Source organism: Mauremys mutica, unplaced genomic scaffold, assembly GCF_020497125.1.
Source record: "Mauremys mutica isolate MM-2020 ecotype Southern unplaced genomic scaffold, ASM2049712v1 000763F_np12_subseq_1:109279_obj, whole genome shotgun sequence".
Taxonomy (NCBI): domain Eukaryota; kingdom Metazoa; phylum Chordata; order Testudines; family Geoemydidae; genus Mauremys; species Mauremys mutica.
In genome coordinates, this window is record NW_025423048.1 from 1,133 (window position 1) to 72,237 (window position 71,105).

The following is a 71,105-nucleotide window of genomic DNA, read 5'->3' on the forward strand; positions in this document are numbered from 1 at the left end:
GGAGTTGCAGAAGTGAACCTAACCAAGGTGTGTGCACAGAAATGGGAAGGAGTGGAGTGTGTGTGGGTGGATGGATGGATTTTTGCATGTGTCATTGTGTGGTTTTTCTGAAAGGGTTTTTGTGTGGGGGGGTGTTATTACAGCTGTGGGACGTTGTGTTTGTGGCATGGTGCATGTGTGTGTGTTCATGTGGCTGGATTTGTGCATGTGTTTAGCATCTGGTTTAGCAGTTGTACACTGATGTTGGCTGGATATGTGCGGGGTGTTTTTGTGTATATTAGCAATTGTGCTGTGTGTGCACAGTGATGAGCTGCCCAAATTTTTAACAACGGGTTACCCAATCCTCCCAAGTCCAAAATTTTAACAACGGTGTTCCCTCCCTCGCCCTCACCCTACTCCGTGGGGGGGGGGGGTCGTGCCCCATCCCAACCCCTCATGTTCCTTAACACCACACACAAGTACGAGAAAAACCCGCATGACCCATCCCCCCCCTTTACCCTGTCGCCCTGACTGCCCCTTTGCCGGCCACCAAAACCCAACCCCTCTCCTCTCAATTCTCAATGGCCCCCCCAGAAACCCCTACCCCAGCACAACTACCCCTTCTCTCTGTCCCTGAGTGCCCCCACCACCTCATCCAACCCTGCTCTTCTCCTGACTGCTCCCCGGGACCCTTGCCACCCATTCAAATCCCCCTGTTCCCCTGCCCTCCGACTGCCCTGAAACCCCTTATCCACCCCCGATACCCACAAACCCCACATCCCCTCTCCGTGCCCACCTTACCCATTACTACAAAGGCACACCACTTGCCTGGGGACCCGGGTCCCACTCTGGCCAGGACACACGACGGCGGCAGACCGCGGAGATGGACCCACCCGACTCCCCGGGCCGGAGCCCGACTCATCCCCGGGGCCGGCCCGGCACCGGGGCCCCGGCTCGCCGAGCCGCTGCCATAACATCCCCGGCACCGGAGGCCACGACTCCACGAGCCCCGGATTGCCGCGGCCCTGGCACCGGGGCCCTCGGCTCGCCGAGCCAGCTACGCCCACATAGATGCCAACCCGCACTCCCCGGGCCGGCAAAAGCCGGGGAGGGGCGGGCCCGACTGAAACTATAACTAGAGGTCCCCCCCGGGCCGCTCGGGTACCCGAACTTCCCATTCACCCTCGCGGGGCCGGTGCCCGGAGCCGGCACAACCCACGGGGCCCGAACTCCCCGGGCCGGGCCAAGCAACCGGGGGCACCGGCCGCTCAAAACGGCGGCAAGCAACACAACGCCGGGGGCCGACTACTTCCCCTGAGCCACCTGGCCGCTGGGCTGGAGGGGAGCCCGCGGTCCTTGGGACCGGGAGCTGCTGAGTCCAGCACAAGACCCGCGCCGCGGCCGCGCCGCCGCCTTTACCCCCCTCCATGTCCCAGCTTACCTGGCTGGCCTGTCTCCATGCTGCTTTTTATCAGGCTTGCCCCGCCGAACCATTCTGATTCGCGGGAAGCTGGGAGGGGGAGGAGAAGGGTGGTCGGAGCAAGGAGAGGAGTGGGCGGGGAACTTTTTGTTAAATTTTAGCAGCCCTTAACAAGGGGTATCTAAAATGGCTGCTAAAAATTTAACAACGGGTTCCGCACGAACCCCTTCCGAACCCGCTGCATGCTCACCCCTGTGGTGGTGTGTGTGGTGTGTTTGCTGGATTCCATGCAATGTGTTTGTGGTAATGGTTTCGCAATTGTGTGTGTGTATGGTGTGTGTGCTCCTGCTGCCTCAGCTCTTTTCAACCCCAACGCAACCAATACTGTTTCTCTGTATGTCACAGCGCACCCCAAATACCCAGTCGAACCCCGGTGGTGATTTCCCCCCACCCATGTTATAACAAAGGTGCTGCCCTGGCCTGACCCTTCTCCCCCTCTGTTGCGCAGATGTGTTGGCGGGGGCTCAAAGCAGCTCACCCCCTGTGAGGCAGGAGTGCCAAAGGGTGCGGGGCACTGGGCTCCGATGCACCTGTAGAGCATCCCTCAGATGAGGTGGGGCATGGGCATGTGGTGTCCCGGTTCTGTGTTGCCTGGTGCTGGGTGACCATATTTGCACAATCCCCAGCCACACCAGGCACAGACAGCACCAAAACAATCCCGAGAGGGGCAGGGGGCCAAGCAAAGAATGATCCAACGAACACGAAAGGGGAAAGGATATGGTGTGGTATGGGGGCAGGAAAAGCCTTAGGGGGCTGCACTGGGGGAGTGCAGAGTCAGGGGTGACACCACCAGAAAACCCTGCAGCAAAGGGATGGACAGGTGGGGAGTGGTGTGGATAGAAGAGGCAGCGAGACTAAAATCTAAAAGGGGAGTGTGGGGTCTAGGTGGTCAGAAGCAGGGGTTGGTGGGAATTCCTGGGTTTCTTGGTCTCCAACCCTGGGAGGGGAAAATGTGGGGTCCAGTGTGTTTTAGGGAGTGGTGTCGGGGAGGAGCCAGGACTCCTGGGTTCTCTCTCCTGGCTCTGACTCTCCTCTTGTGCAATCCCATCAAGCAGTTACCCAACATCACCAGCTTGTGTGAGTGCGGGCTGGGGCCGGGTTGTGACACAGCCCAGAAGTCCCCGTACTGTTAGCCCCTTTGTTACCTAGACAATAAAAACCACCACCCCATCCCGGGGGCAGGGTTGGGGGATGTGCCTGGTGAGACCCGCTTAAGAAAGGCGCTTCTGGTGGGTTATGTGTGTGGGTCACCATGCTGCTCCCTGCTGGATAGACACCTCTCCAAGGTCAGAAACAGTCCTCAGCCCATCCCGCCAGGCAAGTCAGGCAATCTCAAAATCAGTCTCAGAAGAGCGGCACGGGGGAGCAGAGTAACCGGGTCCAGACCCTGGGAGCCCAGCCCCCTCTGTCACCTACGGGGGCCCATGTCTATTGGTCTCCTGGAAAGGTCCATTCTCCAGTGGCAGTGAGTTTCCCCACAGGCCCTCCGGCACAAGGCTGTGGTGGGGACAAGACACGGTCCATTGTGTTTGGGAGCCATTGGAGGTGAGACTCTGAGCACAATTGGCGAATATTCTGGTGTGTGGGTGTATGAATTGATGTGAGGTGTGTGTGTGGCTGGGGGTGTGATTGGTTCTCTCTTTGGGGGTTTGGGCCTAGCCCTCGCCCCTCTGGGTGTGTTGTGTGTGAGTGTTCTTGGGAACTGAGAGTCCCTTCCCCCTTCTGCGTCAATGTGTGTGTGTGTGTCACTCACAACGAACCTGCTGCAGGATACAAAATCCTGCAAAGCCAACACACACACACACACACACACAGAGAGAAAGCAGGGCTCCAAGCCCCACCATAAGATAAGCAGGTGGGCAGCAGGGACACACGGCACACGTACTCTTCCTGGGCCAGCCTTGGACCATTTCCCCATCCACAGACGTCAGACCGGCACAGTGCTGGTGCCCCCCACACGGGGGGGGGGGGCAGTGACTGTGGCGGGCGGCAGGGCAGAATGTTGCTGGATTCAGAAGGAAAGCACTTTGGGAAAAATCAGCCCAAGGCCCTTAGCAGAGCTGGGAACACAGAACCCAGTGACCCCCATGCACATGTGGGGTGGGGGTGGGGTCTGTGAAATGTTGGTCACACGGAAACTGAAGTCACACTCCCCAGGACATCGTGTGCAGGGGGGAGCACAGGGAGCAGGGACGAAGAGCCCCAGCCCCACAGAGCCCCAGAAGGATATTTTGGGGCAGGGGAAGGGGTTGGAGGGGAGGAGAGGACCCATGCTCCGATAGACCCCCCATGAGGCAGGAAATGAGGGGAGAAGGGGGGAGGGAGGGATTTCAGGCCCTATAGACCTGTAGGGGCAGGGAGAATATTTTGGGGTCAGACGGAGGGGAGAAGGGGGATTGGCAGGAAGACACCAGCCCGGGGGTGGCAGGGGAAATGGGCTGGTTTGGAGGGAACTGTGGGAGTAAGAAGAGACACAGGGCAGGAACACACAATTTGGACAGGGAAACTGACTCACCTCTCCGAATACAATGCAACCGGGGCAGTGGCGGAGGCAGATCATGCTAGGTCCCCAGGGTAATTTCGGGGGGTTCTGATGCCTTCCCTGATGGGCCGGTGGGAGCGGGCGCTGCGGGGGGGGGCCAGGGGCCGGGGCTCCACGAAGTTCGAGTACAGGAGCCGGGGGGGGGCGGGGCAGGGAATGTAGGAGTTATGCGATTTTGGGGGGGAGGCGAGTGTCCAGTGTTTGACTCACCAGGGACCCGCCCTCGCCTGGGCTGGAGAGGACGGGAGAGTGCCACCTGGGCAGGCTGGGAGTTGTAGTTCCTGGCTCGTCCCCAGAAGCGGAAGGTGACACGAAAGAATTGCCAGTTGTCTCAGACAAGATACAACGACCCCCCTCCCGGTGCAACCTCTGGGAAGCGTAGTTCCTCTCTCTCTCTCTCTCTCATCCATCTCTCATCACAGCTTAAGCGGACAATACGGCCTCTTATGGGAGAGGTGGCCGTTACTCATCGTCACATACGGACGCAACAGTTCGACCGCGCGCCCCTACTCCCCGCTCCCTGATTGGCGGAGAGAGCGCGGGACAGAGACTCGGCTTGGGGGAGCAGATAATGGCAGCGAGCGCGGAGTGAAAAGGGCTTTCATCCACCCCCCCCCCAGCTGGGCCTGGGGCCGCGGGGTGCCTTCAAAACCCCCCCAAACCCTAAAGCCCTCAGAATACAAAGCAGTGTCCCGACCCATCCGCTGTGACCTCTTTATCTTCCTCCCCCCGCCATCCACCGGCCCCTGGCCCCCCCTTCCCCTCCCCCACGCCTGTCCGCTTCTGGACCAGGCCTTATCCTCTTCGCCCCCCCCAACCACCACTCACTCAGCGCAATACCCGACCCCCCCACCTCCTCCTCCTCCCACCTCAGTGCCCGCTGCCCCTAATTGGCCTCCAGCCCATTTCTATCTTTCTCTCCCATTGCTGGGCCCCCACTTTGCCCCATCTCCCGCCCACTACCGCCCACGTCCATCTCCCCAAGGGTGTGAGTGCTCCATCATTCTCCAATCTCTGCTGCCACCCCAACCTGACTGGGTTTCCCCTTTTCCAGCCACTGTGGGGCCCTCCAACCCGCCCACCACGACTACCACCCAACTCTGGGGCTCTCTAAACATTCCCACATTCCCACAATGCACCTTAGGTATCCCACTCCACCTTCCTCTATCCCTAATCCCCCTAGTCCCTTCCCTAGGGGTCCCCCTGGACAACCCCAACCCAACAGTTACCGGCCCCCACATACATCCAAAAAAAAAAAAAGTCACTCATTCACATAGACAATACATCAAACACACAACGACTCATGTCAACTGAAGCTAGTTCTTCAGGGAATCCTCCCCGACAGCCCACTCAAACTTCTCCATCCATGAGCCCCATGGACCTGAGGCCGGAAGCTGGGGAGAAGCATCCCACTTTGGCTGGGCTGGGTGTGGGTGTTGATCTTTTTCCTGGCTTGCGTGTGCTGAGCTCACAAAGGCGTTTTGCTCCCTCGGGGTGGGGGGTGGTTTTTGGCCGAAGGTGACGTGGTTTGGTAGCCCGGTGGATGCTGCGTGGTGTCTGGAATGGGGCATGTGTGTTCCCATCATGCCCCTTCCCCTCTGCCTGCAGAGCTGAGGACAGACAGGTCTGAGGAGCAGAGCAGGAGCTCTGGGAAGAAGAAGAGCAATATGAACATGGAGTCTAAGACGAGGCCAGGGTGACTTCTGTGGAGGGAGACAATGCTGGACAGCGCCAAGGATTGGGGAGACAACCAGGTGTGAGCCCCGGGCTCAGATTTCTAATTGTAAGCTGTGATGGCAGAATGGGAGGAGGGTTGAAGCCGGAGCCCTGGGGTGCGGGAGTAGCGAGAAGAGGTGCCTCGCCACCATTGCTTTTTCTTTTGTGTTGTGTTTCATACCAAGGGAAAAGAAGTCGTGGGGACGGAGTCCAGCCCTGAGGTGAGATGGAAAGTGAGCGAGAGCAGTGACAACGGTGAATCCTGTTGATGCCAGGCAAGACCTGCCCAGCTGGGATGAGAGTAGCTGTCTCTGTCGGTGAGAGAAGTGTCTGGTTTGGGAAGGGCTCTGGTCACAGGCCCCCTGGCTCCAGGCAGGGACGTCCCGTTACCTGGGTGTGGGTTTCCAGACTAGCTGTGGCTTCAAGGGAGATGATGTTGCCATTTGCGGGGGCTGATCATCTCTCTGGCCAGGCGTGGTGTGTGCTCCCTAGCAGAAAGTTGGATCCATGAGGGTGTCTCCCTGTTCTGAGTTTCTTTCTCCGAGGTTTCTCTCTCTGTGTTGGCCAACTTACACTCAAACTCTCTCTCTCCTTTCATGGACACCTCTCATGTTCCAGTTGCCTGCATCCTCTTCCTCTGCTCCCCCTCCCCCAGTCTCCTATGGGCTCAGCTGGGTCTATCTGCCCACGGGCAAGGTCTCTGCCATACTGGGAAGGATGTGTCCTGCCTGCCAGGATAATGGGGTTGCTCCTCCCACCCCCTACCCTCGGGGAGACCTCATTGCTGTCACTGGGTCACAGCGTGAGTGGCCAGTCATGTCTCAGGGGCTGTGGGGTCTGAGACTGAGAGGGGTGGGCTCGCGGTCATGGCTTTGGGTACAGGAGAAGTGGGGCTGGGATTAGAGATGCCAAAACCCCCCTTATCACCCACTAGCTCCATTACTGCATCATCTAAAAAGCCTCGCTCAGGGCCCACTATGCCTCCTTGTGCTGGGCACTGCAGGGACAATCAGAGGGACAGCAGGATGCATGAGGAAATAGATGAGTGTGTGAGGCAGATGGGTGAGGGGGGGTTGTTGTGGCATACAGTGGGGACGGATGGGAGTTGACAGTTGGACGGACAGTGGGACAGATGGAGAGCTGCAGGGACGGATGGTGACGTCACAGGCTGGACTTGTGATGGGTTCAGCTCATGGCCGCTGGCCCTGTCATCTCCTGCCCCCATCTGCCCGTCTGACTCTGCCCCTGTCTCTCACAGGCAGCACTCAGCCGAGTCTGGCCCTGTCGTTTACACTGGTGTCTACATCCAGTGCGCACCTGTGTGTTATGTGCTCCTGGAGAGCTCAGGCGGGGACAAGCGTGCGGCTCACGGCTGCTGAACCAGCTACTGCAAAGCCTGCCACAGATCTCCCACTCCTTGGGCAGCAAGACCCTGGCCGGGGGGTTCCCTGTCCTCCTCGCTGCCAAAGCAGCCTGCTCAGCACAGAGACCGAGGTCAACCTGCCTCCACCCAGCCTCTAGCTGGAGCTGCCCCAGCCCCGAATTGCTGGTATCCAGCCTGGCCGGAGTTGGTGCGATGTCCTAGTGGAGTCCGTTCTTTCTCCCCTGTAGATGACGATTTTCCCCCACTGCAGTTAGTTGCTCTTTCTCTGCTTCCCCATAGCCCCTCCCCACTGATAGTGACCCCTGCTGGCCAGGCACGGGAGTGTCCTGTAGGTGCCTTCTTGTAGGAGCAGTGACTCCTGGTGGCGAGGGACAGCAATGCCTGGCATGTATCCCCCTAGCATTGCTGCAGCGACCCCTGGTGGCCACTGAGGGCAGTTGTCTGTGACCCCACCACTGCCATTGCGCCTGTGAGCACTGGTGGGTAGGTGAGGCAGGGCCCTGTATGTATATCAGCCATTGGGGCAGTGCCCTCTGCGTATCCCACTCTCATCTCGGGGACTCGTGTTGCCCAGGTGGGGCAGTCCCCTGTGTGTATTTACTCCCCCCAACCCCTGCATTGGGCCAGTGAGCACTGGTAGCCAGAGGAGTCAGTGCCTGAGGTGTGTTCTTCACCTCCCCCAAGGTGGCAGGGTGCCTGGGCGGCCGTGTCAGGCAGTGCCCTCGGTATCTTCCAACCCTCTGTGGCAGTGAGCCCTGCTCCTGGTGTGTGTCAATCCCTCACTAGGGACGTGCACTGGTGGCCAAGTGGGGCAGTGGCCTGTGTGTAGCCCCCTCTCCCTGCCCCCGCCCCCAGGGTGACCAGATAGAAAGTGTGAAGAATCGGGACGGGGTGGAGGGTAATAGGCACCTACATAAGAAAAAGTCCCGAATATTGGGACTGTCCCCTATAAAATCGGGACATCTGGTCACCCTATCCCCTCTACCCCTGTGCCAGGTCTGGCAGGCACTGATCCCTGGCATCCCCGTGGGGCAAATACCCTCTGTATATCCCCCTATTGGGGCAGTGGCCCCTGCTGGTCAGGTGGGGCAGTGCCCTGTGTGTGTGTCCCCCCTATTTAGGTAGTGACCCCTGGTGGCTAAGTGAGGCAGTGGCCTTTGATTTCCTCTTCTCTCCCCAGCCCCCTCTCTCTCTGGGGTAGGGCCCCCATTTGGGGCACTACCCGATGTGTATCTCTACTAATTGGAGCAAGTGACCTCCCCGTGGTGCCCTGGTGTGGCAGTGCCCTATTGGTATCTCCCTCCCCCTCTCCCCACACCATTGTGGTAGTGGCCACTTCAGGCAGTGGCCTGTTTATAACCCCCCCACACCACCACCACCACCATTGTAGCAGTGCCCCCTGGTGGCCATGTGCGGCAGTGCCCTGCATGTATTTCCCCCAACCATTGCTGCAGTGACCCCAGGTGCCCAGTTTGAGTAGTAGCCTGTGTGTTCCTCACCTCTTGGGGCAGTAACGTGTGGGGCCACGTAGGGCAGTGCACAGTCTGTGACGTCTGGTGGCCACGCAGGGCAGTGGCCTGTATGTACCATCTCCTCTGGAGCAGTGACCACTGGTGTCTTGGTGCTAAGATGCAGCCACCTCTGGGGTACATGGTGGGGCTGTTTACAGGACAATGGGGACAGGCCCCCCGTTCCAGGAAGTAGGGGACTGTCTGGTGCTCGGGGCAGAGCGTTCCACCTTCTATTGAACTGTGATGCTCTGAGCACCTTTCCCGTGCATGAAGAAGACCCTGTGTGGCTCAAAGCTGGTCCAGTAACAGGTCTCACCTCACCTGCCTTGTCTCCTGGTATTCTGGCCAGTGTCCAACTTCCCCTTCACTGTTGGTCCTCAAACCTCCTCCAAGCACCCCCCCAGTCCTTTCAGCTGCCAAACCTCCCCTGGAGCCCAACCCGGGGGGTGGGGAGGTGCTGCTCTTGCTGTGAAAAGGCCCCGCCCTTAGGGGAGATGTCATCTCCCTGCCCTGCCACGCTCTGCACCAGCCCCTGCTTGTCACGGGAGCAGGGCTGGCTCCAGGCACCAGTGTAGCAAGCAGGCGCTTGGAGCAGCCAATTCAAAGGGGCGGCCCGTCCGGTATCGGGGCAGCACGGCTGGGTCTTTGGGGGAAATTCGGCGGCAGGTCCCTCATTCCCTGTCTTAGTCTTTGAGCTGCTGCCGAAGAGCCACAGCTTGTCCTTTTCCCCCTCCTGCTTGGGGCGGCAGAAAAAGCTGGAGCTGGCCCTGCACAGGAGGAGCAGGCTCCAGTCTGCGGAGCTGCAGCAGGGAAACCCGCAGCAGGGAACCCCGCAGCCCAACGCCTGTCAGGCCCCCCCGTTCTCCATGCCCCTAATCCCTGCTGCCCCCCACCCATCAGTTATAGAACAGGAGGCAACTTAACTTCTGCTCACTGTTCCCGGTGGGACTCTAACAGAGCACGAACCGGAGCAACTTAACTTCCATTCGCTGTTCCCTTTATAGACGCACAGTCAGAGCTCTCACAGGCTGGGCAGCAAGGGGCTGGTGCAGTTTGTCTCACCCCAGTGGCTATTGCAGCCCTTAGTAGAGAGGTTTGTTCTTTAAACATGGGGTCAATCTCCTGTGGGGTTGGGCCACAGGACAGCCCTGTGCCCCTTCCTATGCTTCTAACCCTGCACTGTTCACCCTGCATCTTCCCCCACACCCCTAACCCTGTGCCCCCTCTGGCACCCCTAACCTCTGCACCCCTAACCCTGTGCTCCCTCCAGCACTCCCTCCAGCACCCCTAACCCCTACATCCCCAACCTCTGGCACCCCTAACCTCTGCACCCCTAACCCTGTGCTTCCCCCTGCACTCCCTCCAGCACCCCTAACTCCTACATCCCCAACCTCTGGCTCCCCTAACCCTGCACCCCCTCCAGCACCCCTACATCCCTCACCCCCAACCCTGTGCCCCCAAAACCCCTAACCCTGTGCCCCCCGAACCCTAAACCTGTGACCTCTTGCACCCCTACACCCCAACCCTGCACCCCTCACCCTGCCCCCTAACCTCCACACCCCTAATCCCTGCACCCCCCCTCTGGCACCCAACCCTGAACCCCCTCTGGTGCCCCCAAGCTCTGCACCCTTAACCCTGTGCCCCCCTCCAGTGGTTCAGGTTCTGTAGTGTTTGCATCAGAGTGTTTGCTCTTTGAGGACTTCTGCAACATGTTTCACACCTTGTCCCTCTTGGATTTTGGAAGGCTCTTCAGATTCTTAAAACCTTGGCTCGAGCGCGGTAGCTATCTCTAGAAATCTGACGTTATACTTTCTTTGTGTTTGGTCAAATTTGCATTGAAAGTGTTCTTAAAGTGAACAACATGTGTCAACATCTGTCATCACCCAAGACTGCCATAAAACGAAATATATGGCAGAATGCGGATAAAACCATGGAAGCAGGAGACATACAGTTCTTCATCAAGGTCTTCAGTCACAACACATTTTTTTAACGAGCGTTATCAGCATGGAAGCATGTCCTCTGGAATGGTGGTTGAAGTATGAAGGCATATGGATGTTAGCATATCTGGCACGTTAATATCTTTCAACACTGGCTACAAAAGTGCCATGAGAGAGCCTGTTCTCACTTTTAGGTGACGTATATAAGACACGGGCAGCATTATCTCTAGTAAATGTAAACAAACTTGTTTGTCTTAGCAACTGGCTGAACAAGAAGTAGGACTGACTGGACTCTAAAGTTTTACATTGTTTTCTTTTTGAGTGCACTTATGCAACAACAACAAAAAAATCTACATATGCAAGTTGCACTTTAATGATAAAGAGATAAAGAGTACTTTATATTTTACAGTGTAAATATTTGTAATAAAACTATATATAGTGAGCACTGTACACTTCGTATTCTATGTTGTAATTAAAATCAATATATTGAAAATGTAGAAAAAAACAAAAAATAAATTTAAATTGGTATTCTATTGTTTAACGGTGTGATTAAAACAGATTAATCATGATTTTTTTTAAAGTTAATTGCGTAAGTTAACTGCGATTGACAGCCCTAGATTTGAATTTTTCTGTCCCATGCAGGACAAGCTAGAATATCTGTGTGCAGGGAAAGAGCCTGGGGGGAATTGTGCTGGGAAATTATTTCCTGTTCTGACATGTCCCCAATTGCCCTTTTTGCCCTAACAGGCTGCAGCGCAACATCCATGTTTTGCTCCAGCTCATTCGGTCCTTCCAGGAGCCAGGGAAGGGAAATGGCTGCAGTGGAGCCAGTTGAGGGAGGGATTATCAGGGAGCTGCTGGCGGGTTCCCTTGGCGGGGAGAAAGGGCAGTAAATACATAGGGGGTGGAAACTTCCAGGAAGGTTGGTCTGTGTGGGAGAGGGCAGGAAATCCCCAGGGTGGGGGACAGGGTGTGACAAACCTACCAACCCCCCACAACCAACCATCTCCCAAACATACCCTCAGTCTGGAAAGCATTCGTCCCTCATGTTGTTGAAAAGACTCACAGCAAACAGAAGAATCTCAGCTTTTAAAACAATCCTCCAGCAAGACAAAGAAACTCACATCTGTAGACTCAGAAAACACCCCCAAGAAATTTTAACAATATGTTGTTATGAAGAAACCAAAGTGCTAAAGAGACCTGATTTTTCAACTACTTTAAAAAAATCTTCTCAAATCAGCATCTTTAGAGTGAAACTTTTTCTGCTTTTCTAACCAGAAGATTCTCCCCAGAAGGAGAGGCACCAGTCCTGGAGGCACTGCAATACCAGGTCAATACATGAGATGGACAGAGCAAGCTCTTATTCCAGCCCCCTGTTTCAAAAATCAATTTAACATATCGTTCTCAAATAAAGGACCTATCAGATATTAAATTGATAAGAACAGACACAACTTAGATAATTTTTTTACCTCAAGGTTCCCAAGACACAGACAAGGTTTCCATCTTGAGACCAAAAGATCAAAAACATCAAGACACTTGATCACAGCCTTAGATAGACCAAGAGATTTTAAAGTTTATTAGAGAATATTTAAAAATAAACGATATAAAGTGTTTGAGGCGTCAGCTATTGTGTCATTGGGGGTAACATACAGGTTGTAGGGGGATGTTAGCGTTTTGGTATTGGACGGCATATACATATACACAATGCGGGGTATACGGTGGGAGAGTTCAAGGTACAGCCAGCAAGCAGTGAGGGTACATCACTCATACAAACAGGTTATGGATAGTCGTGGGCATGAATAAATGAGCGGACTGGGTAATGATGATAGGATGACCCTCACAGGGCAGAGTTCAGTTTGGTTGGTTCAGGGCTCAGGGGATAAAGTCCAACAGGGGAAGTTGACAGGTCTCTTCCCCCTTGTGGGTGCACGAAGTCACACCGGCTTACTCTTGGTATTGACGGTGGCCGGTGACGTGCTCTGTGTAAATGTCTCTGGACCACCGAATAGCATCCGAGGCCATTAGGCATCTCATGAGCCGCGCGTAGCGACGGCCCACCCCACAGGTCCGCAGCACGCGTTCATTAAGGGGGTCCCAGGTGCCCAAGGCCCCAACGATCAGAGCATCGGTGTAGACTTTGTAGCCCTTTGCTCGCAGGGTGTCAGCCAGGGGAGCGTACTTTTCGAGTTTGCGGGCTCGGGCTTGGCGGAAGGCCATGGTCCTATTCTCGAACGGGATCGTCACGTCGACGAGGATGATCTTTTTCCGGTCCTCATCCGTGACGACGATGTCCGGGCGCAGCAGGCTGTCGGTGCCGGGGATGGCGCGATTGACAGCGATCTCTCCCAGGTGCGGGGCGATGGCCTTCACCAGGCGGTCCTGGACGGCGTTTGTGGTGCAGCTGCCAGGCTCTGCCGTGGGGCCTGCAGCTGCACAGGACGTGGGGCAAGGTCTCCATGGCATACCCACACTTCCTGCAGCGTTTGTCCGGGTTCCCGTGGCGGATGGCTCCGTTGAGGGGGACACAGTTCAGTCGGGCGCGGTGTATGAACCGCCAGTCGGCGAAACGGATGAAGCTGCCAGAGGGAAGGAAGTGGTTGATGGAGTCCCACTTGCTGGTGACCTCGAAAGCCTTGCCCTGGTCCGGCTTTTTCTTCAGGGTGTCCAGGTAGAGCGCGCGGACGGCGGCCTTCAGCGACCTTTCCAGCATGCCTCTGGCTCCGGGGCCGACAATGGTGTTGCCCTCCGTCCCGATATGTGACACCAGGACTCCAAGCTCCCGCCGTTCCTCGCTCCACACCCAGCGGCAGCCCAGTCGCTTTCCCAGTCGGCGTGTGGTGTTGCGGGCGCGGGTCCACAGCGAGGCGATGTCGCCTCTGCCCCAGGTGAACTCACCGTCCAGGGAGCCACTCAGGAAGGTCAGAGGGAGCTCCGCTGATTCGCTTCGCGGTGGCGGTGCGCAGGGCGGCTGTCGCAATGTTCTTTACCACGGCATCCGGGCACGTCAGGAGGCGGAAGGCATGCGTGATTACCGCGATGTCACACAGGTCTCCCATGCGGGGGACGTTGGCGCCGCCGTGACGGTGAGCAATGTATACGAGCTCGTTGCTGGCGTTCTGGGGTAGGGACAGCCACTTCTTCACCAGCTGCCGGATGTGGTTGTCCGCCTTGTTGAGGGGCACCTTTGCTACGGCGGATCCTCTCAGGACGAGGCGATGTGGGGGATCAGGAAGGTGTTGAGGGCACTGATTTTCTGCCACGGCGCCAGCAGGGATGCGTTGATCTTGGCGGCGTCCTGCAGGATCTCCTGGATGGTGTCCTCGGGGGTCTGCCGGACGCAGAAGCCCGTCGGCATGCCGAGGTGCTGGTACGCCTGCCCCTCCGCCAGGGGGACGACGGACTCACCCTGGATAAGGAACTCCGTCGTCAGCACCGAGTCCCTCTTGTTCCCGTCAACGTGGAGGGACGCGCACTTCTTGGCGTTGAAGTGAAGTCCCGTCCAGTCTGCAGCTCTCCCAATGGTTGTCGAGCATGCCCTGGAGTCTCTCGGGGTCGTCCGCGATCAGGACCAGGTCGTCCACGTAGGCCAAGACGCTCACCCTCTCGCCATGTAGGTCGAAGCCGTCAGTGCCGTCGGAGATCGCCCGCAGGAGCAGCTCCATGGCGAGGTTGAAGACGATGGGGCTGAGGGGGCAGCCCTGCTTCACGCCGCTGCGGATAGGAATCTCGGCGGTCTCCCCTTCCACCGAGCAGATGGTGGTGCTGCAGCCCTCATAGAGTTCCCGGATCAGGCGAAGGAAGGTCTCCGGCATCCCGAACTCCTGGAGTGTGTTGAAGATGTGGTGGTGGGGGATGGACCCGAAGGCGTTGGCCAGGTCGAGCCATGCTACCGTGCACTGCTTCCGCTCTCTCCTGGTCGCCTGGAGGATAGTCTGGAGCAGGAAGTTGTGTTCTTGGATAGACCAAGAGACTACTAACCTCACCTAAGCTCAAAAAGACGAGAAGTTTTCAACTAGCAATAATCACACCTCGGATTAACCTCATTGGGATGCTGAGAGTCTCGGATGCTAGGCAGCCGCTCTTCCCCCACTGCTTTCTATTTCAGCACGAGGAGCTCCCAGACACGCACCAAACACCATTCACGACACTTTGATAACTAGGTAACTCGAAGTTATGATCACTTCCCCGAAATGACTCCACTGGAAGAATTCAAAGCAAGAGCCCTTAACACACAATTCTGTTCAAAGACAGAGAAGTCTTTCAGCCTCCTTCCTCTTGCTGGTTTCCCTGTATGCTCCTAATTTGCATAAACGCACCCACTGACCTGTGACTAACAATCTCTCACTGTTTTAACTCTTACAGCAAAACAGGCCAAAGAAAGCCTATGCAAGCGCTATCCCGCAGCCCCAGTGCTCTTTTCTGCTCCTTCTCAAACGTACAGTCATCAGGCACACACAAGTGTTTTGCTCCATACCAGTCCAGTTTCTTGTCTAACCACTGCACACACATGGTATAACCCTACCCGGAGCTGATTCCCAATTTTTGTGCTCAATCCAGGAAAACGAGAATTGAGAGAGAAGCTGTGCAGGGAAGTCTTCCTCAACTTGCACTCCACTCCCCAAGGGCCTTTCGGGCTCTTCTGTGGACTTCAGGTTCCATTTGATTGCCAAGGTTTATGGTCTTATTAATTAGCCATCTCCTAATGCAAGGATGCTACATGTCAGACTAAAGATCGATTTTCCAAAAGAGCTGAGAAACAGAACTAAAGCTGAGCATGAGGTGTTACATTTCCATGAACATCCAGAATCTGACTGTGCCCTGGCAAGTTCAATGCTTCCGAAAGAAATCAGACAATAAGGAGCCCGTCAGGGCCCCCTGCTAGCACCCAGATCTAGTCAATCTGTAGGGAAATAAGGAAAAGGCGATGAATAAAGAATAAATAACAAGCAAATGAAGAATGGATTTCTCTCCAATTTACCATCTTCTCGGCTACCAATCAAAGTTAAAGACCTAAAGTCAACCTATCGACATAAGTACAGGTGGTTGAATGGAAGTTAAAAGGAGCTGCTGTGGCAAGTGTTAGGAGCCTGCAAGCAGCATGCAGATCGTTTAAAAATGCTGCAATTAGGGGCTGTGACAAAGTTCCTCCTCTACCTTAGTGGGTCCTGTGCTTATTGGCAGATTTTCTCACCTCAGTGATCTTCCCCTCTGGTGGAACCCACAGTCTGGGTCAACTCCTCCTGTGTCTGATCAGGAGTTGGGAGGTTTGGGGGGAACCCGGGCCCACCCTCTACTCCGGGTTCCAGCCCAGGGCCCTGTGGATTGCAGCTGTCTATAGTGCCTCCTGGTACAGCTGCATGACAGCTACAACTCCCTGAGCTACTTCCCCCTGGCCTCCTCCAAACACCTTCTTTATCCTCACCACAGGACCTTCCTCCTGGTGTCTGATAACGCTTGTACTCCTTAGTCCTCCAGCAGCTACACCCTCTCACTCTCAGCTCCTGGTGCCTCTTGCTCCCAGCTCCTCACACACACCACAAACTGAAGCGAGCTCCTTTTTAAACCCAAGTGCCCTGATTAGCTCTGCCTTGATTGGCTGCAGGTGTTCTAATCAGTGTGTCAGGGGTGCTGAAAGCCTGTGAACTGTACCCAGGTGTGTTCACAAGCAATGTGAAAACGTGCAATTCCCGCTCACACTGCACAGGGACAGCACAGCTCCGGGGTTCTCTGGAATCACACAATAATGCTGGCTTTGTTCTCACAGCATCTGGAGCTTTGCACAGTGAGACATGGGGGTGCTGCAGCACCCACCGCAGCCCTCGGTCCCGCACCTCTGCTTCTCTGCAGGGAACTTGTTATGCCACGAGGGGGGGCAGGGAGACTGGGCAGGAGACCCAGGCCCACGCGCTGAGCACTGCAGCTCCAGTGCTGTGTTCGGGATTCATTTCTGCTCTCTGATAAAACTGCCCCAGGCTCCTCTGTCCCACTAATATTCGTCCAGGCTCCCCGGCGCTGTTAGTATCTGTCCAGAGCTCTCGCCTGCCCTGCCCCAGGAGAGCTGGGCGCTCGCCCTGCTCTAGGAGAGCCAGGCAGGCCCTGAGCACTAGACGGTGACCCTAGGCCAGTGGTGCCAGAACAATCTGTATAGTGGGGGGTGCTGAGCCACTGACCCAACTGTAACCCCTGGGTGTGATGGAAACCACGTCAAGCCAGGGGCTGCTGCAGCCCCCCCAGTTCCAGCCCCTCTGCCCAGGCAGCTCCCCCAGCCTGACACACACACCCAGCCCCTGCACCCGCCCCACCCCAGGGCTCCTCAGCCCAGAGGGGAGCCCCCCAGCTGAGTGGGGAATCAGAACCCCCCGAAATTACCCTGGGACCAGCATGATCTGCCTCCGCCCTGCCCTGCTCTGCATGTATTCGGAGTGAGTCAGTTTCCCTGTCCCAACATGTGTCCTGCCCTGTGTCTCTTCTCCTCCCCAGTTCCCTCCAAACCAGCCCATTTCCCCTGCACCCCGGGCTGGGTCTCTGCCAACCCCCCTTCTCCCCTCCTGCCCCCAATATCTCCCTGCCCCTACAGGTCTATAGGGCTGAATCCCTTCCTCCCCCCTTCTCCCCTCATTTCCTGCCTCTGGGGGTCTATGGAGATGGGTCTCTCCTCCCTCCAACCCCTCCCCTGCCCCCAATATCCCTCTGGGGCTCTGTGGGGCTGGGGCTGGGGCTCTCTCCCTGCCCCTGTGCTCCCCCCTGCACACGATGTCCTGGGAGTGACTCAGTTTCCCTGGACCAACATTTCACAGACCCCACCCCCACCCCACATGTCTCCCTCCACCCCACCCCATTTCTCCTGCACCCCAGGCTGGGTCTCTGCCAATCCCCCTTCTCCCCTCCTGACCCCAATATCTCCCTGCCCATACAGGTCTATGGGGGTGGGTCTCTCCCTCCCCCCATCCCCTCATCCCTTCCCCCAATGTCTCCCTACCCCAGTCTGTCTCTGGGGCTGGGTCTCTCCCTGAAGCCCCGCCCCCAGCGTGGGGCTCACAGACAATCCCCGCCCGGCGGCTGTGACGTGCTCACTCTCTGCAGGCGACTCATTCTCCAAAACGACAGAAGGTGTCACGTGTCCATGGGCGGGGCTATGCAGATGAGCAGTGTCTGGCGGCAGGACGGAGAGCAGTGAAAGGAACCGAAGGAGCCCGGCGGAGACAATTCTCTGCGTGTGGACAGAATCCGGTGTGGGGAGTTCGTGCTGTGGGTGCCTGCACCGGAGTCACTTCGGGGCAGTGATTGCCACTGAGCTACGTATTGACCAAGGGCGTGTGACTGGGCTGTGGTGCCTGGCGGGGAGCAGCTCATGGTGATATGGAAAGAGGTGGGAGCAGCAAATCCTGTCCTAGCAGTGGTTTGTGGGGATGTGGGGGTTTCTTTGCAACCATGAGTGGGTGTCTTGTGGGTGCAACTAGACCCCCCTCTTCTCTGGTGGGGCGGGGCTTCTACTGTCTGCCTTGGGGAGGGGGCTCCATGATGTCACAGCCCCTAGGGAAGAGGTTTGAATCATGACTCTGAAGTGGGAAAGCAACTTCCCCTTCTATCTCTCGATTAGGGGACTGGGCTGGGATCTCTAGGGAGGTAAAGACAGAAAAAAACAGTCTCCCCTATGGAACCCAGGAGTCCTGGCTCCCAGTCCCTCTGCTCTAGACCCCTCCCCCCCCCACTACCAGAGCCAAGGATAGAACCCAGGGGTCCTGGTGCCCAGCTGCCTCCCTGCTCTGACCACTCGACCCCACTCCCCTCCCAGGGTGGTGCAGGGGTCACTGGGTCTGTGTCTCAGCTCTGCTAAGGGCCGTGACTGATTTTCCCAAAGTGCTTCCTTCTGAATCCAGCACATCTGCCCCCACCCCCCCACCCCCCCGCCTGGTCACTGCCCACCCCCATGTGGGGGCACCAGCACTGTGCTGGGTCATGATGGGAAATTGTCCAAGCTGGCCCAGGAGAGATGTGTGTGTCCCTGCTGCCCCCTGCTGGCGGGGCTGAGCCTCACTCTGTGTGTGTGTGTGTGTGTGTGTGTGGTGGCTTTGCAGGCTTTTGTATCCTGCAGCAAGTGACACACACACACATTGATGCACAAAGGGACTCACACAATCCCAAGAACACTCACACACAACACACCCAGAGGGACATGCTAGCTCCACCCCCAAAGAGAGAAACAATCACACCCCCAGCCACACTTACAATTACACACACACCAGAATATTCACAATAGTGCTCAGAGACACAACCGCACACAGTTCACTCCCAGTGCTCCCAACACAAGGACCTCCTGCCCTACACAGTCTGTGCCGAGGCCTGTGGAACTCACTGCCACTGGACAGCTACCCATGAGAACGGACCTTTCCATGAGACCAATAGACATGGCCGTGGTGACAGAGGGGGCTGGGCTCCCAGGGTCTGACCTGGGCTGAGACTGATTCTGACCTAGAGGGGGTCTATCCAGCAGGGGGCAGCGTGACCCACACAGAAACCCACCAGAAGCGCCTTTCTTAGCGGGTCTCCCAGGCCATCCCCCGCCCTGCCCCGGGTTGGGTAACAAAGGGGCAGTACGGGACTCTGGGCCGTGTCACAACCCGGCCCCAGCCCCTCGCTCCCACATGCTGTTGAGTTTGGTAACTACCAAGGGATTGCACAAGAGAGAGCCAGGGACAGAACCCAGGAGTCCTGGTTCTCCGCCCGACACACACGCTAACCACTGGACCCCACTCCCCTCCCAGGGCTGGAGGTAGAACCCAGGAATTCTGACCACCAACCCCCCCGTTCTGACCACTCGACCCCACACTCCCCTTTTAGATTTTAGTACTGCTGCCTCTTCTATCCACCCACCCCACCTGTCCATCCCTTTGCTGCAGGTTTCTGGGGTGTCACCCCTGCTCTGCGCTCCCCCAGTGCAGCCCAAGGCTTTTCCTCCCCCCAACCACACATCCTCTCCCCCTCGTGCTAGATCATCTGCTTGCCCCCCTGTCCCCTCTCGGGGCGCGCTGTGCGGCGTGGCTGGGGATTGTGCAATGGCCCAGCACCAGGCAACACAGAACAAACTTGTCAGCACCATCCCAAGCAAATTGCACTTGCCTCAGAAAGACAGTGTTCCCTAGTGGGTGTAAATCACTGACCTCTCTCCTCTCTGAGCACTGACTGCCCCTCTGTTTCCTTGCCTCTCAGTCTGTGCAGATGGGACCTTTCCCTCCAGTGCTGGAGGATTCGCCCTTCTCATCTACCCTTGTCCCAAGCAGCACAGCGGGTGGGAATCTTACATGTACAGAGGAGACTTAGGAGCAGAAACCCCCCCAGACCTTCCATGCAATTGGCTCTTACCCCTCACTGAGCAGGATTGAAACTCCTGCAGGGCCACATCCCCTCTGGGCATGAGCAAAGCAGCAGGGTGAAAAAAAGGACCTGGAGATGTTACGGATTGAACCCAGGGCCACATACATGCAAACCATGTGCACTACCACTGAGCTACATCCTTAAATGTGCTGCAGACTGCACTCAGAGCTGTCCTATTTCCAGAGCATCCAGTGGTCTAAAAGCAGCATGGGGGACACATTCCCTTCTCTGAGGGCCAAACCTGCGGTCCTGGAGGCTGCTGGTTCTTAGGGTCACTCTTCAGCAGGGCCAGATTCTATGTGTGGGGCAGAGAGAGTGGGTGCCCTGGATACACTCAGCCCTCTCCCCTGCATTGGGTGGGGGGTGCTGCCACCTCCTGCTGGAAGGTCATGTGTTGGGGGGAGGGGGGCACTGTGAGTCACTCAGCACCTGACCCTGGTGGCAGAAGTGCTGTGGGGAGCTCCAGATGTTTCTAGGATCTGCTATTGCTACCTGCCTGTGAAGTCCAGCTTTCCCCAGCACATTCACTGCAGTGCAATGGGGTCACTGTTTCCATGGCTGAACAGCAAAGAATCCCTCCCAGTTTCCCTTCTAGCAGCAGCAGGATTAGCCTGTGTCAGTGGTTAATGAGGTGGATCTAGTTATAAATTGTTATTCATTCCCCACCTTGACAATTCACACCGTCCCTTTCCCATGCAGATTCCCAGCACCTCTGTGATCCTGGTAGCAGGGGTTGGGGCCTGAGACTTTCAGGGTTCTTTTCCCCTCCACCTGGAGTGAACTCAGCTTTTCCCCCATCCCAGACAATCCATGAAATAACAACAGGGGCATAAAGAAAGAGGGGAGGGAACATCTCACGGCAAGGGCTGGATGTGCCCAGGGCCCCCTGCTTGTCCATTGTTTCCATGGAATTTGGCCCCCTGCTTTGCACAAGGGACAGAGAAAGATCTTGCTGTTCCTGTGTCTGTGCAAGGAAAATTGTGCTTCCCTAGGAAAGAGAGACGGGAAATGGCCCCATGGTGGGACAATATCCTCAGGATTAAGACCTAAGGACTCAGGCTGAGAACTGATAGAACTGCACTTATCTGGGATTTAAGAAATTGTCTTCCATGGAGCAGGGCCAGATCCAGTTTTTTTGCCCCCCCAGTGGAAAAAAAAATTAAAAAGCTGCAGCTCTACCTCTGCCGCTTTTGGCCTCAAGTTCCTTCCCTCTGAGAGGGATGAATTGCTGCTGAAGCCTCCCCTTTTCATTGACCGCCCCAGGGACCTGCTTGCTGTGCTGGTGCCTGGAGCCGGCCATGCCATGGAGACACTGGGAAGATGGGGGGAATCAGGAAAAAAAAGTGGATTTATTTACATTGCAAGTGAAGAAAAACTGAAGCAGTTTTGGTTTAAAGTCATTTTTCCCTGACTGGGAATTGAACCCAGGCCATGGCAGTGAAAATGCCAAATCCTAACCACTAGACCACCAGGAAGGTGATGATGTTGTTTTTCTTCTCACTTATGTTACACTTTCTTAGGCTACTTTCTAGCCAATCTCTGAAGCTGCTCCATTGTCCATTCCCTGAGGGGCTAAGAGCAGAGAACCCCTGTGCTCAGGGTCACAACCTCAGCCCAACCCAAGCCACTGAAACAAACTCAAATCATGCTTCAGCTTCCTCCAGCAGGATCACAGAGCAACACAAAGAAAACCCAGCAGGAACAATCCTCCTCTGCCTTCATTTACCCCATTGCAACCCTCTCAGCAGCCCACTCTTGCAGGAAGGACACTGAGCTGATACGAGCCCTGACATAGAGACCAAGGGAGGGGTGTTGCTCCCCCTCACTGTGAGCTGATCACATTCTGACTCTGTGTAACGGGGCTCTGAGCTTTGCCATCTTGTGAGTTCTGTGTCCTCAACAAGCAACCACAGTGCTGACCCCTGCCGATCCTTCTGCTGGGAGCATGGGGATTGCACAACAGCTGCAAGCCCTTTTTCCCTTTCCTTGTCCTCCTCGGCTTCCCCAGACCTTCCCCACAAATTGTTCTATCAGGCGCTGGAGGGATCTAAGGACCTGCAGGTTTCCCTCACCCACCTCTTAAGGAAAACAGTGATTCCCTTCTCTGACACTCCTGGGCCTGGGCTTCTTTTGAGTTTTTCCCCAGGGGGCCTGATTCCCTGTGAAAATCTGTGTGTGGCACCAGCTTGTTTGCCCCGTCTCTGGGAGCTGAGAAACTTTTTCAGACTCTCCCCCACTAGAGGAGTCCAACAGCACCTCCCCTTGGTGGGAGAATCCTAAATTCCACCCTTTCACCCTGGTTACTCTGACCAGCTGACGGCGGCAGCATCTAAATCAACCCCAGCTCTCTGGTCTAAAAAGCAGCATTTAACCAGCCTTGTGACAGCTCCGGTTTGCTCACTGGACACATAACGAACCAGGAAAAAAGGCAAATGTCAGACAGGGAACCTCAGCTCACAAATAAACACCCTCAGGCTCCTTCTACACTGCGACTATTCGAATCTCCACCATATCATTGCAATAGCAGGGGTCAGGATTTCTCTGGGACACTGAAATGTTTCAGGGGATTGGTGTGTGAGCTCAGCCTTGCATTCCATCCCTGATGTTTCATGGACTAACAACAGCAGCAGAAAGAAAGAAAGAGCTGAGCCAATATCTCACTGTCAGAGGTGAAGGTGGCCATGTCCCCTCTGTCTGACCATCGCCATTGCAGGAGAGAAGGTTTCAATACAATTGAATGCACTGGCTCAGACAAGAGACACAGGGAGGTTTTGCTGTTCATGGATCTGTGCAAAGGAAATTGTGTCTCTGTGTGAAATTTAGGCGGGAAATGAAACGTCCGCATGGTGGCCCAATGCCCTAAGGAATGTGGGTGATGGACTCTGGCTGAGAAATGATTTAACAGGAATTTGTATCAATGTATTGCCCTGATTAAAATCTATGGCTGTAAGGTGCCACTGTTGTTAGTACTTGAACCTGCATGGAGACACCCGAGTAGGTGTCAAGTCCATTACCTTAACGAGGCGTAGTTGAATATTTTGTCAAGATCCAAATTTCTTGGTCAAGGTCTAGTCAATGTCTACATGCCAGAGAAAATAATACACTGATGATAATAAGAAGAATATAGAAAGACTGTGCAGTCACTATAGGCATAACTATGATGATTGTTTCGTGTTTCACTCTTTATATCTGACACCATCACTGCCTTTCCCTTTAGTCTTGTAGTTTACCAAGGGTAAAACTAAACATCTCTTCAGATACAAGGGAGTGTTTGTGTTCATTCCTGTGAGCTACACAGGGGCTTGATGTAGCTGCTTTCAATCCTCCAGCTCCGCCGGGATAAATAGCATTTCAGGCTGCCACTGAACAGAAGAAGGGAGATCATTTTTTGATAGATTATGCCTCCTCTTAAAGGTGTTTGTCTGGCTGGCAGTCCTGGTTCCCAGGTCTCTCCTGAGGGAAGAAAGTTTCTGTGCAAAATACTAAAACTTTTAAGAAGAGAGGAGGGAAAGGCGATGGCCACATGATGGGGCCAGTATGTACCACAATATGGTTCTTTTATGTGGGATGACTCTGAACACTGACTGATCTCCACTCGCTTGTGTTTGAAGAGATGTTTAGTTTTGCACTTGGGAACTTGTAAGGCTGAAGCAATGTTATGGATGGTGACAGTACGATTGAAGGGTTATTTAATGTTGTAGAAATTGTTAAAAACACTTAGCTTAAACTGGAACTGCCTGTTATTAAAGGCTGGTTTCCCCACGTCAGTTCCATAAGCTCTGCTAGAAACACCCTGGCTTCTCTCCTGCCTCAGTGGGAACTGGAGGGAATCGTCCCCTGCTGCCCTTGGCTCCAGGCTGGCTTTTCTGGGGAGGGGACGTGGAATTGATTTGTTTGCTGTTGAGAAGGGAGCCAGGCCAGTTCTCAGGGAACGAGAACTCCCAGCATCTTCCCAGCCCAGCCCAGGCTGCTGCCCTGTCCCAGCCTCTGTTCCCCTGGGGGCCCTGCGTATTTGACTCTAGAGCAGGCCGGGAGCAGCAGCTGAGGCAGAGGACAGCCTGGGCCGGGCAGATGCTAGGAGCAGAGCACCAGAGGCCTCTACTGGCTCCCTCCTCAGCAGCAAACAATCAGTCCCCACCCGCACCCCGGGACAGCAGCCTGGAGCCAAGGGCAGTGCCCAGTGGGGGGTTCTCTTTTTCCTCTTCCTGGGGTGAGCAGGGACCTGGGGGTGTTTCTAGCAAGGCAGTTGGAACTGAATTGGGGAACCAGCTTTTAATAACAGGCAGCTCAAGTTCAGACTAATTTTGTTACAATTTTCTTTATAATGTAAAATAATTCAAAAGTAAACAGGCAGGAATTATTGGAACTCTTTTCTCCCGGGCATAGAAAGAAACGGCTTTTTGGCTTTTCATGATACGGGAGTCAGGTTCGTTCACTGTTCAGAAGCAACATGCTCAGAAGCCTGTTGTGTTTCATTTCTTAGGTTCTGCTGCCGTCATGTAGCCATTTCCTTCCCCTCCTTTCTGTCCAAAGCGCAGAGCCCAGTTCCTCCAGGGAGAGAAGGACGTCTTTCTTCTTTCCTTCCTCAACAGCCCCCTTCCTTGGAGAGCCCCTTGCTGGGGTCTGGGTGGGGAACAGCCATTTCTGAGGATTAATATCACACCATATTTGGTGTTGATATATAGATTTTACAGCCAGACTAGATCACTAGGTACCTCTGATCTGAACGAAGTCATAACAGAGTCCAGACTCCTACATCCACCCCAAAATATTCTGGCTGAACGAGGAGGGTTCATTCAGAAAGTCATCGTGTTTGGATGTAAAGGTGTGTAATGATGGGGAAATTGGCCCCTCTTTCAAGTTTAAATGTTGTAACTTCTACATCTAGACCAGAGTGGCCAACCTGAGCCAATGTAACTGCCAAACGTGCACCTTTGTATGCAACAGCTGAATCAGTTGTGAACCTTGCTACCATTATCATTATCCCTTTGAAATAATGATGGTGATGGACACTTGGCTGTATATCCCAGAGTGCTCTGGACATCTACATGTTGCATTAGCCAATCCAACCATTCGGCACTTGCAGATGGGCACCTCTGTATTGTGCCTGTGTCTTGTACAGCTATGAAAGGCTGGTAGATGCTGATATTTTCCCGTCTTTTTAACCAGCACTAATACCCGGCCAGGCCAGGGCTGGGAAGAGAGAGCGAGCAGCAGGTTTCCCCTATTGTTTCCCGCTCGCTTTTTCTTGACTAGCTTCACCTCTGCACCAACAGGCACTTCTCTTATGTGAGCCTGGTTAGCTCAGTTGGCAGAGCATCAGGCTTTTAATCTGAGGGTCCAGGGTTCATGTCCCTGGTCAGGTGATAAACTTCTCCCCATGATTGTAAATATCTGGTTTTCTGGAATCTTCTTTGGTGTTACTCTTTCTCTTCAGGATTTTCCCTTTTCTCAGAAGGGCCTTGGCGGGGGGGGGTGGTTGGGGATTGAAGGGACAACTTCCTGACAGCCCCTCTGTCCTCACAGGCTGGAGGAATAAAGTCCTCTGGGCATAGAGCATGTTCCTTCCCTGCACACACAAACACACAGAATATCCCTAAGGAATTAGAATCACCTGCTGCCTTCCCCTGTCCTGCTGGATCCCCAAACGAGGATGCTCTTCAGCCCAAACCCATGTCCCCTCTACTCCCAGTGCCCCTCAGACCCAACCCACAACCCCTCCTATGCTCACTGCTCCTCACTCCCAACCAGAGCCCGCTCCTCTGTCCCAACCCACAGCCCCCTCCTATTCCCAGTGCCCCTCAGACTCAACCCACAGACCCTTTCTCCTCACGCTGCTCCTCAATCCCAACCCACAGTTCCCTCCTTCCCTCCAACAGCAGGTACTTCAGACCCCCTCAAGAAGATTTTTTTGCAAGGTTTCATGTATGAGTCTGCATGTGGATTTTATAGTATGTTGGAAATAGGTTGGGTTGCTTGCCGAAATGATCACTTGTGGCTGGTGTTGGATTCCCAGTCTTCTTTTTATTGGATCAGGAGAAACAAAGGGTTGTTATCCTTGATGTGTGAATCAAGGACTCAACCCTGGGTGTAAACTAAATGAGCTGCCCACAGATTTTAGAGCCACAACGTGCATTTGGTGTGAGTGATCAGACCTGCGCCTGTCCCAGAGGGAGGGGGTCATCTGCAAGGGGTTTGGACCACTGACCTATCAGCTCTTAACTCCCAAACTTTCAGTAACTCTATTATCAGTACCAGTGAGTGTAATTTAAACGATAAGAAAAACCACACTGGGCTAGACCAAAGGTCCATCTAGCTCTGTATTTTGTCTTCTGACAGTAGCCAATACCAGGTGCTCTAAAAGCATCTTAACAAGGCATCACTGGGAGTTGAACCCAGCATCTCCTGTTTACAAAACAGGTATGTTAATCAGCTAAACCATGGTGCCTACTGTAACTAAGGTACAGTGTCTGCTCACACCTGACTCCTTGCCATCCCCACCTGGGCCTGACAAGCTTTCCTTGTGCTTGGATTCTGCAAAGCAGAGGAGCAGGTGAGTTTTTCCTTGCAAGCTGTGTGTGTGTGTGTGTGAGAGAGAGAATCTTTGGCCAGGTCTGCACTACACTGTTATTTCAGCAGAATTATATTGCTCAGGTGTGTGAAAAACACACAACGTTCCCTCGGTCGGCAACTTGTGGCTGGTGTACACACTGCAATGCCACATCTGGCGACAAAACTGCCCTGTTTAGGCGACAAAATAAAACCACATCGATGAGAGGCCTAGAGCTTTTTGAGCAAACTTAAAGTGACAGAGTGTCAGTGTAGATGCTGCTGTTCATTATATCACCATAACTGGCCTCCTCCAGTATCCCACAATGCCCACCGTGAACGCGCCTGCCCTGCATTCCTGCTACAGAGCCATGGGCCCCTCCCCTTTCATCGCTCTGGGAAGTTCTGACAGCTGAGCCTGCTGCTTTGCTGCGGCAGCCAGGAGCAAATCACTGCCGTGGATGCTGCTCTCTCCCACACTGCGAACACAGAGCAGGGTGGCGGGAGCTTCCTTACATTGGGGGAGGCACCGGCATCCGAACTGTGACACCCCCAGGATACCCTTCCCTCGAGGGGGCTCTTACCTTCTAAACAGGGACGGCTGTTTTCTAGTAAAATCAGGAAAAGGGAAGGAGAAAACTCAAAAGAGGTTCCTCCTGGCACTTACGTACGTGAACCCGAATACTCTCTCAGTCCTCAAAGAGAGACCTGGAGAAGGAGACTTGCTGAAGTAAAGCCACAGGGGTCTCTGAGGTTTCCCTGGCCCCTCGCCCCTGTCCTGCCTGGCTGATGTTAGCATCTCTCTGTGAGGTCACCACCTCCCCACCACCTTTGACCAATAGTCTGAGGTCCTGCAAAAGGCCTTTGTGATGTCACTGCCACACCCCTCCCTTGCTGTGCTAATGTCCTGCCCCTGCCCAGGCACTTTGGAGGTTTGAGCTACTCCCTGTGGGTCACCCCACTCAAGGAGCGTTCGTTCTAGGAAGCAAGCCGGCTAGACAGTAAAACATCAGACGCTGCTCCCAATGCTACACTCAGTTTTTCAGAAATTAGTCGACTTTATGGCCAGAAGAGACCATTAGAGCATCTAATCTGACCCCCTGCATATCAAAGGCCACCTGTATGACACAAGAGCTACTTTTGGGGCAAACACATACCAGAAAGGCATCTAGTCTTCATTGAATGACATCAGGAGATGGAGAATCCACTTTCCTTGGTAGCTTGTTCCTGTGGTGAATCATCCTCGCTGTTGAATATTTGTGTCTTAGTTGTAATATGAATTTGTCTCTTTTCACCTTCCAGCCATTGGGTCTTGTTATGCCTTTCTCTGCTCGATTAAAGAACCCTTTAATACCCAATCTTTTGTCTCCATTAAGGCCCTTCAACACTTCAATGAAGTCACCTTTCAATCTTCTTTTGATCAGCTAAACAGGTTGAGCTCTTTCAATAGCTCACTAGAAGGCATTTTTCTCCAACCCTCAGAACATTTGGTGGCTCTTTGCTGCCCCAGCTCCAATTTCACAACATCTTTTTCAAATGAGGACACCAAAACTGGAGGCAGTATTCCAGTCTCAGTCTCACTGATGCCGTGTTGGAAAACATCCCAGACAGAGAAGCAACAAGCCAAAATACTTCCATGCAGCTGCCAAAGTAGCTCAGTTGGGAGCGTGTTAAGCTGAAAATCTAAAGGTCCTTGGTTCTATCCCAGTCTTTGGCAGGCCCTGTCATTCCTCTTTGTGCAGGGGTGGCTTGTTTTCTGGGAGCACAGCAGTGCCTGCACCCAAGGTGAGTTCCTGAGCTTGGGCTCTGCAGTAGGAAAAGATACTGTGGGCTTCTGCCTCTAGTTGGCTGCCTGACCTTTAATGATGAGAAATAAGAGCTGTCTTTCCCAACATGGCAGGGAGAGAGCAAGGCAGGGTGACCCTTGGGAATGGTGCCAGAGGGCTGCTGGGCAGTGACGGGCAGGGATTGGGGATGGAATCTCCTCTGTGCAGCTGAGCAAGGGCAGTAGCAGGGAAGGGGCATCTGTAAAAGTGACCCAGCAACACCTCTCCTCCTCTGGGCACCTGAGGCAGCTGGTGCTGACAGCTCCAAGGGAAGGCTTAAAAGCCACAGAGCAACTGAGGTCAGGGCTAGAGGAGGGCAGGACCATACCTATGTGTGGCCTTCAGACAGGCACAAAAACACCCAGCCAGGCTGCTCCCTGCCATGCCAAACACCCACTGAAGGTCACCAGCATGCGGGGCGGCTACTGATGCTCTGTGGCCAACATCACAAGATGGTAGGAAAGCAGGGCCAGCCCCCATGGTGGGGCCTCTGACTGTTCCCATTCATGGTGCTCACTTTTGCAGTGGGGCAGGAGATTTTACCCCAAGAGGCTTTTCCCCAGCTGGTGAGAAGCAGAGAAACATCCAGGCTCCGAAGACGCTATGTAGCAAGTACCCTCCAGCACAGGGACAGGCGCACACTGTAGCCCGGGCAGCCGCCCATTTTCTTTGGCAAGTCAGGAAGGGCAAAGGCGAGACTGGAAGCACCTGGGGCTCAGGCCCCAGCCTTTGTGACGCCCACCCCCCAACTCCTTCCTGGGGCTCTAGCTGAAGCCAGAGCATTGGCCTGAGCGGCCAAGAAGAGGTTCCAGCCCTCCAAGGAGCAGGACGTTCAGCACAACAGTAAAACTGCAGAAACACAACCACGAAGGGACTCAAACCCTCAGTTTTTTGATCCACACTCAGACACCTTATCCATTAGGCCACCTGGTAACACGAGAAAAGCCCCTCCAAGCACTTCTTTGGAAAAGGGGGACATTGTGTTTCTTATGTCATCTGCTGAGGGGGGCCGAGACTCTCTGGGCACAAGAAGTCGAGTTCCCAGCAACACGTGAGACGTAATTCTCTGGAGCCAGGTGCAGGGTTTTGGCAGGGAGGCTCAGGCATGGGGGATTGGGATGCAGCGGACGGACCGGCTGTCTAGGTGCGGAGATTTAGTCGCACTGAGGCACAGGAGGGAGGAGGAGGAGGAATCCTGCTGACAGGCAGTGGCTGTGCAGAAAAAGAGGAGGGGTTCTGCGGACTTTTTTTGCCTCTCTTTTGCCTGCCTGCGCACTCTTGTGCTAAACGGTGAAGATAGTCTCAACAAACCCAAGTAGCTCAGTTGGTAGAACATCAGGCTCTTAATCTGAGAGTCCAGGGTTCAAGCCCCTGTCTAGACACTCAGCTTTTAAGTTCTCTTGTGTGCCAGGAGTCAAATGATTCCTGGTGCTGTCCACCAACCACATGCGCATTCCCAGAAGCTGTGGCCATTTCCTGGAAAGGTTCCTTTCCTCAGGAATCAGGAGAGAGGCCACATCCACAGGAGCAGGCCTAGAACACGCAGTCTCTGGCTGGCAGGAAGCGCTGTGGGGCCAGGTGCTGAGAAAGCCCAGAGGGGGAGCAGCAGAGATGAGGGGAAGAGAGACAGAAAAGCAATGAGGACAGAGCACAAGTGTACAGGGGGTTCAGGTCTGGCTATTGTGGGGAACTTCCCTGGTTTATACATGACCCTGGTGCTGCAATTGGCTGGCGGAAGGATCTGAGTCCCCACCCCCTTACCCAGAGGCTGCCTGACCCCAAGGACGCTCTTTCTACTCTCCTGTGTGGCAGAGACCTCGTAACCCCGACAAGGCTGGACCCAGGAATCCTGGGGGGTTTGATGAGCCCCAATCTTGTCATGATCACTTGAACAGGGCTACAGTGTCCCCACTCTGGGCACTTCCCTGACCCACTCCTCATTGCATGTGCTTCAAGCAAACACCATTTATTACCCAGCAATCAATGTAAAACAGAAGGAAAGATGGGAAAGGAAAACACGTCACCCTGTTCTGTGGCGCAGGGAGATCACAACCAGGGTCTCTGGAGGGTCAGGGCAGGTGACAGTCTCTCCCTCACATGTCCCAGGCCTCCTCCCCAGGCCCTGGCTGTGCTGCAGGGACACCACGGGCTGGACACTTGCTCTGGCAGTGGCCACACGCTCTAGGTGACAGGCCCCTTGTTCCCAGTGTCAGCCCCCATGTAGGGGATATGATCCCCCCACCCCCAAAAGTCTGGCCTGCAAGATCTCTTGACGGGTGGCATCTCCTTGCACTGGGCCTTCTGCCCAGGGTCCCCCTCGCTCTCCCACGCTGCTCACTGCACCCACCTCCAGCCCCAGTGCTGCTGCGGCTCTGCCTCCAGCTCCCTGGGCTGCTCCTCTGGCTCCGCTTGCTGCAGCTCTTCTCCCAGCACAGATCTGCTCCCTGGGCAGCTTCTACGGCTCGTGCTGCTGCGGCTCGGCTCCCAGCACAGATCTGCTCTGGTTCTCCCTGGCTGGTGAAGCTCTGCTCCCCGGCTCTTCTCGGGCTCCTGCTCTCTCCTTAGCTCTGCCCCACTCTGGCCCAGGCAGTTCCAGCTCCCACGGAGGATGGGACCCCCTGGCCTGGTGACTCCCTCATTACACTGCCTGGCCTGTCAGTGCGGCTACCTTGGAGTTTTGGCCTCTCCCCATTGCCCATGGGGACTGTCAGTTTCAGGGGCCTGATTTCCCATTGGCTCTTCCCCCTTCTATTGGGACTGGGAACTAGCCAACCAAACCCCCCACTAAGTTTTAGTAAGGGGCCAACAGTCCCTTACATGAGCCAGCCCCGTGAGGGTCACCACTGTGCAAAGAAAGCAGCACAAGCTGGTCCCATGGTGTAACGGGCAGCACTCAGGACTCTGAATCCTGCAATCTGAGTTCAAATCTCAGTGGGACCTTATGTTGGCTTGTGGTAAAGCGCAGGAGCTCACAGTGCTCAACTTCCTTGTCTCCAGCTGTGCACGAGCCAATCTTTCCCCTCCTGCTGGGCGACTTGCCCACCAGAGCCAGGTCTTGGGTTGTTTGGCCATTTTGCTTGCAGCCACATGTTACCTCTTGTCCACATGGCACCTGAAGGAAGGAGGGCCAGGGCCAGGCTTGATAGTCAGGGCTAGGCAGGAGGGAGGCAGAGTCCCAGGCTGGAGCCCAACACACCTCTCCTCCTCTGGGCACCTAGAGCAAAGGCGGCTGGTGCTGACAGCTCCAAGGGAAGGTTTAAAAGCCACAGAGCAACTGAGGGTGGGGCTAAAGAAGGAGAGGACCATGCCTATGTGTGGCCAGCAGACGGCCACAAAGACACCCGGCCAGCTTGCTCCCTACCATGCCAACCCCTCACTGAAGACGTGCTTAATCCACTTGCTGATCAGGAGGAAAACCTGTCAAAATCTGTGTGCAAGGAGAGGCTGCACCTACAGAAACCAGGGCAGAATCAAACCCTGCTTGTGCCGGGGGCTGCACAGACACAGAGACAGTCCCTGCTCCAGCTGAGATCAGGCCCCGTTGGGCGAGGCGCTGCCCAGACACAGCGAGAGACAGGCCCTGCCCCAGAGAGTTTACAGGCTCCACACACAAAAAGTGGGAGGAGAAACAGACCCAGTGTCACACAGCAGCACTGAGAATAAAACCCAGGAGTCCTGGCTCCTCCTGCTCTAACCACTAGACCCCACTCTGCTCCCAGAGTTGGGGACAGAACCCAGGAGTCCTGGCTCCCCAAAAGGGCGGGAGTGGGGTCTAGTGGTTAGAGGAAAGGATGATGGATGTCAGGACTCCTAGGTTCCAGTCCCAGCGCTGGGGTTAGAGAGCAGTCTCATAGCTTAGCACAGGTGGGGCTGGGAGCCAGGACTCCTGGGTTCTTCCCATCCCCCCCAAACCATCTTGCACAGCAGGAGGGAGGCTGGGCAGGAAGCGGTGATGGGATGAAAACTATCAAGAAATGCAAATCCTCGAAGGAGCCTGTGCCAGAAACCGGGTGGTACAGAAACCACAGCCCCATCCCCACCTCTGATCCCCCCTTGGCTGGCACTGGATCGTGCCCCCTGTGCCCCCAATCGGCCCCCTGCAGGGAATAGCCATGGGGGGCAGGGCATAGCCATAGTGCTGGGCCCCCCATCCAATTGAAGTATTCAGTGTCACAGTGACTCCAGGTGTGTGCACAGAATGGGGATGGGGTGTGTGGATGTTGTTGCCGGCACAGAGGGCTGAGGACAGCAACAGTGGGGGTTCGTTGCCCGGTGTGCGCTGCACTAATTAACACACCAGGGTGGAGAAACAGACAAAAAGTTTATTTGAGCCCAAATAAGGTGCAAGGGAGACATAGCAATCTCAAATCCTGCACACCGATACAAACAGCTCTCTCTCTTTATACATGATTTCAGCTAAGCATTTCCATTCCCCCCCCACTCCTCATCCCCCTTTATCCCCCTTCTTGCCCCTCCCGTCTATTCCCATATACCAAATACACTTTGCAATAGCAATTACACTAAACAGGTTAAATCATACTTGGCAAAAACCACTTTAGCTCGTTAGTAACTCTTCTGTGAACAGTTATCTTGTTTTACTCCCTCTTTGAGCAAGCAGGCTCATTATAGCAGGCCTTGTTATTACCTTCTGGTGCAGGTGTTGTAACTGAGAACCATTGTTTGTTGCCGGCTTGTTAGGTCAATTAAAGTTCAAACATAAACATGGAATCACTTTGGTCAGACATGGAGTGACTTTAGTTCATTCAGGCCTACTACACTGTCGTTTTCCACCCTCCTGAGTTACCTAGAGTCATGCCTAGTGACACCAACAATGTCAAGAGTGGGGCTGGGATCAACACTTTGTCACTGGCAGATCATGTTGGTCCCAGGGTAATTTTGGGGGGTTCTGATTCCCCACTCAGCCGGGGGGCTCCCCTCTGGGCTGAGGAGCCCTGGGGTGGGGCGGGTGCAGGGGCTGAGTGTGTGTGTCAGGCTGGGGGAGCTGCCTGGGCAGAGGGGCTGGAACCAGGGGCGGCTCCAGGCACCAGCACACCCAGCACCTGGTTGGGGGGGCAAGCTGCAGGGGGCGCTCTGCTGGTCACCGCCAGGGCAGCAGGCACCCCAACCCCTCCCCCACTCTACCCCCCTCGCCCCACTCCCCTCCCAGAGCTGGGGGAGAACCCAGGAGTCCTGGCTCCCAGCCCTGCCCCTCCCCCATATTTCCATATGGCTCCATCCGACAGCCCCGCCCCCGAGTGGGGAGAGACGAGGCCAAGGGAGAAGCAGGCAGAGAGAGGGGGCGCTGCGGGGGGGGGGCCGGGCCGAGACCCCTGGACACACGAGTTCACGTCAGGAGCCGGAGGGGGGCAGGGCCGGGGCTCTCTGGGGGGCGGGGCAGGGATGAGGAGTTGCGTTGCGGGGGCAGGTGTCAGGTTGACCCAGGGACCCGCCCTCAGCTGGGTTGGAGAGGACGGAGGCGCCCCGGGGCAGGCTGGGAGTTGTAGTTCCTTGTCGGATTGTTGTACATGAGAGTGTGAGAAACTGACATGCAAGTTTCAAGGATGAAGCTAGTTCTTATCTGCTGGGAGACAATAACAGGATAATAAATTAAAGGGTTGGCCAGGATGTTAAATAGCCAATGAAGTTACAGCTGTGCCTGTTTGCACCTTATTAACCAATTAGCAATTGCTTGATTGCCTGCATTAATTGTATAAATGAAATATGCTGGAGAGAAATAAAATGACTCTGCTTTTAAATCATATTGGTGGTCGAGCTCTGTCCACGCACGCCTGCGCTGCAACAAATGGTGACCCCGACGTGATTCGTATCGAATGAAAGTGTCGGTGGCCTGACCCAGGCGGAGAAGCCCAGAGGCGAACGGCCAGGAGCCTGAGCCCAGAGGCAGGGAGTGCTTATCCGACGTGACTCGTATCGAGTGATGATAGTGTCGGGAGCCTGAGCCCAGAGGCGAACGGCCAGGAGCCTGAGCCCAGAGGCGGGCGGCTGGGAGCCGCAGGGGAGAGTGCCGGAGAAGCCCCCGGGCGTCCAACAGAGACGCGGTGAGCGGCTGGGAGCCGCAGGGGAGAGTGCCGGAGACGCCCCCGGGCGTCCAACAGAGACGCGGTGAGCGGCTGGGAGCCGCAGCGGGGAGTGCCGGAGAAGCCCGCGAGCGTCCGAAAAGAGAGACGCACCTGAGACCTGAGGAGAGCGGCTATAAGCCGCGGAGGAGAGGGGCGGCTATAAGTCGCGGAGATAAGCGGCGGCTACAAGCCGCGGAGGAGAAGGGCGGCTATAAGCCGCGGTGGATAAGGGCAGAGCAGCTAACGTGAGTACCGCTGTATCAGCTGAAGAAAAGATAACACAGAAGCCTTTGTTGTACATTATGAACCGACAAAGGGAAAAGATCTTCCCTGCTGCACTGATTCACTTATTAAGAAGAGAGGGGGAGTTGTGGAGGCTCCTCCTGACCGGCCTTCGGGCACAGGACGAGGAGATGCTCTGCTGGAAGCGAGCCCTGGACGGGAAGACGTTGGAGTGCACGGCGCAAGTAGAGGCTTGTGCCGGGGCCCCGGAGGTCGTTCGGACCTACAGAAGCCCGGAGAAGGCGTCCTACACTGGCTGGTTTGAGCCTGGGACAGTGCTGGGAAAATCATTATGCTTCTCCGGTATGAGCAGCGATAGCTGACACAGGATTTACAGATTAAAAGAAGCCAAGCAGGGAAGGAAAAGGAACAGCATGAGTTAACAAGGCAAGAAAGCTCATTCCTTTTTTTTGGCCCAGCCAAGGACATTGCTTGCAACTGAGACTTGGCGAATGGCCAAGAGAAAGGCGGGGGCTTGACTGTGCCCAGGCCGCTGGAATAGCTGTAAAACTCGGCCTGGCATTACCGGAATGTGTCAGATTTCTTTTCTTATGGGTAAAGAAACGCTACAAAAAGGACTGACTGCTTGGACCCATGATTTTTATTGCAAAAGACCCCTTTATATCAGGAGAATTTTTTTTACTGATGATTGGCCTATGTAATTTTTTAGTCCTATTGTGTTTTTGGACAGCATGAAAAAGGGACAAGGTGTCCCTCGGCAGCCCAACCAAAGTCCAGAAATTCCTGATTAAAAAGACATTGAGAACTGACCCTGGTGAAGAAACACAGAATTACACACTGGCAGGAAGAAATTTGGGACTCCTGCTGAGAAATGTGATATTAATTGAATTTTGGGGTTTATTCTACAGGCTGCGCCCTGTGTTTTGGATAAATTCTTTAGTATGTATAGCCCACCCTAATTGGATTGTAAATGATATGTTCTTTTTTTTATTGAGGCTGAGAAAGCATTGCCGTGGGAGCTGGTATGTTTGACGTTTTGAATGGCCAGCTGATGGCCATTCGGAGTGATTTTGAGCACCAGGATAGCCCACTGCCCTTACAAATATATTAGGAGTGCCATTTGATTTGGAATTGTAAAAATATATTTTGACACTGTTTGAGTAAAAGTGTAAATGTTTGCAGTGCCCCTCCCCAGCATGTAAACCGGTTGAGTTGGGGGGTGAGGGCTTTTACATATCGAACCCTGCCGGGTTCATGGGGAGGATGAATGTGGAATTAATTGCCCCAGCTTTTTAGAGTTTAATTGTTTGTTGTTTTTTAAGTTTGAGAAAACTCAGCCAACGGGTTTGTTGAGTATTCTCAAAGGGGGGAATTGTGGATTGTTTAGGCATAAATTTAGGTAATTTGGGAGAATGGCTTTGAATTTATGTGACCCTAAGAATTTTTATGTAAAGTGCCTTTGTTAGTCTGTTTAGACTTTTTGTTAATTTTGTGTTATGTGCTGATTATTGGCCGTTGTAGACTGCTTGATATTAGATGTGGCCTATATTATATAGACAGCGTATTTGGAGAGGAAATATGGATCGGGCCCAGGCAGGCACGCAATAGATAGAGAACTTGAAGGGAAAACAGGATCGGGCCCAAGCGGACAGGCAACAGATAAGGCTTGGAAAGCTGGCTGAAAAATTCTTGAGGGCGTAGCGAGACTAAAAGTTTAACTCTATGGTTGCCAGAGGAAATAAAGGTTGAATTTTGTAAAAATGCTTAGAGAAAAGTTTTTGGTGTTTTGAAATGTTTGTAAATAAATTTAGGCAAGAAATTAGTTTGCAATTGTTTAGCCATGAATATTTTGTTGCATTAGTTGAAGATTGTATATTGTGCTATGTAATTGTAATTGTCTTAGGCTAAGGGCATATAAGTGGTGATGTTTTTTTTTTTTTAGTGTTTAAAGTTAGAAGCTAATAGTAAGAAATTTTAAGCTGTGATTAGTTTTGGATTTTAGGAGTAAGCTAGGAAGCAATTGTATTAATGTAAATGATTTATTTGATGAAGTAATTTTTTTGTTTTGCCTGCTAGCTATATAGGGTTTTGGTATATTTTAAGTAATGATTAATTGCCCAGTAGGGGTAGTTTTGTTTTGTTTTTTAGATATTAAAGAAAATTGGTGTTAGCTGCATAGCATTTAATGTATAATGTAATTATTTATAGAGTTTAAATTTATGTTTTATGTTTGTTTGTGATATGTGTTTCTGGCCAGAAAGAACTGTGATTTTGTTAAAATGTTTATGTGGTTTATGTTGTGTTTTTCCTGCTAGGACCCCCCCCCCCCCCTCAGTGTCTGTTTGATCACCTGACACATGGGGGATGGATTGGTAATAGAAATTTGTCACGATTTGGTGTGCAATAGAGATTGGGGGAACCCTGCAGAATTTATACCATTTATGTGTTTGATTTTGTGTATTTATGTTTGTTTTGTTTGATGTTGTTGGTGTTGTATGTTATGAATTGCATGGTTATGGATAAGCCTTATATATTGAGGAAGTATTATTTGGCTTTTAGTTTTGTTTTGCTTAATTGGTTATTGTTAATTTTTTATGTGTTTTTGGAATAGAGGGGAGAATTTCCCTATGCTGCCTTGGTGGAAAATTACAGCAGCGTGGTCACAAGAACAGAGGGATGAGATAATGTTGTTATGAGAAAGTAGGGAACTGCCAGAGCGAGGCAAAGGCCAGGTGGCCTAATTGGATCAGATACGGTGCATGGGAAATGGGAAGACAGTAAGCCAGGTGGATTCCGGCGAAGTGGGTCCGGCCTTGGCTGATTTTGGCGCAGAGTGCCATAAATACTACGGCCTTTTGCCTGCCCCATGTTGCTACAGTGAAAGCCCTTATTGGAAATCTGCTTTGTGGGTGTTTGCACATTGGCAGAACCCTCCTGGCCCCTTGGGCCACTTGCATTACCTGGAGGGGGGATGTGATAGGTGAGAGCAGGGTACTGCGGAAGATATTGTTACGGTTTAGTTAGACAGCTGGTGTTTTTATTTGCCTTTTGCTTTGGCTTGTGTGTATGTAGTATTGATATTGTGAGTTGGGATTGTTTTGCTGTGCCTTCCTTTTTTTTATTATGAGAATAGGGGGGAAGTGTCGGATTGTTGTACATGAGAGTGTGAGAAACTGACATGCAAGTTTCAAGGATGAAGCTAGTTCTTATCTGCTGGGAGACAATAACAGGATAATAAATTAAAGGGTTGGCCAGGATGTTAAATAGCCAATGAAGTTACAGCTGTGCCTGTTTGCACCTTATTAACCAATTAGCAATTGCTTGATTGCCTGCATTAATTGTATAAATGAAATATGCTGGAGAGAAATAAAATGACTCTGCTTTTAAATCATATTGGTGGTCGAGCTCTGTCCACGCACGCCTGCGCTGCAACAGTTCCTGGCTCATTTCAGAGCGGAAGTGACAAGGCCCCCTCCCGGTGCACTCTGGGAAGCGTAGTTCTCTCTCTCCCTCACACACGCGGCCTCTATTGGAGGAGGGGCCGTAACTCGTCCCTTCGCCGCGCCCCTCCCCGCTCCCTGATTGGCGGAGAGAGCGCGAGACAGAGACTCGGCGCGTGGGGGGAGGCCCCGGTTCCCTCGCCCCGAGGCTTCGCTGCCCCCCGCCTCCCGGGCGTGCGCTGCGGCCGTTGGGATTTGAATCCCGCTGGCGGCCAGGGGGGCAGAGCTGCCTGGGAGCAGCCCCACAAGCGGCAGCCTGGGGCTACGGGGCCTTCAACCCCCCCCAACCTGCCCCTGCAGTGTCCCCCCCCCGCTGTGACCCTCCCGCCAGCCCCACGCCCAGTGTCCCCTCCTTTCCCTTCGCCCCCCCCGCCCTCCTCCTCCCTCCCGTCCTCAGCGCCCCACCCCCCTGCTCCTCTTCCCCCCCATCCCCATCCTCAGCACTCCTCCCCTCCTCCCCCTCTGTAGGGCCCCGACAGCCCCTTCAAGCTCCCTCAACCTGCCCCCCCTGTGTCTCCCCTTCTGTTGTGACCCTCTCGCCAGCCCCACCCCCATCTGTGAGGATCCCTCAGCCCCCAGTGTCCCCTTCCCCCATCCTGTACACTCTGCCTGCCTTTCCTTTCGCCCTCCTCCTCCTCCCCATCCTCAGCGCCCCGACGCCAACGACCTCCTCCTCTCGCCCCATCCCCGATGACCTCCTCCTCCTCCCCCCTGTCCTCAGCGCCCCATCCCCCCTTCCTCCTGCCCCTCCCCGTCCTCAGCGCCCTGCCCCTAATTGATTCCAGCCCATTTCTCCATGGCTGGGCCCCACTTTCCCATCCCCCCCACTCCCCCAGTCCATCCCCAGGGTGTGAGGTTCCTCAGCTCCAATCTCTGCTACCCCCCAACCTGCCGGGTTCCCCTTTTCAGCCACTGTGGGGTCCTCCAACCCGCCCCCACCCATCCACTCTGGGCTCTCTAAATCCCACATTCCCACAATGCACCTTGGTATCCCCACCCTCCTCTATCCCTAATCCCCCTAGTCCCTTCCCTGGGGTCCTCCTGGGCACCCCAACCCACAGTCCGACCCCCACATACATCCCAGTCTCTCATTCACACGCTGAGCTACTCCTTCAGGGACCCCCACAGCCCACCAAACTCCTCCATTCATGAGCCCCCTGGACCTGTGGCCGGGAAGTGGGGGAAGCTCCCACTTTGGCTGGGCTGGGTGTGGGTGTTAATCTTTTCCTGGTTTGTGTGTGCTGAGCTCACAAAGGCTTTTTGCTCCCTCGGGGTGGGGGGTGGTTTTGGCCGAAGGTGACGTGGTTTGGTAGCCCTGTGGATGCTGTGTGGTGTCTGGAATGGGGCGTGTGTGTTCCCATCATGCCCCTTCCCCGCTGCGGAGCTGCAGCCTCCAGGTCCCGTGGGGGGGCTGGGCGGGGGGGGGGAAGTGTCGGTGCAGCCCGGACATGGCCGGGGGGGGGAGCCGGTGACCCCCCCCCGAGGAGCGGGGAGAGAAGGGGGGAGCTGAGATCCCCTTGGATTTACCGCTGGCCCCCCCGTGGGGACCCCCCGCCCCCCGTCCTGCCCCCTTTCTCCCTAGAGAGCCACGAGCAGCCCCCAGGGTGACCCCCCCTCCCCCAACCCCTGAGAAGTTCCCTGTCTCCCCCCCCCCGATTGTGCCCCATTTTCTCTCCCCTTCGCCAATGGCCAGTTCAGAGCTCGGGTTTGGGGGGTTTCCCCCATTTCCCCTGCAGGGATTTGTCCTTGTGCGGGTGGGAAATGGTTCCCCCGAGTGATTCCTGAGCTGGGCAGAGGGTGAATGGGCAGAGGCTGGGGGGGCCCTGAGACAGGGACACCTCTGGGCTGGGGGGGGCCTCTCTCTGCTGGCAACGGGGCCTGGGAAGGGCCAGGAAGGGGGGGGAGGAACAAGCGTCCCCCATGGAGACGGCCCAGCCCCAGGTTTCCCCTCCCAGCTACTTCCCCTCCCCCACCCTGCCCAACCCAGCAGCCCCCCCCCCTGCCTCCTCCATCACTGGCTAGTCACATTCCCAGACCCCACTGCCAGCCCCTCCCCACAGCCAATGACCTTCTGGCTCCAGCCCCCTCCTTTCCCCTGTGAAAGCCACATCACCCAGGGCTCCCTGCCGGCCATGGGAATGTGAGGCAAGAGGACTCTATCCCATTCTGTTGTTGAATCAATATCGCTGTATAATCGCCTCAAATTTCCCCTCTTTTCTCTTAAATGGTTGAATGGTGACATAAAATCTCCCCAGATGTTGGTGCTTCTCTCTTATGTTCGCAAATATTTAGTTTGTGCCCCATTTTCTCCTCAGTTCTGAAATACTGATATCAAATTCTCAAAAATCTTCCCGTTTTTCTCTCCAGGTGTGTGACTGAGATCAGGGCTCCTATTGTACTGAGCGTGGCCCTGTTCTGCCAGGCGCTGCAGAGACCCCAGGTGAGATCAGACCCCACTGTTGTGCTAGGTAAAACTGAGACCTGGACCGAGATCACGGCCCCCCTTGTGCCAGGCAGTGCACGACTGTGGCCCAAACTGCTGCCTCCATTGTGCTGGGCACTTCAGAGACCTCAACTGAGATCTGTGTCCCCGTTGGGTCTGGCATTGCAATGACCCCGACCCAGATCACGCCCCACCACTGTAGTGTGCACTGCACAGACCCTGACAGAGTTCCTGGCCCCACATTTTGCCAGGCGCTGCAGGGGCCCTAAACAAAATCCGGGATCCTGTAATGCCGGAAGTTGCAGAGCCCCCGGCTGAGGTCAGGCCCCTGTTCTGCAGGGCTCTGCACAGACACTGACCAAGGTCAGGGTCCCCATTGTGACAGGTGCTGCACAGACACCCAGGGTATCTCTACCTTGCCGTTAAACCCCGCCCCCTCCCCCAGCTGGCCCATGGCAGCTGCCTCAGGCTCACAGGGCTCAGGCGAAGGGGCTGGTTAATTGCAGTGTAGATGTCTGGGTTGGGCTGGAGCCAGGCTGTAGGACCCTGCGAGGTGGGAGGGTGCCAGACCTTGGGCTGCAGCCCCAGCCGGAACATGGACACCACCATTAAACAGCCCCACAGCCTGAGCCGTGTGCACCCAAGTCAGCGGGCACGGGCCAGCCGCCAGTGTCTGACTGCAGTGTAGACGTGCCCACAGGGACAGAGAGGCCTTGCCACAAAAAGCTCAGAGGCTAAATAGGCCAATGGTGGGAGGCGACCCCCCATTTTACAAATGGGGAAACTGATGCTCCAAGAGCTGAAGTAATTTGCTCATGTTTCCATGGAGAATTTGGGGCAAAACTGGGAACTGAACCCAGATTGTTAGAATTCTTGCCTCTTCCCGTTAACCCTAAGCCCAGCGTGTGTGTGTACAGCTTGTTTTGGGCTGTGTCTGCCTTGCATTGGCTTCCAAGGGAGGTTGTGGCATTTCCTTCATGGAGGTTTCTAAGACCAGGTTAGAGATACACCAGTCTGGGAATGTCTAGGGATACTTGGTTTTGCCTCATCACAGGGGGCTGGAGTAGACGCCCTCTCAAGATCCCTTCCAGGCCTACATTGAAATAATTCTCTTTTGTGCTGTGTCCTGTTCTACGCTGAGCTGTTTTGCATGGTGCCATTTGGAACTGTGATGCACCATGTTGTGTAGCAGTTTTATGGTGCATTGTTTTGCCTTAGCTTGTTTGGTGCCTGTGTTGTGTTAGTCTGAGCTGAGGTCTTTTCCCTTGTGTACTTTTCTCCTAGGATGTGTTAGTTTGCATTGTTTTGCTTTTTTCCCCTTCTGTATTGTCATTTTATGCTGTGGAGTGTGTGTGTGTGGGGGGGGGTTCCCCCTGAATTGCCTGACATTATTTTGTGGTGGGTTTTACTCTGTACGTTGTGTTTTATACGTATCTATTTCATAGCATCAGAGACATGTAGAGCTGGACAGGATTTCAAGATGTCATCAAGTCCAGCTCTCTCTGCCGAGGCAGGACCAAGTCTCTGTAGATTGTCTCTGACAGAGCTTTGTCCTGCTTGTTCTTAAAAACTTCCAGGGAAAGAGACTCCCTAGCCCCCCTTGTAAGACTATTCCCGAGCTGAACTGCCTTAGCTCTGGGGACATCCACACAGATTTGAGTGGTGAGCAGCTCTGGAGAGAGAGGAGACCCCAGTGAGTGGGCAGCTGGGTCAATAGCCTAAAGTTGGGAGGAGAAACATTGATGTGTCCAAGGTCACCCAGGCTGTCCTGACAGAGCTAGAAATAGATCCCAATTCTAGTGCCACCGTACTGCTGGTCTGGGCACTGAAGGGCTCTGCCACACTGGTGTTTTAGGCACTGGTGCAAACCCTTAGTCTAGACAGAATTTACCCTAGTGCACTCGGATTGGCACTGGTGCACCATGTCCCAGTTTGAAGGTTTGGTGTGTGTGTGTGGGTGGAAGGGAGGCAGTGATCTCACTGAGGCCTGCGGCTGGCTGAACAGTTCAGCTGGCAAGGGAGGGGCAGCAGTGAAGTATGAGCCAGGAGCACAGCCCCACAGCACTGGACACTGACTTCTCCTGACCCATGACACACACCCCAGGTGTGTGCAGGGACTGCCGCTGAGCTGCCCTGCCAAGACAGCCTGTGCATCCATGGGCAAACCACCTGTTCCTGCAGCCTAATACAATGGGGTCTGGGGACCTTTCCAAGCTGCGGGTGATGGGGCTCTGGAGTTACCAGGGTCTGTTCCTGGCTCTGTCCCTGACCTGCTTGGTGGCCTTGGGTAAGTCACAGCCCCCTCTGTTTTCCTCCTACCCATTGTCTGCTTGGGCTGTGATCTCTTTGGGGCAAGGACTGTCCCTCTCTGTCTGTGCCGTGCCCAGCACCATGCGGGTGCTGATCTCAGTCAGGGTCTCTGCCGTGCGCAGCACGATGGGGCCCTGATCTCCATCAGTGTCTGTGCAACGCAAGGCACAGTTGATAGACTCACAGACTTTAAGGCCAGCAGGTAGAGGTGTATTTCAGAGGAGGTCTCATCAGTGCCTTGTATAACAGTACTAACCCTTTCATGTGTCTGCTGGAAATACCTCGCCTGATGTATTCTAGGACGGCATTAACCTAGTTCACGGCCACATCATGTTGACAGCTCATAATTATCCTGTGATCAACCAATACACCCTGGTCTTTCTCCTCCTCTGTCACTTCCACTTGATAAATTCCCAGCTTATTGCAAAATTATGCACTTGGGGACTAACAACTAGAATTTGTGCACTATTAATTTTCATCCCCTTTCTATTACTCCAGCTTTCAAGGATGTGCAGATTTTCTTTTATGATTTTCCTGTCCTCCTCCTTATTGGCAATCCCTCCCAGCTTTGTGTCCCACTCCCACTTCTTGTGCCAAGATCACTAATAAAAGTGTTGAGTAAGATTGGTCCCAAGACTGATCTGAGGAACTCCACTAGTAACTCTCTCCAGCCTGACAACTCACCATTCAATATGACCCCCTTGTAGACCCCCCCTTTAACCAATTCTTTATTGACCTTTCGGTTCTCATATTAATCCCCATCTTCTCCAATTTAACGAATAGTTTCCCATGTGGAACTGTATCAAAAGCCTTATTGACGTCCAGATCACATTTCTCTGGCACAATCTACCTTTTGTAACACCATGTTTTATTTATTTAAAGTGCTGAAGGCTGGGAGGAACTGTTAGCAATGGGCTGAGAATGGCCATGTGGAGGTGGGGGAAGAGATGGGAGGCGGGGGGGAGGCGGCATTGGAGGTGTACCGGGGATTGTGTTTTGTAGGAGTCCATGTCTCTGCTCCCTGTGGCCGTGGCGCCTTCCGTACTAAGGCAGCACGTCAGCAGAGCAGACGCACACACCATAGCTCCGCCTGGAACACGCAGCGTTCACTGCCAGACGGGCTGGGCAACTTTTCAGGGACCCAGCTTGATATGCCTGGCTGGGGTGGGTTCAGTTGGGCAGCGGTCTGGGGCTCTGATAGTTTGCGATGTTCCTTTTTGCATAGTCAGTTCTTTCCATTTAATGTTTTACCCCCACCGATGCCCGATGCCGCTCTCTTCTTAACTTGCTTTGGTTATTTCACTTCCAGGTTACCGCCAGTCATAGAATCATAGAATATCAGGGTTGGAAGGGACCTCAGGAGGTATCTAGTCCAGCCCCCTGCAACTAGTCAGATACTAACCCAGACACCAACTCACAAGCATTCAATAAAGTCTAAACACATTCTTACAATTCTAATACCTCTTTTAACAATACTAACATAGGTGAGTCAGACTGATTCCAGGTATGTGTTTGTCCATGTTCAGTTAAGACATGGGGGCTCTTGCAAGAGCTAACACCTCATCTGCCAGTGTCAGAGGCAGGATAGGCAGGGATGGTGTGTCTAGCCTCTTTGCCAGAAGCTGGGAATGGGTGGCAGGGGATGGATCACTTGATGATTTTTCTGTTCTTTCCCTCTGAAGCACCTGGCATTGGCCACTGAGCTAGATGGACCAGTGCTCTGATGCAGTCGGCCATTCTTATGTTCACAGTCTGTATGAGGAATATCTATTCATTTGGACTCGCTGGGAGGCACAGAAAGAAACAAGATGTGCTGTGGCAAGAAGGCCCAGTCTCAGAGCCCCCAGGGTCACACTTGCCAAAAGCTAAAACTAGGCCCAGCCCATGAAAGAAGCACTCCCAGGAGAGACTGTATAAAGGCTGGATCATCCAACAACTTTGTAAACCGAGACAGCTGCCTTGGGGACAATGACAGGGAGAATCCCCCAAAGTGACTCCTTTGATTCTGCTCTTCTCTGGCCTTTGATTCATAGAATCATAGAACTGGAAGGGACCTCGAGAGGTCACCAGTCCAGTCCCCTGCCCTCAAGGCAGGACTAAGTATTATCTAGACCATGCCTGAGAGGTGTTTGTCCAGCCTGCTCTTAAAAATCCCCAATGATGGAGATTCCACAACCTCCCTATGCAATTTATTCCAGTGTTTAACCACTCTGACAGTTGGAAAGTTTTTTCCCTAATCTCCATCCTAAACCGCCCTTGCTGCAATTTAAAGCCATTGCTTCTAATTCTGCCCTCAGAGGTTAAGAAGAACAATTTTTTTTCCCGCATCTTTGTAACAACCCTTTATGTACTTGAAAACTATTACCATGTCCCCCCTCAGTCTTCTCTTCTCCAGACTAAACAAACCCAATGTTTTCAATCTTCCCTCATAGGTCATGTTTTCTAGACTTTTCATCATTTTTCTTGCTCTTCTCTGGACTTTCTCCAATTTGTCCACATCTTTCCTGAAATGTGGCACCCACAACTGGACACAGTACTCCAGTTGTGGCCTAATCAGTGTGAAATAGAGCAGAAGAATTATTTCTCATGTCTCACAGTGCTTCTGCTAATACATCCCAGAATGATGTTTTCTTTTTTTGCAACAGTGTTACACTCTTGACTCATATTTACTTTGTGATCCACTATGACCCCCAGATCCCTTTCCGCAGCACTCCTTCCTACGCAGTCATTTCCCATTTTGTATGTGTGCAACTGATTGTTCCTTCGTAAGCGGTGTACTTTGCAGGTGTCCTTATTGAATTTCATCCTACTTACTTCAGACCATTGCTCCAGTTTGTCCAGATCATTTTGAATTTTACTCCTATCCTCTCAACCACTTGCTACCCCTCCCAGCTTGGTATTGTCCACAAACTTGATAAGTGTAAAAGAGACTGTTACTTGGAGGGTTTCACGATTTCTCAGAGGGTTACACCCTGGTGCGAGGGGGCTAGGCCTGTACTGGAATAAGGTCACTCTGTGCTTCACAGTGTGGCAGAACTTAAAATGTCCATTAGCAGCGAAAAATCCTGGGGGGAATTGGCTTGTGGAATGGATGAAAACCCCATCTGAATTCTCTCACATTGCCCTTCTCGCCCTGACAGGCTACATACTAACGTCCACGTTTGCTCCAGATCATCCCGTCCTCCCAGGGGGCAGGAAATGGCTGCCATGGAGCTGGCTCAGGTAAGAGATTATCATGGAGCTGATGGTGGGCTCTGCTTGGAGGGAGAGGAGCAGTAAATGCATAGGAGGGTGGGAGCTGCTGGAGGTGGTGGGAGGCAGGAAATATTGAGGGTGGAGAAAGGGAGGGGACAGGATGTGACAAACCTGCTGAGACTTGTGTAATGTAGGGTATGATGGGTTGTAACTCTCCTTTTATCTCAGTTAGTATGTACACGCCTACATCCATTACAACACCCCCCAAACCCTTATTAAGTAATAGAAATACCCATACTGTTAGTATACCCACCCCTATCTATTATTCACAGGATTACACATGTCATACAGGTTTCAGAGTAGCAGCCGTGTTAGTCTGTATCCGCAAAAAGAACAGGAGTACTTGTAGCACCTTAGAGACTAACAAATTTATTTTAGCATAAGCTTTCGTGATCTACAGCTCACTTCTTCGGATGCATAGAATGGAACACACAGACAGGAGATATTTATACATACAGAGAACATGAAAAGGTGGAAGTATGCATACCAACTGGAAGAGTCTAATCAATTGAGATGAGCTATCATCAGCAGGAGAAAAAAAACTTTTGCAGTGATAATTGAGATGGCCCATAGAAGGTGTGAGGAGAACTTAACATAGGGAAATAGATTCAATTAGTGTAATGACCCAACCATTCCCAGTCTCTGTTTAAACCTAAGTTAATTGTATCTAATTTGCATATTAATTCGAGTTCAGCAGTCTCTCTTTGGAGTCTGTTTTTGAAGTTTTTTTGTTGCAAAATTGCCACCTTCAAGTCTGTCACTGAGTGGTTAGAGAGGTTGAAGTGTTCTCCCACTGGTTTTTGAATGTTATGATTCCTGATGCCAGATTTGTGTCCATTTATTCTTTTGCATAGAGACTATCCGGTTTGGCCAATGTACATGGCAGAGGGGCATTGCTGGCACATGATGGCATATATCCCATTGGTAGATGTGCAGGTGAACAAGCCCCTGATGGTGTGGCTGATGTGATTAGGTTCTATGATGGTGTCACTTGAATAGATATGTGGACAGAGCTGGCATCGGGCTTTGTTGCAAGGATAGGTTCCTGGGTTAGTGTTTATGTTGTATGGTGTGTGGTTGCTGGTGAGTATTTGCTTCAGGTTTGGGGGGCTGTCTGCAAGCGAGGACTGGCCTGTCTCCCAAGATCTGTGAGAATGAGGGATCATCTTTAAGGATAGGTTGTAGATCTTTGATGCGCTGGAGAGGTTTTAGTTGGGGGCTGTAGGTGATGGCTAGTGGCGTTCTGTTATTTTCTTTATTGGGCCTGTCCTGTAGTAGGTGACTTCTGGGTACTCTTCTGGCTCTGTCAATCTGTTTTTTCACTTCAGCAGATGGGTATTGTAGTTTTAAGAATGCTTGATAGAGATCTTGTAGGTGTTTATCTCTGTCTGAGGGCTTGGAGCAAATGTGGTTGTATCTTAGAGCTTGGCTGTAGGCAATGGATCGTGTGGTGTGTCGTGGATGGAAGCTGGAGGCATGTAGGTAAGTATAGCGGTCAGTGGGTTTCTGGTATAGGGTGATGTTTATGTGACCATCGCGTATTAGCACAGTAGTGTCTAGGAAATGGACCGCTTGTGTGGATTGGTTTAGGCTGAGGTTGATGGTGGGATGGAAATTATTGAAATCATGGTGGAATTCCTCAAGGGCTTCCTTTCCATGGGTCCAGATGATGAAGATGTCATCAATGTAGCGTAAGTAGAGTAGGGGCGTTAGGGAACGAGAGCTAAGGAAGCGTTGTTCTAAGTCATCCATAAAGATGTTGGCATACAGAGGCGCTGCTATGGGTACCCGCTCCACCAAGCCTTTTAAAACTCTTGGATACAAGTTATCTGGACCTGCTGATTTAAACATGTCTAACTTTAATAGCTGCTGTTTAACGTCCTCGTGAGTTCTTGTTGGAATGGAAAGAGTGTCATCGTCAACATCTTATGATATGAGTTACAGCATCTGTTTTTCTCCAAATCCAGGAGAGAAATATTTGTTGAGGACTTTTACCTTTTCTGCATTATTTTTTATAATTCTGCCATTTCCATCTAGTAATTTACCACTACCATTGTTAGGATTAATTTTGTACTTAATATACTTTTAAAAACTTCCTTCATATTTCCATTGATTTCTTATAGCCAGTTGTCTACAATTCTGACCTTCTCACTTAAATTCTTTACTATTGACTTCCCCTTTCTTCCATATATTTTATTTGGAGAGTGTTGGCATTCCTACCAGGGAGACACCAGCAGGGTCCAGAGACAGCCCCATCTCCTATATCAAGCTCTGGCTAGTAGGTATGTGATAAATGTGAAGACCCTGCCTCCGTCTGTCAGCTGAGAAACACAAAGTTTCTCTTTTTCTACCCTCTGATGCCTCCTGGATGCTCTAGACAAGGTGGGGTGGGACTCTGTTAACATGTGCCTCGCGGAGCTTCTATTTACCTGGTGCTGCTGTTCTGTGAATAATAGGACTGTGAGTGGGGCAGCAGGTACTGAGTGTTGGACTCTTTCTCTTTCAGGCGCCGGTGACCTTCGAGGAGGTGGCTGTGTATTTCACCAGAGAGGAATGGGCTCTGCTGGACCCCGCTCAGAGAGCCCTCTACAGGGATGTCATGCAGGAGAACTATGAGACGGTGGTCTTGCTGGGTGAGGAGTCCTGTCCCCTGGGTTATTCGAAGCTGTGGGGTCTCTAAAGAACCCGAGTAGTAATAACTTTATACCTTGATTTGTCATACAAGTCTTGACAAGTTTCCTTACCCCCCTTTTTTGCCTTATCTCCCATACATAAGTATCATTTTTGGACATGTGCCTTTTTTGGTGCTGTCAGTCCTTTTAAAATTGCATTGAATGCATCCTTATTGGCTACATTAGTAACTACATTAATAACTGTAGCTTTGATGCCTTTTCAATAGGAAAATATGCTGACTGTAGAATTCTAAAGTAAATAGGTGTGTGACTCATGCCTGGCTTGTGTGACAGGCAGATGAGCTCCTCTTTTGATAGGAGATGCAGCTGAAGAAGTGAAGTTTTTTACCCACGAAAGCTGATGCCCAAATAAATCCGTTAGTCTTTAAGGTGCCACCACTGGACTCCTTGTTGTTTTTGATAGGAGGGCGTATAATGTTGACATTCAGGACCCCACGAGTGAAGGGAGAACAGAGCTATGGGAGGGGAGGAGAAGCGGGGAGTAGATAATTCTGGGGTGCCAGGACATGGGGAGGGCGTGTGCAGGGTTAGAGCTAAGAAGCAGCAGGGAGGGATGAGGTTGTGAGAGACGAGGAGGAAAGGCAAGAAGTTCCCAAGGTGCCGGGAGGTGGTGCCGGCTGAGAGTAATGGGATGAAGAGGAGGGAAGTGTGGAGGAAGGGCACCCAGGACGTTGGCTGGGTGGGTCACTGGGAGGGAGGAGAGGTTTAGGGATCTGGAGCTGTGGGGAATCCCAGACCTTTAACCCCGAATCCCTACCCAAGCTTTAGAGCCTACACTCCGGTTTTATTTCTGTTCAGTTTCATAGAATCATAGAATCTCAGGGTTGGAAGGGACCTCAGGAGGTCATCTAGTCCAACCCCCTGCTCAAAGCAGGACCAAACCCAACTAAATCATCCCAGCCAGGGCTTTGTCAAGCCTGACCTTAAAGACCTCTAAGGAAGGAGATTCCACCACCTCCCTAGGTAACGCATTCCAGTTCCTCACCACCGTACTAGTGAAAAAGTTTTTCCTAATGTCCAACCTAAACCTCCCCCTCTGCAACTTGAGACCATTACTCCTTGTTCTGTCATCTTCTACCACTGAGAACAGTCTAGATCCATCCTCTTTGGAACCCCCTTTCAGATAGTTGAAAGCAGCTATCAAATCCCCCCTCATTCTTCTCTTCTGCAGGCTAAACAATCCCATTTCCCTCAGCCTCTCCTCATAAGTCATGTGCTCCAGCCCCCTAATCATTTTTGTTGCCATCCGCTGGACTCTCTCCAATTTATCCACATCCTTCTTGTAGTGTGGGGCCCAAAACTGGACACAGTACTCCAAATGAGGCCTCACCAGTGCTGAATAGAGGGGAATGATCACATCCCTCGATCTGCTGGAAATGCCCCTATTTATACAACCCAAAATGCCATTAGCCTTCTTGGCAACAAGGGCACACTGTTGACTCATATTCAGCTTTTCGTCCACTGTAACCCCTAGGTCCTTTTCTGCAGAACTGCTGCCCAGCCATTCGGTCCCTAGTCTGTAGCAGTGCATGGGATTCTGCCGTCCTAAGTTCAGGACTCTGCACTTGTCCTTGTTGAACCTCATCAGGTTTCTTTTGGCCCAATCCTCTAATTTGTCCAGGTCCCTCTGTATCCTATCCCTACCCTCCAGCGTATCAACCACTCCTCCCAGTTTAGTGTCATCTGCAAACTTGCTGAGGGTGCCATCCACGCCATCCTCCAGATCATTAATGAAGATATTGAACAAAACCGGCCCAGGACCAACCCTTGGGGCACTCCACTTGATACCAGCTGCCAACTAGACATGGAACCATTTATCACTACCCGTTGAGCCCGACCATCTAGCCAGTTTTCTATCCACCTTACCGTCCATTCATCCAGCCCACACTTCTTTAACTTGCTGGCAAGAATACTGTGGGAGACTGTATCAAAAGCTTTGCTAAAGTCCAGAAATAGCACATCCACTGCTTTCCCCTCATCCACAGAGCCAGTTATCTCATCATAGAAGGCAATTAGGTTAGTCAGGCATGACTTGCCCTTGGTGAATCCATGCTGACTGTTCCTGATCACTTTCCCCTCCTTTAAGTGGTTCAAAATTGATTCCTTGAGGACCTGCTCCATGATTTTTCCAGGGACTGAGGTGAGGACTGGCCTGTAGTTCCCTGGATCTTCCTTCTTCCCTTTTTTAAAGATGGGCACTACATTAGCTTTTTTCCAGTCATCCGGGACTTCCCCCGATCGCCATGATTTTTCAAAGATAATGGCCAATGGTTCTGCAATCTCATCGGCTAACTCCTTTAGCACCCTCGGATGCAGTGCATCCGGCCCCATGGACTTGTGCTCGTCCAGCTTTTATAAGTAGTCCCGAACTACTACTTTCTCCACAGAGAGCTGGTCACCTCCTCCCCTTACCGTGCTGCAGAGTGCAGCTGTCTGGGAGCTGACCTTGTCTGTGAAGACAGAGGCAAAAAAAGCATTGAGTACACTAGCTTTCTCCACATCCTCTGTCACTAGGTTCCCTCCCTCATTCAGCAAGGGGCCCACACTTTCCTTGACTTTCTTCTTGTTGCTAACATCCCTGAAGAAACCCTTCTTGTTGTTACTCTTAACATCTCTTGCTAGCTGCAACTCCAAGCGTGAGTTGCCCTTCCTGATTTCACTCCTGCGTGCCTGAGCAATATTTGTATACTCCTCCCTGGTCATTTGTCCAATCTTCCACTTCTTGTAAGCTGTTTTTTTGTGTTTAAGACGAGCAAGGATTTCACTGTTAAGCCAAGCTGGTCGCCTGCCATATTTACTTTTCTTCCTACACATTGGGATGGTTTGTTCCTGCAACCTTAATAAGGATTCTTTAAAATACAGCCAGCTTTCCTCGACTCCTTTCCCCGTCATGTTATTCTCCCAGGGGACCTTGCCCATCAGTTCCCTGAGGGAGTCGAAGTCTGCTTTTCTGAAGTCCAGGGTCTCTGTTCTACTGCTCTCCTTTCTTCCTTGTGTCAGGATCCTGAACTCGACTATCTCATAGTCACTGCCTCCCAGATTCCCATCCACTATTGCTTCCTCTACTATTTCTTCCCTGTTTGTGAGCAGCAGGTCAAGAAGAGCTTTTCCCCTAGTTGGTTCCTCCAGCACTTGCACCAGGAAATTGTCCCCTACACTTTCCAGAAATTTCCTGGATTGTCTGTGCACCGCTGTATTGCTCTCCCAGCAGATATCGGGGTGATTAAAGTCACCCATGAGAACCAGGGCCTGTGATCTAGCAACTTCTGTTAGTTGCTGGAAGAAAGCCTCATCCACCTCATCCCCCTGGTCTGGTGGTCTGTAGCAGACTCCCACCACGACATTACCCTTGTTGTTCATACTTCTAAATTTAATCCAGAGACTCTCTGGTTTTTCTGCAGTTTCATACCGGAGCTCTGAGCAGTCATACTGCTCTCTTACATACAACGCCACTCCCCCACCTTTTCTGCCCTGCCTGTCCTTCCTGAACAGTTTATATCCATCCATGACAGTACTCCAGTCATGTGAGTTATCCCACCAAGTCTCTGTTATTCCAATTACATCATAATTCCCTGACTGTGCCAGGACCTCCTTGCCCCTCCACGCATGTTTCGCTTCATTATACATTTTTTTCCTAAATATTATTATTTTAACTCTTGACCTCCCTCTCCCGCTCATTACCCCCCTCCCCATATAACCTCCCCATCTCTATGCACAGCGACCCTGGCCACCGATCCGGAGTCCTTGCTGCATCGTCCCTCCCATCGCGGGGCCGCTACCCAGGCACAAATGGGCACTTTGTTGATGATGTCACAGGATGGTGGTGTAGCCTGTACAATTTTTATGGCTATAGGATGACGTATTGGGGCACAGCTTGTCCTTGTACATGGCTACTTCAAAGTTAATTGAGGGGATGACATTTGGTGAAACACACAGAAACGTGATTTAATACAGACAGTTATAACTGAAATCATAGGCAAGGCTCAATACACGTAACAATTAGACTATATAGTAAAGAGGGTCTTGCCCTGTGCATACTTACCAGTTATGGACACCGTTGGAAATGAAGATCAAGGGGCAAGGGAGCCCATCAGAAGGGAGGCCCTGCTTCAGTTGACCCTATCTCAGGGACCCAACAAAATGAAAAAATGGTCACTAGGAAAGGTAATTTACCCACTTTATTATGGTAATAGGATGGCTATATACCATATCTGCTCCTTTACTCTGATTACAATAATGTCAATAGCTGCCCCAACCCATATGTGGCCTTTGGGAAGTCCATAATTTAGCATCAAGCATTAATACTCATGATTTACATCACTTAGTTATTAATAATTCCAATATATGAATGCCTCCAACTGCTGAGATACTGCATAGCAACCTAATTGCTAAAGCCCGCCCTCGCCCTCCCCCCCACCCCGCTTTCAGAATCCTGTGGCGTATTGCACCTGTTTGTGGTTACTCGTTAGTTTCTCAAAATCAGGGTGCAAAATATCTGACTTGGGATTCTCTCCTTAGGCCTATTCAGATAAATCCCAGACTTCAGCATAACTACTCCCACAAAGCCTCCACCTAATATATGGCCCTTAACTGTAGCAAGCTTTGGCTATGTTTATACTACCCCAGTCAGTCGACCTACACTGCGCAACTCCAGCTACGTGAATAAAGTAGCTGGAGTCAGTGTACCTTAGATTGCGTTACCACAGGGTGTACGCTGCAGGAGGTCGACTTACTTTACTCTTCTCATCTGGATAGAGTACAGGGGTCGACTGGAGAGCGATCTGCAGTCGATTTAGCGAGTGTTTACTACACCCGGTAAATCGACCATGGGTGGATCAATCTCAGAGCGTCGATCCCGGCTGTAGTGTAGACCTGCATCGCCTCCTTGCCCCTCCACGCATGTTCCAAGCTAATAAGCAATATTGTGATCATGACATTTTCCCTCTAGCAAGTATAAAATTGCCCACAAGACATGGTGGTCGTAGATGATAAAATCAGGTCGGGGTCAACAGGAGTGAGAGTTTGGAGAGTCTTGTCCCCCCCCTCCCCATCTGCAGCAGCCACAAGCTGTCTTCCCTCCAGGCTCCTTGGATCTCTGAGCCTGTCCCTCCTGAGCTTGCGTGGCCCAGTTCTTGTTTCTTACACTCTCCTTTTCCGGAAGAATTAGGGGCTGTTGCTTCTGAATTTTAGTGTTTAATTACCCAGCCTTCTCCACACACTGGGGGAGTTTAATTCTCCCTCCCATTACACCTGAGTCACTAGGTTTCCTAATTCCCCCAAATCTGCTTTTGCGATTTCGCTACCCCAGAACTGTGACGCCTTTGAACTGCCTCCATGGTCTGCTCAAGCAATGGCCTCTTGGGTATCAGGCCTCTAGCCAGCCCCTCTCTATGGGTGGGGACCCACATGCCTCTCCTGTTTGACCAGGGTGTGAGGATTGCAGCTTGTTCTCCACTGTGTTCACTGGACTAACATCCAGTTCCTGTGCTTTGCTTTCTCTCCAGGGGCTGTGAGCCGTGTGTGTGTGATAGAGGCAGGAATTTTGGTGATACTTCTATGATGCCAATACACACCTCAGTTTCCCTCTGTGGTTGGTATTGCTATGATTATAAAGAGGAGGAGACATGAGGTGTTTTGTCACGGAGCTGTCTTGGGGTGATATGAATGGGTCATTAAGGACAGGCTGGGACCAACCTACATCAATGGAATACCCGACAGAGACAAGGGAATAATTGTCACCTGTCCATGGGAGGATCTCAGCTTGGCTGAGTGAAGCATACATACATACATACTACCCTAATTAACTTACACCCAGCAAAATTAATTATACCGCAGGCAGAAACGATTAGAGAACCAGAAAAGTGGTGGACATAAAGATAAAACAATACAGAAATGAGGGTACCACAACCGTTGATAAGTGATTTCTTGCCAGACAGGATGCTATCAAACTAAATTTTCTTTAAGCATCTTAAGATCTATTTCGTTATCTGGTGGTTCTACCCCTTCCCCCATTCTGTGGTTGTCTTGTCTAGTTAGATTGTAAATCGTTCAGGGCATGGACCATCTACTATTCTGTGTTTGTACTTTGCCTAGCACAATGGGGATCCACTGTTAGCTGGTCCTTAGGCACTAAGGTAATGCATATGATTTATAATAATAATAACTCTCCTGCCACTTTGAGCCAAGGAAGCCGGCCTTGGGACGTTACTGCTTAAAAATGATCTGGGGTTAAAACCGTGGACTATTCTTTGTGACAAGTATCCCACAAATTCCACTGACCTCCCTTGTTTTCTTTACCTGACGTAGGGTTTCTAAATTCCAAACCTGATGTGATCTCGCAGCTGGAACAAGGGGAAGAGCTGTGGGTCCCAGACCTCCAGGGCTCTGAGAAAGAAGTGCTCCTGAGAGCTGCCTGCACAGGTGAGGGATTGGTTAAACCATCTCAGAAACTCTCCATGAATACAGGAAACATTTGGGATGCCCTACAAAGACCTTGTGAGCTCTCCAAATTCAGGATTGTTCCCTTCAGATGTGGAATCATTAGGCAGATGTCACTCATGGCTTCCCACCTATCCTGACTGACAAATGGCAGCAGGTCCCTCCCCAATCTCGCTTTCCCCTGAGTGTTGTGGTGAGATACACACCCAGAACTGATCCCTTCCTCTCTCCTCTGAGGAAGGGTGTGGGGAAAATGAGCTCCTGATAGGTTTGATCTCTCCCACACATATTTTGGTTTGTTCATCCCTTTTTCCCTTCCTGTCTCTGAGATTTCCTTTCTCTCTGGCGCAGGGAGTGACCTATGTCTGGATTCTCTCTGTCTCCCATCAGGTGTTGGGATGGTGAGTGAGAATGAGGAGAATCCCCAACAGGAAGATGATGAGCAAGTAGAATCACATAGGACATTATCAGGAAGATCCAAAGGGAATGTTTCCAGGAGTTGTGCACTGCCAGAAAAAGAAAAAGCCTGTGAGACTCAGCAGAGTCCAGAGGAAAACTTAAGTAGCCTCTCAGACCTTATTACACACAAGAGAATCAACTTGGAAGAGACACATTACACATGGCATGAGTGTGGGAAAAGCTTCAATGAGAGCTCAGACCTTTTCACACATCAGAGAATCCACAGAGGAGAGAGACCCTACATGTGCTCTGAGTGTGGGAAAGGCTTCAGTCGGAGCTCTAGCCTTATCGCACACAGGAGAATCCACACAGGAGAGCTGCCCTACACATGCTCGGAGTGTGGGAAAAGCTTCAGTTGCAGCTCAAACCTTATCAAACATCGTAGAATCCACACTGGAGAGATGCCCTACACATGCTCTGAGTGTGGGAAAAGCTTCAGTCGGAGATCAATCCTTATCACACATCATAGAATACACACAGGAGAGAAACCCCACACATGCTTGGAATGTGGGAAAAGCTTCAGTTGGAGCTCAGACCTTATCACACATAGTAGAATCCACACTGGAGAGACGCCCTACACATGCTCTGAGTGCGGGAAAAGCTTCAGTCAGTGCTCTACCCTTATTGTACATCAGAGAATCCACACAGGAGAGACGCCCTACACATGCTCTGAGTGCGGGAAAAGCTTCAGTCAGAGCTCTACCCTTATTGTACATCAGAGAATCCACACAGGAGAGACACCCTACACATGCTCTGAGTGTGGGAAAAGCTTCAAATGGAGCTCAAACCTTATCGTACATCTTAGAATCCACACAAGAGAGACCCTACACATCCTCTGAGTGCGGGAAAAGCTTCAATCAAAGGTCATTCCCGATTAGATATCAGAAAATCCAAATGGGAGAGAACTGTAAGAAATGCCTTGATTAGGGCTGGCCAAAGATTTGTTTTTTAAAAAAATCGCATTTGCTAATTCCAGTATAGTGATCTTTGCACCATCTTCACCGTGGTCTCTCAGCTCCCCCAGATGAATTGCCTCCTTCTGCCTTTTGCAGCTCACCCTTCTTTGGGGTCAGTCCTGTGATCTTTTCTATCAACTCCTTTCCTTTTGACTCATAGGAGCGTGTGTCCCTCCAGCCAGGAATGTTCATCAGCTCCAGGTCGGGGAGAGAGGGTTGATGCCGCTAAGCTACCCTGAGGCAAAAGCTACCTGTGCCTTACATCCACTAGGACTGTACATGGAATTGGCTGTTCAAGTTAGTGATTTTGGTGTAAAAAGACAATCATAGTTGTAGAGCAGAAGCAGCCCAGGGAGTGAACCTAACAGGTAATGATCAAGTGATCTCTCTCCTGCCATCCATCTCCACCCTCTGACAAACAGGCTAGGGACACCATTCCTTACTCATCCTGGCTAATAGCCATTCATGGACTTAACCTCCATGAATTTATCCAGTTCTCTTTTAAACCCTGTTATAGTCCTAGCCTTCAGAACCTCTTCAGGCAAGAAGTTCCACAAGTTGACTGGGCGCTGTGTGAAGAAGAACTTCCTTTTATTTGTTTTAAACCTGCTGCCCATTAATTTCATTTGGTGGCCCCTAGTTCTTGTATTATGGGAGTAAGTAAATAGCTTTTCCTTATCTACTTTCTCCACATCACTCATGATTTATATACCTCTATCATGTCCCCCCTTAGTCTCCTCTTTTCCAAGCTGAAAAGTTCTAGCCTCTTTAATCTCTCCTCATATGGGACCCGTTCCAGACCCCTAATCATTTTAATTGCCCTTCTCTGAACCTTTTCTAATGCCAGTATATCTTTTTTGAGATGAGACCACATCTGTACGTAGTATTCAAGATGTGGGCGTACCATGGAGTTATATAAGGGCAATAATATATCCTCCGTCTTATTCTCTATCCCCTTTTTAATGATTCCTAACATCCTGTTTGCTTTTTTGATTGCCTCTGCACACTGCGTGGACATCTTCAGAGAACTATCCATGATGACTCGAAGATCTTTTTCCTGATTTGTTGTAGCTAAATTAGCCCCCATTATATTGTATGTATAGCTGGGGTTATTTTTTCCAATGTGCATTACTTTACATTTATCCACATTAAATTTCATTTGCCATTTTGTTGTTCAATCACTTAGTTGTGTGAGCTCTTTTTGAAGTTCTCCACAGTCTCCTTTGGTCTTAACTATCTTGAGCAATTTAGTGTCATCTGCAAACTTTGCCACCTCACTTTTTACCCCTTTCTCCAGATCATTTATGAATAAGGTGAATAGGATTGGTCCTCAGACTGACCCTTGGGGAACACCACTAGTTACCCCTCTCCATTCTGAGAATTTACCATTTATTCCTACCCTTTGATCCCTGTCTTTTAACCAGTTCTCAATGTTAGAGAGAATCATTAACTGCTCAGAGACAATTAATGCAGAGAAGCAGCAAAATTTGTCAAACATATGACTGGTTCTGACTTATTTACTTGGTCTTCAAAGAGAACAACAAGCACCTGAGTCTCCTTCCTATCAGTAACCCCCTGCTCAGCCAATCAGGGTAGAGACTGAGGACGGGAGGCTGAAGGTTCTCACCAGAGAGCCCAATGGATGGCCCAGGTCACCGGTGGGGATCACTGCCCGAGCACTATTTCAGCCCCAGATTTTTGGGTGGACCTCCCACAGTGGGAGGTGCAGAGCACTCCCCCGCAACACACACACACCCCGCTCCTGGTATTAGGAGGGGAACAGAAACGTTTGGTGCTGGGGCCCACAAAAGATTAATCCGGCCCTGATTGGCTGAGTACTAATTCAGCCCCACATTTTTGGGTGGGCCTCCCACAGTGGAAGCTGTAGAGCACTCCTCCATGACACGCACCTCCTGGTGTTGGGAGGGGAACAGGAAAAAGGACAAAAGAAGCAAGAGACAAAGAGAAAGGAGGGAGAGATGGAGGAAGAGGTGAAACAAAAAAGACAAACCCCAATGTCCCCAGTGATTCTAAGGGACAAAATCCCAGGAGCAGAATAAAATTCGGCCTCCTTAAGCTCGTGTTTTCCATGCCTAGAATTCAAATGTCACCAGATGGATCAGACTGAACAGGTTTCAAACCGTGAGGAGGCTCTTACCTTCTAAACAGGGACGGCTGTTTTCTAGTAAAATCACTAAAAGGGAAGGAGAAAACTCAAAAGAGGTTCCTCCTGGCGCTCACGTACGTGAACCCGAATACTCTCTCTGTCCTCAGAGAGAGACCTGGAGAAGGAGACTTGCTGAAGCAAAGCCACAGGGGTCTCTGAGGTTTCCCTAGCCCCTCGCCCCTGTCCTGCCTGGCTGATGTCAGCATCTCTCTGTGAGGTCACCACCTCCCCACCACCTTTGACCAATAGTCTGAGGTCCTGCAAAAGGCCTTTGTGATGTCACTGCCACACCCCTCCCTTGCTGTGCTATTGTCCTTCCCCTGGCCGGGCACTTTGGAGGTTTGAGCTACTCCCTGTGGATCACCCCACTCAAGGAGCGTTCATTCTAGGAAGCAAGCCGGTAGTTTTGGACCATCTGCACATTTTGTCACTTCACTATTTATTAGATCGTTTATGAATATGTTGACTAGTCCTGGTCCCAGTACAGACACCACTAGTTACCTGTTTCCATCCTGAAAACTGACCATTTATTCCTACTCTTTGTTTCCTATCTTTTAACCAGTTATTGATCCACGTGAGGACCTTCCGGAGGTGAAAGTAAGCCGGTATGTTCCGGTATGGGGTACCGGCAAGAGCCGATATGCTGTGCCAGCCCGGCCCGGCTTCCTCAGGCTGGTGATTTAAAGGGCCCAGGGCTTCCTGCAGCGGCCGGAGCCTCGGGCCCTTTAAGTCGCCTTCCGAACCCCGCTGCCGGAGCCCCGGGGAGCAAATCACTGCCGTGGATGCTGCTCTCTCCCGCTCTGCCAACACAGAGCAGGGGCGGCAGAAGCTTCCTTACAGTGGGGGGAGGGGCACCATTGTCTGAACTGTGGCACCCCCATGACACCCGTTCCTGAAGGACCCCCACCACCTCTCCCCCCGAGGCCACACCCACAGACGCCTCTTCCCCAAGACTGCACCCTTCACCCCCCATCATTTGTCCTAACAGCCAGTAAAGAGTGGTGGGGCCATGGCCCCCTAACCCCCCTGTTCCAGCACCCCTGACACAGAGCTAAGCAGGCAGCAGTGTGTGCGTGTGACAGAGAGTGCTGTGCTGAGCTGAGCCAGGGAGAGAAGGGGGGCTGATGTCGGGGCTGTCCCCTGCCTCAGGACTGGTTGCTTCCAGCAGCTGTCTGAACTTAGAGACAGTGTGCGACACACTCACTCTTCCGCAATGCACACACTGTCTCTCCCCCCCCACACACACACATGCTCTCTACCCCACCACACACATTGCAGTTGAAAAGCAGCTGGCAATCTAGTAGGATGCCCATGGAACAATGGGATAGAAACCTGCATCATGTGATGCTGTACCAGCCTGTGAGGCATTGCAAACCCTTCCCAAAGCACCCTGCAGCCAGCTGCACAGTGGGATAGCTACCCACAATGCACTGCTCTCTGTGGCAATCCAAGAGATGCTAGCACGGATGTGCTCTGGTGACACAGGGGCATAGGGTGGACATGCAACAGCTGTTAAATTAAAACACTTTAACTAAAGCCATGTTACTCTTTCATGTAGACATAGCTTTAGAGTAAGACAAGACCCAGCTGCATTGAAACTAAAGAACCACAACTTTCTCTGTAGTTGGCAGGATTTGAACCTGTGCAGGGAAACCCCAATGGATGTCTAGTTCATTGCTTTAACCACTTGGCCACAACTCCTTGCTGGGTGGGTGGGTCTCACTGCACTCTAGTCCTGTTCTCACTGAGTGATCAATTCCAGTTGTTTCCTGAAGCCAGCCTCCTCAGCACACACACACTGCTGTGCCCTTGTGTAAGTGTGTCCGTGGCTGAACAGCAAGAATTCCTGCTCTTTTCCCTTCTGGCTGGAGCATGAGGAGAGTGAGTTTGTGGCTAATGACGTTGCTGTAGCTTGTTGTCCATTTCCTGCCTTGATCATTCAGACAGTCCCTTTCCCGTCATATCCCCAGTACATCAGTGATTGCGATAGCAGGGGGCAGGTTTTCTCTGGGGCACTGAGCTTTGCCAGGGGGTTGGTGGCTCCTTTCTTTCCTCACCCTGGAATAAACTCAGCTTTTTATTCCATCCTTGATGTTTCAAGGAATAACAACAGATGACCAAAGAAAGAGGTGGACAGGGTGGGCCTCAGGGGAGGGGCAGAGAGGTGTGGGCAATGGACAGGGTGAGTCTCAGGGGAGGGGGCAGAGAGGGGCGGCCCTGCCCTCAGCCTCTCCTCGTAAGTCCCCTGCCCCCTAATCATTTTTGTTGCCCTCCCCTAGACTCTCTCCAATTTGTTTCTGTAGTCGGGGCGGGGGGAGAGAACTGGATGCAATGCTCCAGATGTGGCCTCACCAGTGCCGACTAGAGGGGAATAATCACTTCCCTCAATCTGCTGGCAACGCTCCTACTAATCCAGCCCAATATGACCAGTTACCCATATTGAATGCAGACACAGCAATATCTGATACATTGGTTCCTGTCCATTCAGGAGGTTATTTCCCACCTATTCATAAATAATGAAGCTGCTCTAAGCGGAGGGAAGAGAACTGTCCCGTCCGTGCAGTTAACCCACCTCCCCGAGAGGTGGTAGCTATGTCAGTGGGGGAAGCTATGTTGGTGGGTGTGCAAGCTGTGGTGTCTACATGTGTATGTAAAGTTTAATTAACTCCCATTTTTAAAACCCCTGTGGCCTCGGAATAGAAAAGGAGCTCTCTGAGGCAGAGCCCGTCCTTCAAAATCCTTAAGATCATGGACTTGCCTATGCAAATGTCATGGGGGTATAGCTCAGTGGTAGAGTGTTTGACTGCAGATCAAGTGGTCCTTGGTTCAACTCCAAGTGCCCCCTTCAAGCCTGTTTATTCAATAAAAATAATCTCTTTTCCAGTATGCTCAGGAGCTCCACTAAATAGGGATCCCTGAAATGAATGGACCCACTCAATGTTTTCCTGTGCAAATGCATAAAAACCTAGCAAACATGTCCCCCGGCTGAAATCAGTTCCAATCCTCTAAGTGTCGGTTTGTTTTCATCACAAACAAACAAAGGCACATGAAGGCACAAAGGCAGGTCCTTGGCCTCCATGGGCTACAATGTGCAGAAGAACAAGAACCACATCCACTTGGGAGGCATGGACTAGTCTGTATTACATTTGGTAAGTAAGTTGCCATTGGGACTGAAAACTCTACTGGGGGTGGACAGGAGCCTGTTACAAAACTAAAATAACCAAGATTTACCAAACTCCCTGTTACACATTCAATCCTCTGTGCACACGGCATCAACTGGGGCTCTAATAAATGGCAACCTTCCTTTAACACAGATCGTTGTTCTGTGTAACTTTCAGATACATTCGAATGGCAGCTGTTCAGAGGTCATGTGCTGCTAGTTCATGAGCAGCAGCAGAGTCTCTGTACGTTTACCAACCGTAGAGCTGGGTGTGTCTGCATCCAAGTAACTGCAGAGTCAGTGTAGTCCCAGACAGTTAATTGCACAGTCTCACTTTCTGGTCTCATTGATCATTTGGGTAGAAACAGCAACGGTTTGGTGGGTTTTGGTTTTTTTTCCCCTTCGTTTTCTCCCAAGGAATGTGTGATCTTGAGCATGTTATTTTAAGTTCCCTGTGGGTCAGGAAAATTCCATCTCCTTGAAATAGCTGGGGAAGTGACCTGTTTGTATAACCTAGAATAAAGGAGCTTTTAAAGAAGAAACTGCTTTACAAATATGCTGAGAAAAAATCAGTAAATTCCACGGCCAGACACCAGGCCAGGATCAATTAATTACAGAAGAAACAAACTCTTGGGAAGTAGCTGTAATTTGTCCCCAAACCGTTCCTTGTTCTCATATGCTATCACGGATTCTCTTCTAGAAAGCAGAGTTAAGGTTATCTTGGCATGTACCCTCACTCTGTATTCCCTGTTTCTCCAGAGTTTGAGTTTTACTGAACTGGATGTTCTGGAAGGTAAGAGATAGTCACAGTCAAAGTTAACTCTGTGTTAACAAAGGTTTTGTTAGTGGCAAATAATGAGACTAATCCCTCATTGCGGTAATTCTACTGGCTTCAATGTGCTCTTTCCCCATTTCTAGTTCCAAAAAAATAAGCAAAATTAAAACAACCTTGAGAACTAAAATGCTGTGAGAAAGTGGAAATTTTAGTAGCTCAAATATTTCAGTTTCTTCTGTGTTTTGTACGTATGTAAATGGCACAACATGTTAATTTATAAGCACATCTTTCTTAACATCTTTAAATATTCTGTAGTACATTGACTAGATCAAGTGGGTTGTTCAATGCAGTGAGGTTTTCATGCATTGCCCAAAACATATTTTTCATATTATGTAAATTAACACAACTCATTGAACACAAAATTCTGTATTTCATGCTGTGAAGTGTGTTGGTAGCACAAATTAATAGCTTTATTTTCTCTCTCTCTCTCTCTGTGAGGCACAACAAAATAATTTAGTGATGCTGAAAACATTCCCTTCTCCTCCAGAACTGCCTTGGAATCACCTTTCCTTTGTAGATTAATCTGCCCCTGAGTCTCTACGAGGGAAATATAGTTTCTATGAAAAAACCCACAGTTTTTCAATTAAAGGGACTGAGACAGAATAGGTTACTCAGACATAGGTTAGGGGTTTGTAATAGAAGTGGGTGGGTGAGATTCTGTGGCCTGCGTTGTGCAGGAGGTTAGACTAGATGATCATAATGGTCCCTTCTGACCTTAAAGTCTATGAGAATAGCCACATGATGGCGATACATCAGGAATGCAAAGCAACAGGTTCCTGGTTTGCACATTGATGGTGACAAGGGATTGAACTCAACTCCCCTCTTTTCACAGACACATTTGTTTTATTCTCTGAGGTCAAACATAAGTTTAAATGTTGTACTTAGTCCTCTGCCTTGTAGCTTCAACAGCCGCAGATGAAGATGAGTTACGGCAGCCTAGACCTTGTGTCCGTGTTTAGGTGGTTTTCACCTAAACGTTCAAGCAGCTCACAGTAATGTCCCGAGCTCCCCAAGTCCCACTGACAGCTGAGCTCTTCCTGCCCATTGAGCCCAGCCCAGACAGTGGGTGGGGGGTGAGTTTGTACCCAAATAACTGACAGAGCCAAGCAAGGAGCAAAGAAATGTTTGCTTTGGTCACTAGGTCTCTGTTTCTATTGCTCGTTTGCTCTCTCCCCTTCCCTGATAAGGAGCAACGGTAAGAGAGGAAGAGGTTAAAACATGTGCTAGGCGGTGGCTGGGTTTGGATGACAAATTTAAAACCATCTCAGCGCCCTCTAGTGTGACACTGACACCATCAGATTCTCACCTTTCACTCACACTTCATTAATAACAGTTTCCCTGAACTACTTTGCTGTGATTATTTCAATGGCTCCTACACCGATACCTGCTGCCCCTTCTGGCTGGTTAATTGCACTATTTGGAACCTGCTCCTAAAATTACACTCTTCCTGGGAGCAAGATTCAGAACTGCCCAAGGAAACCCCATTGGGTTTCAAGTGCAGCCTAGGCAGGGTGGCAAGAGGACAGCACAGGGGTCTCAGAGCTTCTTCTTCCTCACAGAGAGAAGGTTAAGGGGGGCCACTAGTTATGACTCCTGGGTTCTAGTCCTGGCTGTGGGAGGAAAGGGGTGTTTAGTGGATTAGAGTTGGGGGCTTAGGATTCAAAGAGGAAACATCTCCCTTTTCAGCTTCAATGCACATTGAACAAGAACATGGCTTCTCATCTCTTCGGTTTCAGAGGCGCAGCCGTGTTAGTCTGTATCCTCAAAAAGAACAGGAGTACGTGTGGCACCTTAGAGACTAACACGTTTCTTAGGTTCTGTTGCCATCATGTGGCCATTTCATTTCACTTATTGTTAAAAGGTCTGGGTACTTCAATGAGGCTAATCATCTAGTGGAACAAGCTCCGCACGGGATTTGGTTAAATCCCCATCATTGCCGTGTGTAAATGAAGATCACAGTTCTTGCTGCAAGACACCTGGTGTGTGGGTGTGTCCAGGATCTTCTATTGGGCCCCTCACCGCAGTGTCTGTCAGGCGCAAGGAGAAACCAGGGAAATGTTTTCATGGCGTTTAAGGGCAGAAGGGGCCATTAGCTCAGCTAGTCTGACCCCCGAATAACACAGAATTACACCATGACACATATTGATCCCACAGACCTTAGATAGATCAAAGCGTTTCAGCCCTCAGGAAGGAGGCTAAACTGGGTGCCAGAGGCAGCGAACAAGGGGCCCCCAAGGCAATGGCAGGGAGCTGACGAGGTGAAATATGCCCAGATGATCCCAGCAGGCGACCCACCCCCATGCGGCAGAGGTGGGAGTCCCTCTTCCTCCTGCCCTTAACAAGCCCTGGTGCGTGGGTGCGCTGGGACCCATTACAATCCCCTCTGTCTTACCCCCCATGAGGGATCCGGTGGATGTGGGTGTTCTCCACGCTACTGGGGCTGTCTGGTGCCCCTGTCCCTCCTGGTTAATAGTGGAGTGTGTGGGTGTCCCCCCGCCCGTTAAGGATCCGTGTTGTGTGGATGCCCCCGTTTTTCTCATTAAGAATGGTGCAATGGAGCATATGGGTGTGTCCCCCCACCCCATGAACTAGCTCCCGTGTGTGGTTTCCCCTGCCTGCCCCCATCCGGGATCTGTGGGTGTCTCTGTTCCCCTTTTCAAGATCCGTGTTGCAGAGGGGCGTCCCTCCCCCCAGTTCAGAATCCCCAGCGTGTGGGTGCTCCCATCCCCCCTCCAGGCTCTGCGGGGGGTGTTTGTATAAAAAGAGGCCGTGTCTCACTGTCTTGCCCAGGCTATGCTGCAGGGGCTATTCACAGGCGCGACCCCACTACTGATCAGCACGGGAGTTTTGACCTGCTCCGTTTCCGACCTGGGCCGGTTCACCCCTCCTTAGGCAACCTGGGGACCCCAAGCTTCCCCGGGATCACCATATTGATGCCGAGCTTAGTGCGGACACTCGATCAGCAAAGCCACCTGGATCCCCTGGCAGCCAGAGCTCTCCGCAGAACTGGCGTGGTTGCTCTCCTGGGTCTCTGGTCAAGGACGGCTACCGGCTACTCCTGAGAATGCAGCTGAGAAATGACTCACCCTTCTCTAGATTCTCACCTGTGGGCTCTGAGAAGCAGGATGGGGCCTGTATGATAAAGTCCATGCAACATTCCCCTCTCATCCCAGCCCTGCTATGTCGCCAGTAGCTGCTGTCCCTTGGTAGCAGCAAAGGAAGTTTCCCATCATTCAGGAGACCCCAGCCTGGGACTAAAGTCATCCCAGCCCAGACCCCACACCCTAAAGTGAATAAGAAAAAGTTATTTACTTGTTTCCATAATATAAGAACTAGGGAACATGAAATGGAAGTAATAAGCAGCAGGTTTAAAACAAATAAAAGGAGGTTCTTCACACAGCACACAGTCAACCTGTGGAACTCCTTGCCTGAGGAGGTTGTGAAGGCTAGGACTATAACAGGATTTAAAAGAGAACTAGATAAATTCATGGAGGTTAAGTCCATGAATGGCTATTAGGGAGGCTGTGTAAGGAATGGTGTCCCTAGCCTCTGTTTGTCAGAGCGTGGAGATGGATGGCAGGAGAGAGATCACTTGATCATTACCTGTTAGATTCAGTCCCTCTGGGGCACTTGGCATTGGCCACTGTTGGCAGACAGGATACTGGGCTGGATGGACCTTTGGTCTGACCCAGTATGGCTGTTCTTATGAAGGGAGGGAGCAAGCACTGCAACAGAGTGTCTGTAGTGTAGTGATTATTACATTTACCTAACAAGCAAAAGGTCCCTGGTTCAGAAACAGGAGGGTTTACTTTTTCTGCCTTTCCAGCAAGGCACTCCGACTGCTGCCTCTGGTCTGTCCCTGTGAAAGCCCCAACCCCTGCATGGCAGAGGGTGGTGAAATGAGCTGAGAAAAAGCCTTGGCATCAGCAGGGGAAAGCTAGAGGATCTGAACCAGTCACCTTTTGAAGCCTTGTGGCTTGGTCTCCTCTGCCCTGGGAGATTGGCCTATGGCGGCCGGCTCTTCTGTGTGACTTGCCAAAGGAGGGAGTGAGGCAGGAATGGGGCAAAAGAGGAAAGTCGAGCTGAGGAAGGCAGGGCAGAAGCTAAGCGCCTCAGTGCGGCTAAGTGGGGTTAGTAGAGCACCACCAGTCGTTCTGCAAAGCCTGGGGAGGTGCGGTTGGCTGCTGGGAGGTAGAATCCTGTGCCTGCCTCTTGGCTTCCCAGGGATGGCTACTTGCAGCCCAGGAGAAGAAGGATGGTTCTGGGTGAAAGGAAGACAAGCAAAGCTCTGGGAGGAAATTTGGGAGCACGGTGCGGGCTCTGCGCTGGGGGAGGGGGTTGGGGTGCAGGAGGGGTGGCGCTTACCCCGGGCACTGCAGCTCCCAAAGTGACTGGTACACACAACCCTGCGTCAGCAGCTCCTAGGTGGGTGGGTCCAGGGGGTCTCCGTGTGCCGCTGCCTGCAGGCGCTGCCCCCAGAGCTCCCATTGGCTGCAGTTCCTGGCCAATGGGAGCTGCAAGTTGGTACTCGGGGCAGGGGAGCGCATGGCGACACTCCCCCTGCCCCAGGGGATGCTGGGACATGCCGGCCACTTCTGGGAGCGGCACGGAGGCAGAGTGGGCAGGGAGCCACCTCAGTGCTGCTGGCACATCTCTGCACACCCATTGGGGGAGGGGAGCAGAGGGCCTCCATGTGCTGCCTGGGGTAGGGGCAGTGCACAGAGCTGCCTCCCCTCCCACCAGTACTGGATTTACCATGGTGCAACTGGTGCCATGGCGCTGGGCCCACGGTCCAGAGGGTGCCCAGCCTGCTCTTCTCTGTCCCCTGATCTCTTCTGTGGGGGCAGAAGCTTGATGCTGCCGGCTCCTGCTGCAGCAGGGCAGCCTCTGCCCGCAGCCAGGCTCCCCTCCCCCGGGTCTATTACAGGAGTGGGTGGGTGGGGTGTTTTGGCCTGCAAGGTGCAGCAGGTCGGACTAGATGATAACACTGGTCCCTTCTGACCTTAAAGGTTCTGAGTCTAAAAGGGAAGTAAAGGGAACAAAATAAAAAAATCAATAAGACATTGTAATACCAGGATGACTCCACAACAGCTCACTGTATAGTCCTGCCCCTTTCTTTCTCCACTGTGTGTTTAATGACCTGCTGGGATTTGGGACATTGATTCCCTCATTCCATTGATAAACTGATACAATGTGACTGAAATTAATCCAATTCCCAGCAGAGAAAATACCACACCTGCATTGGCTGGGAATCAAACCCAGGTTAACTGCTTGGAAGGTAGCTATGCTCACCCCTATATCACCAATGCATCTGGCAAAAGTAGCTCCCCTATGTGCCACTTATGCTTGTCAAGTGGCTCACCCACCCCACCCCACACTAAGGAGCTGACCGGAGAAGCTGGAGGCAGCCTGTCAGCTGGAAGCAAAGGCAGGTCCCCAGAGTGACTGACCGATGGGGACATGGGCTCTACATCCCAGCCTGAGGTTGCTCCAATCCCATCTCTGTCCTCAGAGAAGGGAAATTAAAATCAATGACCATAATGGCAGATTTTACCCCAGAAGGAAGGAGACAGCTCCTTTGAAAGCACATTTTGGATTGGTTCCTGCTACGGACACATGGCTTTGTTGCGGATGATGCCAATCCTTGGGGCTCTGCCCGGAGAAGGAGCCATTCAGGCTGTCACTCAAGTGAAGAAGGGAGATGATTTTTTTGACAGGGACGGCTGCCTCGTCTTACGGGTGTTGGTCTGTCACCTTCTAATCTAGTGGGTGCTTGGTATATGCAGGCAGCCCCCGCTTCGGGGTCTCTCCCGAGGAAATAAAGTTTCTACACAAAATCCCAAAGCCTTTCACTGAAAGGAGGGAAAGGAAATGGCCACAAGATGGAGTGAGGACATAAGGAATGTAACACAACCCCGTTCTTAGGGGTAAGCCATTATTTTTTGTCAAGGTCCAAAATTATTGGTCAAGGTCTAGTCAAGATCCAGACTCCAATGTAAATAATAATAATAAAATAACAGTAATGACGTAAATAAAAATATTTTGGGGTCCATTCCAAAGCGATTTGGCCCACTGTCTGCCTATTGATTACCCCGCATTGACTCTGAGAGGTGATTTATCTCCACTCTCTTGGATTTGAAGAGCTGGTTAGTTTTCCCCTTGGTATCCCACCAGGCTGACCAAGCCATGCTATCGATGGTGACGCTAGGATTGAAGGATTATATCGTATTATAAAAAACTGTAAATAAAGATGTGGTCTGACCGTGAGCGTCCTGTAACGAGAGGCTGGTTCCCCCAGTTCAGTTCCGAATGCTCTGCTAGAAACGCCCCTGGGACCCCGGCTCTCCCCAGCAGGAGTGAAAGGAGAAACCCCCAGCTCTGCACGGAGCTCCAGGCTGATTCATCAGGGGTGGGGGAATTGACTTCTCTGCTGCTGAGCAGGGAGCCAGGGCAGTTCTCTGGGAATCAAGGTGCCCAGCCTGACCCAGCTGCTCCATTGCCCCCAGCCGGGGCCCTGCAGGCTCAGACCGTCCCTGAGGCCAGGCAGCTGCTCAGGGAGCTCTCCTGGTGTCGCTGCAGGGCAGGAACATCCCACAGGGCCTGAGTTCAGCCATCAGGAAATGCAGCAGCTTTGCAGTTCAACTATGTCAGGGGGCTCCTGCTGCCTGGAGGTGACAATATCCTCACAGCCCCTCCCCCTGACACCCCCACTGACTCTCCCCCTCACAGCCCCTCCCCCTCACACTAACACCCCCATGGACCCTCCCCCTCACAGCCCCTCCCCCTGGCACCCCCATGGACCCTCCCCCTTACACTAACACCCCCATAGACCCTCTCCCTCACAGACCCTCCCCCTCACACTAACACCCCCATAGACCCTCCCCCTCACAGCCCCTCCCCCTGGCACCCCCCATGGACCCTCCCCCTCACACTAACACCCCCATGGACCCTCCCCCCCACAGCCCCTCCCTTCACACGTAGAGGGACTTGTTTGCTGGATCCTGACATTACAAACCCGGGGGTGAGATTTCTGAGGATTGACTCACTGAGCCCCTCCCTCTCTCGCTGCTCCCCTGAGTGCAGAGGGGCTGGGCTCAGGCAGCCAGTTTCGTGCAGGTATTTCACCCCCCAGGCCCCCAGTCTCACCTGACCATATTTACCGGTGACACTGTGCTCTCACGGGGACAGGAGGCAACAAGTCTATCACTGCTCAGTGTGCGGTGAATGTCTCTGTGGTCTCTGCCCTTCATGGTGGGGAGTTTCCCCACTGATCACATTTCTTGCTGGGAGGGGGAGGGGAGAGAGATGAGGCATATTCTCCATTTCATTCCTCTCCATAATCTGTTCCTCCCTTCTCTTCCAGGGTCATTTCACGTTGTGCAGTGGTGCCCTCCCCACACCCAGGACTCTGGAGGATCTGGAGCAGCAAGATCCCATGGGATCCCCAGTGATCAAGGGACTTTTCCACCTTCCAGGACACCCCAGCTTGGGACTAAAGGCAGCTCTGGGGTTTTCCTCTTTCCCTTCCTGGGAATCAAAGCCATGAAGCTTCTTCCTTGCTTCTTGGGTCTGAATTAATGTCCCATTCCCCACTATCTACTCAAAAGAAACAAATGTTTCTAACCCAGGTGAGTGGAGTTAATTCAGTTCTCCCCCACTGCAACTTGAGACCATTCCTCCTTGTCCTGTCATACGCCTCCACTGAGAACAGCTGAGCCCCACCCCCCTTCAGGTAGTTGAAAGCCCCCCCTCTTCTCTTCTGCAGACTAAATAACCCCAGTCTCCTCAGCCTCTCCTCTTAAGCCACGTGCCCCAGTCCCCTCATCATTTTCATTGCCCTGCACTGGACTCTCTCTAATTTGTCCACATCCTTTGTAGTGGGGGGCCCAAAACTCGACCCAGTACTCCAGATGTGACCTCACCAGTGCCAAACAGAGGGGAATAATCACTTCCCTCAATCTGCTGGCACTGCTCCTACTAATGCAGCCTAATATGCCATTAGCCTTCTTGGCAACAAGCGCTCACTGTTGACTCATATCCAGCTTCTCATCCACTGTAGTCCCCAGGTCCTTTTCTGCAGAACTGCTGCTTAGCCAGTCGGTCTGCAAACTGTAGCAGTGCATGGGATTCTTCTGTCCTAAGTGCAGGACTCTGCACTTTTTTATAGGGGAGAGTTTTACAGCTAGTGTGATTCAGGGAGCCATGCTATAGGATGCCTTCCCAGTGTGAATTTGACAGGTGGATCAAAATAGATGCACATTGTGACC

General features: G+C 52.1%; 3 non-coding genes and 1 pseudogene across 3 annotated transcripts; 2 read left to right on the forward strand and 2 right to left on the reverse strand.

The window, feature by feature from the left end:
- Positions 1–11,842: 11,842 nt before the first annotated feature.
- Positions 11,843–12,048, reverse strand: LOC123357552 (annotated as a pseudogene).
- A 9,279-nt stretch (positions 12,049–21,327) lies between these two features.
- TRNAE-UUC lies at positions 21,328–21,399 on the reverse strand. Its single transcript has one exon. It is a non-coding gene; the product is annotated as a tRNA-Glu (tRNA).
- Positions 21,400–31,167: 9,768 nt separating this feature from the next.
- TRNAQ-CUG lies at positions 31,168–31,239 on the forward strand. The gene has a single exon. It is a non-coding gene; the product is annotated as a tRNA-Gln (tRNA).
- A 30,377-nt stretch (positions 31,240–61,616) lies between these two features.
- On the forward strand, positions 61,617–61,688 carry TRNAC-GCA. The gene has a single exon. It is a non-coding gene; the product is annotated as a tRNA-Cys (tRNA).
- The last annotated feature ends 9,417 nt before the right edge of the window (positions 61,689–71,105 follow it).